The sequence below is a fragment of the Chiloscyllium punctatum genome, chromosome 20, assembly GCF_047496795.1.
Source record: "Chiloscyllium punctatum isolate Juve2018m chromosome 20, sChiPun1.3, whole genome shotgun sequence".
Taxonomy (NCBI): Eukaryota; Metazoa; Chordata; class Chondrichthyes; order Orectolobiformes; family Hemiscylliidae; genus Chiloscyllium; species Chiloscyllium punctatum.
In genome coordinates this window covers 35,120,584-35,192,672 of record NC_092758.1, presented here as the reverse complement: position 1 = coordinate 35,192,672, position 72,089 = coordinate 35,120,584, and the positions used below count along the sequence as shown (strand labels likewise).

Below are 72,089 nucleotides of genomic sequence, written 5' to 3'. Positions count from 1 at the left end.
ATATTACTGGCTAGCCTACCTTCATATTTGATCCTCTCCTTTCTTATTACTCTCTATGTTATCCTCTGTTTGTTTTTGTAGCCTTCCCAATCTTCTGATTTCCCACTGCTCTTGGCCACTTTATAGGATCTCTCTTTTTCTTTAATACATTTCCTGACTTCCTTTGTCAGCCATGGCTGTCTAATCCCTCCCTGAATAATCTTTCTTTTCTTGGGGATGAACCTCTGTACAGTGTCCTCAATTATACCCACAAACTCCTGCCATTTTTGCTCTACTGTCTTCCCCGCTAGCCTCTGCTTCCAGTCTATTTTTGTCAGTTCCTCTCTCATGCCCTCATAATTACCTTTATTTAACTGTAACACCATTACATCCGATTTTGCCTTCTCTCTTACAAACTCCAGACTGAACTCTACCATATTATGATCGCTGCTTCCTAAGTGTTCCCTTACTTTAAGATCTTTTATAAAGTCTGGTTCATTGCAAAGCACTAGGTCCAGAATAGCCTGCTCCCTTGTGGGCTCCATGACAAGCTGTACCAAAAAGCCATCCTGTAAGAATTCCATGAATTCCCTTTCTTTGGATCCACTGGCAACATTATTTACCCAGTCCACCTGCATATTGAAGTCTCCCATGATCACTGTGACCTTGCCTTTCTGACATGCCTTCTCTATTTCCCGGTACATGTTGTGTCCCTGGTCCTGACCACTGTTAGGAGGTCTGTACACAACTATAATTATGGTTTTTTTGCCTTTGTGGTTTCTCAATTCCACCCACACAGACTCCACATCATCTGATGCTATGTCATTCAGTGCCATAGATTTAATTTTGTTCTTAACTAACAAGGCAACCCCACCCCCTCCCTGTCTTTTCGATAAATTGAAAATCCTTGGAGGTTTAACTGCCAGTCCTGACCCCCCTGTAACCAAGTCTCTGTTATGCCTACCACATCATAATCATTCACTATGATCTGTGCCATTAGTTCATCTGCTTTGTTATGAATGCTACGAGCATTCAGGTAAAGTGCCTTAATGCTAACTTTCTTATCATTAGAGATATTGGAAGTCATATGATGTCCTAAGTTATCCTTGCATTTTTCTGCATTCCCAGTCTGCCTCAATTTTATATCTGCCTGGACACATGCAGATCCTGTTCCAAAACTGATGCCAATGCCCCATGAAGTGGAATCCCTCTTTCCCACACCAATCCCTTAGCCACGTGTTTACTTGCCTAATTTTCTTGTCCCTATGCCAATTGGCATGTGGCTCAGGCAGTAATCTGGAGATTATGACCCTTGAGGACCTGTGCTTCAATTTCCTGCCTAGTGCTTTGTAATCCCCAAACAGGTCCTCCACCCTAGTCTTGCCTATGTTGTTAGTACCAACGTGGACCACAACAACTGGATCCTCCCCCTCCCGCTCCACTATCCTTTCAAGCCGGTTGGAGATGTCCCACACCCTGGCACCGGGCAGGCAACACACCATGCGAGACTCCCGATCCGGCTTGCAAAGGATACTATCTGTCCCCCTAATTATAGAATCCCCTATAACCACTACTTGTCTATTAACTCCCCCCTCTTGAATGGCCTTCTGCACCATGGTGCCTTGGTCAGTTGGCTCATCCTGTCCAGAGCCCTTTTCCTCATCCGAACAGGGAGCAAGAATCTCGTACCTGTTGGACAAGGTCAAGGGCTGAGGCTCCTCCACTCCTGAACTCAGGTTCCCCCTACCTGCCTCACTTACAGTCACACTCTGATGAGCCTGATCACAAGCTGAATGTGAATTACTTAATCTCCCAGGTGTGACTGCCTCCTGAAACAAAGCGTCCGGGTAAATCTCCCCCTCCCGGATGTGCCGCAGTGTTTGAAGCTCAGATTCCAGATCATCAACTCTGATCCGGAGTTCTTCCAGCAACCAACACTTGCTGCAGATGTGGTCACTGCCATTCACAATGGGATCAGCCAGCTCCCACATCATACAGCAACAGCACATCACCTGCCCAGCCATCTCTGCTTAGTTAATTAATTACTTAGTTACTTTGTACAAGTTTGAGTTAGAATACTTTCCGATACCTCTCTGCTATAGTCTTTCCCTAAAAAAGAATTTATATATATACACACACAAAAACAAAGTAAATTTTTAACCAGTCACTGGTAAAGAAATAGAAAATCCTTACCTTAAAAAAAATCTCCAAGCTCTCCACTCTTCCTGGAAAAAAGGCCTGGACCATCTCCATCCATCCCCAATCTCCTCTGCCTGGCCAAGTTCATTTTCACTTTAAACAACGTCTCCTTCAAGTCAAAGGTATGGCCATGGGTACCCACACAGGCCCCAGTTATGTCTGTCTCTTTGTGGGGTGTGTGGAACGTTCTTTGTTCCAGTTCTTGTGGGAATTTTGGTTCTTCCCACAAATCTTTCTCTAGTATATCAATAACATCATTGGTGCTGCTTCACTCTCTTTACCAGAATTGGAAAAGTTTATCCATTTTGCTTCCTACTTCCACCCTGCTTTCGCCTTTACCTGGTCCATCACCAACTCCTTCCTTCCCTTCCTCGACATCTGTTTCCATTTCTGGGAATAGGCTGGCCACCAGTATCCACTACAAACCAACTAACTCCCACGGTTACCTTGACCATACATCCTGACACTACACTTCCTGTATAGGATTCCAACCCATTCTCCCACTTTCTCCATCATCATCGCATCTGTTCCAACAATGCCAATTTCTATAAGAGGGCCTCTGAAATGTCGATCTTTTTCCTCAGCTGAAGATTCCCCACCAAGGTGGTTGACAGGGCCCTCAGCCAGGCCTGACCCAACTCCTGCTGTTTGGCCCTCATCCCTTCTGTTCCCCTCCATAATGTCCTCCCTTACCACCCCCCCACTATCCATTTCCAAAGCAGCATTAGTTGCCATTTCCGTCACCTCTAACAGAATGCCACCACCAGACACATTGCCCTTCCATTCCTTGTCAGCCTTCTGCAGGGACTGTTCCCTCCAGGCCATCCTGACACACTCTTGCTTCACTCCCAACAACCTCATGAAACCATCCCTTGGAATTGCAGGAGATGTAAGTCATGCCCACTTACTTCCTCCCTCCTCACTATCCAAAGCCCCAGACACACCTTCCAGATACAGCAGCAAAGTGGTCTACTGTATTCACTGCTCACAATATGATCTTCTCTACACTGCAGAGGTAAAGCACAGATTGGGTGACTGCTTCGCAGAACGCCTACATTTCTGTCTGCAAAAATGATCCCGAGCTTCTGATTGTTTGCCATTTCAATGAACCACCTTGTTCCCTGGCCAACATCTCTGCCTTGGGCTTGCCACAGTGCTTCAGTGAAGCTCAGCGCAAGTTGGAAGAAGAGTATTGCATTTCCAACTTGGGTATCCTGTTGCATTCAGGACTCAATATTGAGTTCAATAATTTTAGGACTTGAGCACCTTCTATCATGGTCTTATCCCAACCCCCATATACCTGGCCTTGTCATCACATGGACTGCTGCCACAACCATCCCATTGTCAGCCACAAGTGGACCTTATTAGCAAATATTGATTCCCCCCTGCTGAGCTTTCACAACTCTTTTGTCTGCCCATATGAATTTCTCTATCCCTGCATCATCTCCATCTGTTACCTATTTCTTCTTCCTCTCTCTACCTCATCTTCAGCATATATACCAAACCCTTTCCGAGCTACAATCCGTTTTGAAGAAAGGCTTTTCCAGCAATTTCCAGTATCTGTAGTTATTTGGTTTTTCTAGTAGACTGTAAGTTTTATTTTTGCAATTTAGTTGCCTTAGTGATTAGTCACTGAACATATTCACAAGAGGCAACTTATAACAAAAGAACTTCAACAATTATTATGTACACCAGAATGAAGAAGCAAAGCTGACAGTTTGTAAAGATATTATCATAAATAGCAAAAATAAATATCCAACTCTTTTACCTTGCAGTATCTTTTACAGTCATTCAACCCCAGTGAATTATCACTCCTATTCTTCAGTCTAAAATATCTTACACTCTGAGGTCACAAATATTGTATTTTTGTTCAATGTCTGCATATGGTGCTAGTTGGGCACATCAAATGATTTGAAATGAGAACAGAAATTACTGGAAAAACTCAGCAGGTCGAGCAGCATCTGTAGAGAGAAAGTAGAGCTAATATTTCAGGTCCAGTGACCCATGTGGATTCCAATTGAAGTTCCATCCTTTGTTTTTTGAATCCAGGACCAGCGATATCTCCATAATGTTCAGCAGCTGTTTTCACCACAGCCTGAGATCAATGCACAGTACCATGTGCTGCCATATATACACTTTTGACCTCTCTCTCCATCAACACTACCTCATGTTATCTCAGAGTTGCCCTGTACACACCAGTTCCACTTCATTCTCCAACTCTTTCAATATTCAAAAAGAAAGTTTATTTCCTTTCAGGTATTTCAGCTTGAAAAACTCAGAGACCCCAATCCTTCTGGAACCTTTGAAAAGTGAACTGGAATCTTTATTAAAATTGTAAGGCACAGGCATCATTAGAAGCACTGAGATTGAGTTATCTAGGGAAAGCTGTTAATCAAACAGGATTATTCCTCAAGACATCAGGATTTATCTGTGTAAAGTTGGAGAAAAGAATAAGAATTGTTCATTAGGCTGTGAAAGATAGGGAAACCTCCATTTTGGCTACAGAAAGTGGGAAGCCTCCATTATGACCATACAGAAAAGCCCTGCAGCATTGCAATATTGCACAGTTAAAAGCTTTTTAAGTCAAGGAAACTGTATTGCAACACAGCAGATTTAAAATTCTCTTAAGCAAAAAAAAAGCAGCATTGATATACTGCAGTATTAGAAACCATCAAAGTAACGAGTGTAAAGCAATTTTGGGACACTGCAGAATAAAAACTTCAGTGAAGCAGATGGGCTTTCTGACAATCAATAGTAGCTTCATGCTCACAATTACTGAGGTTAACTTGTAATTCTAGATTTATTAATTAAAGTCAAATTCCACCAGTTGCTATGACAGAATTCAAGCCTATATCCCCAGAGCAATAGCCTAGTTGTAGTAACATGAGCCTTATGCCATTATCTTCTTTGTAAGTGCTGCCATATTTGAAAGATACAAAATGGCTGACAAGGGGATAAACAGAATTAAAAAGCTTGCTCCTGCATTTAGATGCAAAATGGCCAACAAGCGATTTAAGCAGAATTAAATGCCTGCTCCAGCATTTAAGTGAAACACAGTGGCACCTCTGAACAGGAGTATTCCAAGGTGAACCAGAGGCCTGTACAAACAGCAATCAGGGACAGTTTGATAAGAGAATGTTCATGGGCAGACAGTTTAAAAAATTGAAACAAACATTGAAGAAGAAGTTAAACTTTTACAATGACAAACACAGATGAACTAATGCGATTGTGACTTGTAAAAATTTGAAAGATCAAACAAGTTAATTGAACTACGACAAATGATTGATTCCAGCCCCATTAATGAAAGAATGTGGTCTCATTAGGTGAAAAGAATCCAAGTGAGGACAATAAATCTCAGTCCATAAGATAGTCAGCCTAACTCATCATGCAGCTGTGAAAATAGCAGCAAAATATATTTTTCAGTAATTAGTTTTTTAAAAAATTATTAGCAATATTAAGAAATAGGTTCTAGCTAAAGATTCTTCAGGTAATCACAGAGATAGATTGCAACGTAATTATAGATTCAAGGAAACAACAAACTACGTTGATAACTAAAAAGCATTGGGGGCAAAGATTCAAACATAGATGTGAAAGTTAATTAATCTCAGGAAATTCTCTCCTTATCATTAAAGGGATGACTGTGAGGAACAAATTGTTCACAACACATTAACTAAACAGTGCTAACAGCAAAAATAACTGTAAAACCTTACATTACAACTAACTTTATAATTGAAATTAATATTACAAATCTTATAGCAGTTAGTTAGAACCGACCGTCAGTTGTAATTTTTAATATATAATTGGGACAGTGGGAAAATATGAGGAGTAACAGAATTTGATAGAGATAGCACATGGAATACAATGAACAACAGAATTCAAGCAGTTTTTAGAGATAAGCAAGTCTGGAACATGTCCAAAGGAGTATGGCCAGTAATGTTGGAATACGAATTAATAGAATGCATAGAAAGATTTCAAGGCCTGGACATTACAATGTCTGTTAAACACCATGAGATCATGGGAACCTGGAGCAGTCCATAGAAGTACCCATCATTGATTAAGTGTTTCACAGGATTGGATGTATAGAATAAGGGGAGTGAACATGTTGTATGTGATTATTGTTAGACAAAATATATAAAAATGCTCTATCTCACTGTGAAAATCAGAGTGTCACTGATCTCTCTTCCAATCTGAGCTGAAGATTAAAGGAATAACTGTGTTCTCACTTCAAGACCAGATTCAGGGGGAAACTTTGCCCCTCTTCTTGCATGAATCGTGATTACTTGAATAAGAATAAAGGCTGCCATGTGCCTCAATCCTGCCTGCCTCCTGAGTCTTTTTCCCAATCATGGGGTTTCACTCCTACCTTCCTTTCAATGTGAGAAATATACGTGGGGAAAATTGTTTCAATGTTATGATGGAATCCAATACACAGACAAGAAAAACTCTCAACTGCTTAGAGATTGAGCAAAACCACGTCCTGAAAAACTAGAATACAGCTTACTGATCAACATCATCCTGGCTTTGATGAGGATGAATTTTTTTTAGTACTGTTGCACACCGTCTGTGGAGTGCAATATAATGGAAACCATTGATGTCCATTAGGTATAATTCCTTGAAGCTGCCAGAGTGAGTCACTGCTTATGATGAAGAGAAATATGCAGAAAATAATTGATTACAGGAAATACCTCTGATTAATACTAATTCTTGGGCAAAATGCAAATAATGGCCAAATGTTCCTGTGTGATGCTCATAAACAGATAGCATGAAATGTTGCATTAGTTATGTCCAAGAAGAAAAGAATACAACTTTGGGAGTAGGGTGTGTGTTGTGTTTATTAATATATCTGCACCCCCATCATTAGCTTTTAAGTTAAATTAATTTAGTCATTAAAAGTAAAGCTTTCGTACTCCTGTGATGCCCCACAATTTAAATTACCTGTCCACATACACTGTCTAGCTTGCAAGATGCAATAAAATGCCTTTATAATGAATCTCCAGCAAAAGTCAGTGTCTTCAGATGAAGAAGGGAGAAAAGAGGACAGGAAAAGATTAAAACCTCAAACATTCTTTAATCTCTGATTACTGTCAGTTTACAGCCAGAAATCATGAATAAAATCTTTATTCAAGAGTCCACAGAGGGTACAATTGACATTCTACCATCCACTTTCTGATTGGGCATATGAGAGGATTGACATTCAGACTAAAAATGAAGATTGATTCAACAATGATCCATTTTCATTATCAGATCTGAGAAAAATTGAAGCCTAAAGTTTTGATGATTTATCGAGAAAAACAATGTCCTGAAGGGGAAGTTGTATTTTCAAGAATATATATCAATTTTAAGTTATGTGTTGTGAGAAGAGAAATCTTTATACTGTACAACAATCAGGCCTGGTCTGATGAAAATCATCTTGAAACATCATTTCATGCTCTGCTGCCCTAATCCATGGACACAGTCTGAGCTAGTTAGTCAGGTGCCATGCCCGTCATCTAGCTAGTTTCTCAGCTTTTTACAAGCAAAGGGAGATCCCCATGTCATGTCGTCAGGCCACCAGATAAACAGTGCTGTTCTGGCTACATGCTTGTGTGGGGGTTGTGGGATATAGGTAAATTAATGTTACTTCTGCAATTCTGCAATTCCATCTTACAAAGTAAAATGAACTCACACCAGTGTGTAATTGTTTTAACCAAGAGCTGAGTCAACAAGAATGGAAACGATGTGGAGGAAATATATAATTGTTTTTGTATTAGCTAAAACTGTATGTCAGAAGGTAGACATTATGGGCAAGTAGATAAGATGTTGTGAGGGGATGAAGTTAAGCTAGATACGCCTGTACAAACAGTAGGTATAAACATCTGCTTCCCACTTTTACAAAAACACAGGAACAAACCCCAATTAAAAGGGTCATAGGGATCAGAACGGCCTCGGGAAAGGCACAGATGAAGGGGGTAGATAATGATGAAGAAAGAATATGCCTAACAATGATCTACAGCAGGATGAGGTCAAACAGCCTTGTGAGGCCAGGAATAAGCATTTTGTCACAGACAAGGCCGGATAAGGCAAGAGATAAACAGGGGTAATGGGGGCCGGTCTTAGGGAAGTGGAGGATGTAAACAGGGGAGGGAGCAGTGTAAAACAATAGACATCAAATCATATAAATGTTGTGTATGAATTGAATTTGGTGTGTGTATGTCCTCTACCTTATAGGCACTGGACATCACACCCACTTGCAAGTGTAAAATAAATCGCACTACTGATTCAGATCTTGTCTCGGACTGAAATTATTGAAGTGAGTGGGCTTTGTTTCTCACAGGGTCCTCCTGTTTGAGTACCCCATTCCAAATAAAGGCTATACCCAATAATTACCATGCCTCTTGTTCCCTAACTTCAGTCTCACGACTGTGGTCCCAAACTTCCTAACCAGGTCATGCTCAGTGGCCCTGGGAAAACTGCCCTTCGTACCTTGCAATCCAGTATTCTCTGTGCCCATTGATCCCACTGGTGTTACTGAGACTGGAGAGTATTATGAGTAAAATGCCTAAGTATTCCTACCCAAGATCACTTCTTGCTATCATACCTATTCCATCATGTACTAATAATACCCACCACACTTTTCTTTTGAATGTCCCATAGCCCTGAATCACCTTCATTCTTTCAAATGCCAATGGGTACAGCCCAACCTACTCAACCTCTCCTGATAAGACAGTCCATCTTTTCCGGACTGCCTCCAATGACAGTATGTCTTTTCTTAGCTAAGGGGCCCAAAACTGTTCACACTATTCTAGCTGTGGTCTGAATTGTGCCTAGGACTTCCCTATATTTATACTCCATTCTCTTTGAAATTAAGGGCAACATTCCATATACCTTCCCATTACCTGCTGAATTTGTATGCTAGGTTTTTGAAAGCTATACATGAAAACTCCTAAATCCTTATGTACTTTAGCTTTCTGCAGTCTTTTTCCATTTAAATAATATTCAGATCCACTAATCTTCCTGCTAAGCACATTATCTCATATTTTCCCACAGTATGTTTGATCTGCCAAGTGTTTGCCCAGTTGCTTAACCTGTCTACATCCCTCTGTAGACTCTTCATGTCATTGTCAGCACCTGCATTTCCACCTATTTTGTGTCATCCACAAACATAGCATTGACATATTTTTTTTCTTCATCTCACCTTAACATAACCTTATTGAATACACTTTTATCTTCCTTTACACCAAATTCCCACTTTGAACCAAATCTCCAAGAGTATACTCACTTGCCATTTGTTTCACTCTGCTGTAGTCTCCCACTAACAGTGCTCTTGACGTTGCTATTAACCTGCTCACTGATAGACAATTTATCTCTGTTAGGACCATTCAGTTCCTGCTCATTATAGCCTTGATCCAAATGTTGACAAAACAGCTGAACCCAAGACGAAAGTGAAGATAACTGCCCTTGACGTTAAGGCAATATTGATCAAGTATGACATCAATTACCCCTAACAAAACTGAAATTGATGTGGTTCAAGGGAATACTCTTCACTGATTGGAGTCATGCCTATATAGCACAAATATAGGTTTAGTTAAGCTATCGTACATAGGGATTTAGGAGTTTACATGCATAGCTTTCAAAAACCTAGCATACAAGTTCAGCAGGAAGGCATATGGAATGTTGTCCTTAATTTCACACAACACCAGGTTTTTAACTTTGTACACTCCAGTCCAACAGTGGCATCTCCAAATCAGGTTTGGTTAAGGTTGTTTGAGGTAGTCAGCTCAGTCCCAGAAAATAGCTGCAACAGTTTCTTAGCATATTGTCTTAAAGTGAACTACCTTCTGTACCTTCTCCTTGATGGTAGAGTTGTAGAAAAACATTGCCAGGGTGGGATGGACCTTTGAGAATGCTGGCGGCCTTTCCTTGACAGCAGGCCTGGTAGATGGATTCTATACATAGGAGGTTGGCCTTTGTGATTGTCTGGGCTGAGTTCACCACTCTCTGTAATCGTCTCCGATCTTGAATGGTCCAGTTGCCATACCAGGTAGTGATACATCCAGACAAAATGCTCTTGATGGCGCACCTATAAAAGTTGGCAAGGGTATTTGCTGTTGTACCAAATTTCCTCAGCTGCCTGAGGAAGAAGCAACATTGTTGGGCCTTTGTAACCAGTGCATCCATTTGGAGAGTCCAAGACAGCTTGTTGTGGATGACTACTCCCAGGAACCTGACATTCTCCACTCGTTAACAACACAGAGGTGGAATGAGTGGAAAGGGTGTGATGGAAGTTGTCTGGTGCAATTTCAATAACATCCAAGAAGCTTGGTATAATCCAGGACAAAACAGTCAGCTGGATTGGGACTCCATTTGCCTCCAACATTCACTCCCTTCACCAATGGCAACAATGTGTACTATTTATAGAATTTACTTCAGTAACTCATCGGGGCTATTCCAAACCTTTCAAATTCATGATCTCCAGCACCTAGAATGGGACCACCATTTCCTCCAAGTTTCCTTCAAGCCATACATTGGAACTATATTACTATTCCTTCACTGTCTCTGGGTCAAAATCCTAGAACTCCCTTCCTAACAACACTGTGTGTGTACTGACACAACATGGACTGAAACAGTTCAAGATAACAATTCGAGAAGACAAATCAGCATCTTCTCCAGGGTAATTAGGGATGGGCAATAAATGCTGGCCTAGCCAGCACTGCCTATATCCTGTAAAATAATTTTTTTTTTCAAAATTGTTTTGCATTCCTCAAACCTCTCTATTCATACTTGCCTGCTTTTATAACAGCATGGTCTGGACACCAGAGAGCAAACCAGTTACTTAAAAGATTAGCATTTTATTCGAAATGAAGAATGCAGTAGGCTGTGGCAAATTTTACTTGCTCAAAAAGTATGGGACACACCCACGCAAAGACAAAATTGCAGCTCCTCCACATTATTCAGGATGAACAGCTGCAATCTCAATGTGGACATCGTTCGATAACCAAGAATCAAGTCAGGGCACATATTCTAAAATAGAAGAGCATTGGGATACACAGAGGCAGATTACACAATTGTATATACACACAGCATATAGACATTTATTTCTAATATACTTAGACAAAACGCTCTCTACACAGTCTTAGGCAAATGAGGCATAGGCAGAAAATAACCAAGTAACATGTAATAACCAAGTAATGCAAGGGAAAAATTGAAAGTGCCCATTTTTAAATTCATCACACAATCTTGAGCTGAATGTTGCCCTCAAATTGATACCAGGCCAAATTATTATTTATGACTGTAAACTTCAAATATGAAGCAATTCAAATACACTTTGTTTGAATGTGGTAAGGGGAGGGAATTTTCTTTTTTGTTATTGTCCTTTTAACAGAGCGAAAATCAAATATTTTGGTGCATCAATGATAATCAAAATTCATTTTTATAAATATTGACATTACTAATACCCAAGGAGAAATCTAATAGCATTTTGTGAAAGTGTGAAACAGGTTCAAGAGACAAGAACATGAGAAACGAATTCAAAGATAATGCAGAGAGCATTCAACATAAAGGACTGGGGAGCCAGGATCTGAAAGAAGCACAAAGAAAGAAAATATCGATGGACTGTTCAAAATCAGAAAGTACAGAATTATTCTGATGCAGCTGATTGGCTGTGAATAGCTTTTTACAGCTTGACTGACAGCATACTCAGAATCTGGGGTTTGTATAAGGGCGAATGAAGTGAGTGCTTAGAACAGCTCAACAGTAACTCGACAAACCATTCAACCAAAGCCATCATAAGGGAAAGGTAAATATCTTATGAATATAATTATTTAATGACTCCTTCATAACAGTTGAAGTGAAAGGTTTAGGATAAGCAGTGCTGATAATTATGTTAACAGGAATTATATTTGTTGTTACTGGTGTATGGCAGAGTATTGAATCTGAATGGGCAGTGTGGATGAAAGGAGTAGCTGGGGTGAGTGGTTGCAATTTGTGTCTTGATAGTAATTATATGAGTTCAGTACCTAATCTGATTGAGATAGATCTGTGGTTTCAGTTTACAGATGATTCCAGGTAAACCTGATAGGAGTTTCAGCTATTCTTTTCATTACAGGCAAAATAATGTTTGTAGTATTCATTGAAAATGGAAGGTATTGTTGAATTCAGTCCCGAATCTTGCAATTCTATTTAAAAAGAATATTTAACCACTTGGAGGTGACAACAATTCTAAGCAGGCAAAATTATGAGCATAACACATCAGCTAAATTTGGGAATATCATTTATCTAATTGTTGTAATTCAGTGGCCTCTCTATCGGTCTAAATTCACTTTCACACCACAACTATCCTGAACTGAACAACAAACCTTTCATCCCATGTCAATAGTTAAAAATCTTGGTAATATATCTCTTCTTCACAACTAAACATTCAATCCAAATTAAATAAGAGATTGTTAAAATCATCACCTCAGTGACTCTAAAGTATAAGCATCATCTTTATCTAAAGGATAGTAAGATTGACTCCTTGTCTGTGCTCAGGGATAGCTAATATCAATCTATCAGGTCGGTTGTAGAACCAGCACTTTTGTGAACACAATTAAGCAAGGTGGAAATCAAAAATGAATCTGCTGTTGAACCATATTATAAGTACTGGTGCATGGATAATTGTTGAGGTATTCAAAGGTATTGGATGAGTATTTGAATAGAAATAACGTGCAAGGAGAAAAAGTAGAATTTTGGCAATAGTTAATGGTAATCATTTGAAAGACCCAGTGCAGACATAGTGGGCTGAATGACCTCCTCTGCACAGCAGCACTTTTGCAATTGTGGGACGATAGGAATAGAATAAGCCTTGTCTGTGATGCCCTCTGTGGTTGAACATCCAATAAAAGCTTACTGTTAAACCTTGTGTGAATCAACCCAAAATGGCCATAATTACAAGACAGCACATTGTTCTTTGAAGCACAAGGCAGGAAAGAGGAGACAAGTCTATTACAAGAAATGAAGCAATTTGAAAGAAATTTTTGAAACATGCAGATAATGGTTATGCTCAATTGATGGAATTGTTTTTAATGATAATATACTGTTTATTCATTAAATCATTTCTATCTATAATTTCTTAGTTTTAAATGAAAGTTTTGCAAACTGATTCTTGTCTTGAATGTGGGACATATGGTACAAGGATTTAAATTGTTGCAATTTCTTTTGCATGTTGCTTACACCTAACAAAGCATGGCTCTTCTAGATCCCCCAAAATACTTTTAAAAATTTGTCTGATTCCTTTTATCTTGAAAATGCTTCCTTTTGCCGTCAGGTCAGCAGGTTATCCGAAAGCAAGTTATGAAAGGATTCTTTTTGTAAAAGGACCTTTTGGCAGTGTCTCTACTTTTGGTAGGTTGGGTTCAAGTCCCAACTGTCCCAGATTACATGTCTGAGCATGTTGATTTTTTTTGAAAGTCCATAACAACTCAGAGCTTGTACTCAAAACTTGGCTCAATACTGGAACTTCCTGTGCAAATGGGTGAGAGTGAAGGAAGAAGATGTTCTTCCAAAGGAAGTGTAACAAATTGGTGAACAAGATGTAGGTTAAACGAGTACTTTATGAAGGGGAGCTGCAAAATACACATTTAAGGTGGTACTTAACCACATGGGCAGGAAAAGCCTTCGATTTAATCTGTGCTTTCTTTTTCCAAGAAAAGATCTTGGCCAAATGAAATGCTAAAATGAAAATGCTAAAATAAACCACATAATTCCCAGACTGAGAAGTGGAGAAAACAACTAAGATTCCCTTTCCCGATCAGCATCTAGACATCTGGTTAAGAAGTGCACTACTGTGGCCACCGGATCAGGTTAACATCAGATTGAAAGGTATGATACTCTTCCACATTGCAAATTGTAAACTAACACTCTCTGCACTCAGATTTAAAGAACAATCATTGGGATGAGATAGTGGGGAAGTGCTGGTGCCTATGGAAACAGCCAGGTCCTTTCAATTGAGTGGAAAGATCGAAGAAAAATGCATAACCAGCTGCTACTATTCCATTCCTTGTGCCAGCCAGCTGAAGTAGATGAAATTCATTATCAGTAACTGTGCAAAAAATTGTAAGGTGTAGAAATCCCATTGTCCTGCCACATTGATTTTCTGGTAAATTTAGCAGGACAAATTGCAACCCAAAGTACCTAACAAAACAACTTATCAATAATTATCTATCTGAGTCACACTGCTGACATTGGAACGCTAGTTGCAGTACATAATTAAAGAATCTTCAATGACTATACACCAGAGAGTGGTTCAGTAATGATATCTGCCTGTGTAAGCGTGTAGTCTGCATTCATACATTTTGATTAGCTTTCTGTTGCAGCTTTTAGCACAGTATTCTAAAAACGTTTTCCAAACTGGACCAGAAATAATTGTGCTCTTTGCATAAAAGGTCAAATATAATATTGTACAGCTATTGCTTAGTTTGTTGCAAATGAACTAGTCTTGTATGGTTCCTGCATAGTGCTAGTTTGCAAATAAATTAATTCACCTTAAAAAAAAGCATTTGTACATGGGGCATTACCAGCTAATTAAATGCGTGTGCTTATCAAGAAGGCAAGATACAGAATCAAATTTAAATTTATAAAGTGGTTGTTTAATGCTGGGTCATTTTGAATTGGCACATAATCTTGTTTTTAACAGAAAGCATTCATTCTGACAGGGAAATTGTATAAATTATTAAAATAAATAAATTTGACTTTGTAGAGTGTGTTGAAGTACCAAAGCTATGCAAGGGAGTTGAAATTTAGTTTAACTACTTTCCCACTAAAATTATTATGCAAGTAATAGCCACAGATGTTCTCAAGTATAGCCTTCGTATGTATGTTCAGTGGAAAACTGCAGGCACCCCTTAGAAAGATGGCATAACTTAGGGGTATTTAAAACTCATGCCTAGATGTTACAGAGGATGAGCACGGAATCTTCTCTGAAATGCAACCTCTTTGCTTCTATAACATTACACAGACAGCAAGTCAGGATGAGGCATAGACAATTCTTCACAAAGAAAGACATAATGTCAGCTGCCTGGAGAACTTTGCAGAAACCTAGAAGGTGGTTCAATGCCAACCTTTCTTAGTCACAGAGGAGAGAAACCATCGGGAAAAGGGAAATGTGAAAACACACGCTATTTTCATCTCTTCAAAATATGGCATATTGTCTAGCTGCAAAATAGGTGTTATATTTGAATTAGGTTAACAACGAATGGAAAATACAAACTAGTACCCTGTTCAGATCATTCTGTCAAGAATTAAATTAAAAAGCATAATTGTCATGATTCCAAATGAATAAACATTACTGAAATTACCTATGCTTTAAATGACTATAGTCAAGTTTCATATGAAAAATGTCAAAAATATTGAGATTAAAAAGAGTTCATACTCGTGTTAAATGTAGTAGTTACTATAATCATGGATATCAATATCAAAAACAAAACAAATGCAAATGTTTCCAGCTACAAATGCTTTTGCTGTCACAGATGAGTCTGAGAGTACCTAATCTGGTACCCTAGTGCTCAGAGACTAATAAACCTTATGTAATTATGTATCGCCTGTCAGTCGGGTAATGATTTCATTACATTCAATAATCTTCCAGCGAGAATTATATTGTACAAATCGATTGAGCATATTGTTTTTTGAAGGCTGCCACAATACGTGCCTCTCACTTAAAAAAGACTCAAAATAGAACAAAATACCTCTGGCAACTCCAGGCAATCTAGCCATATGGAGGCAAGTTACTTCAAGGCTGTAATCTTATTCCAAAATTCAGATGACAGTTATAAAATGTTCCAACTGTTGGCTCTGATGCCTACAACATCAGAAATATGCTATTAAATTATAGCTTCAAACTTGCCCTTACTACACAAGCTCTTTAATTAGGTTGCAGACTGTTACTTTTCTTCCCTATTTTGTAGAACTCTCTCCTAGCAACAAATATTAATTGTTATAGCAATGTACCATTTGAACCTTTCAGTTGCAAATAAGTTATACCTCCCCTCTCCAATCTGTGAATCCATTTTCCTTAAAAGCTGACAAAAATATAAATACTTACAAGTACAACGGAAATGTAACAAATAGGTGAACTCAATTATTTCGGTGTCAAAATGCCTTTTTAGGCCTATTCTTGGTGTATAAGTTACCTCCAACCCCATTTACAGCCAGTAAATGCACTTTCAGGGCTATACTGTAGTTAAATAAAACATTGATCTCGGATTACCAGCTCTGACATACATGTTTACATTAATACTTACCTATCAGTTGGTGCTTGGGATCAAGCAGCGGGTACAAGCTCTGTTGCCAAGGAGAGGGGTTGACATTTAAGCCATGTCCGCACAGAGATGACCCCAGCTGGTGACTGATGAAGTGAAATAGGTTCTCCTGTAAAAATAATGAGTGTGAAGCTAGTTTCAAGCTCAAAATCATAACGTTTACCAACTTGTCAAAACACTGCGCTGCGGCAAGGAAATTCAGTGTTATTGAGAAACAAGTGCTAGAAATTTAGGAGAAGGAATCTGCCCTGAAGATGCCTCAGACCAAATGGCCGTGCTCCAGAGTGGGATTCCCAAGATGATTTCGGAGCAGAACTGACTCCGGATGAATTCAATAACATCTTTACTTTGGCTGCGGAAGATGGTTTTTTTCAAACATTATGATTGTGGTTCAGACTATCCTTTGTAGAATCATTTCACTAATAAAACATATCACATCAACTTAATTTGGATTACTGGTGGGTTTTTTTCATATTTTAGAATGGTGACCACCTATACTAACAGCAACAGTTCACATTTTTTTACACAGCTGACTGGAAGTGTCTCTGCTGCCGGTCTAGAAGGTCCAGGTTCAATTCCACCTCCAGAGATGATGACCATGGCATGAGCCATACCACACTGAAACTGCATGTGGAGCAATTTATGTTCTACAGAGTCTGAAAATCATGAGGGGCATGGATAGGCTAAATAGATAAGGCCTTTTCCGGGGAAGGGGGGGGGCGGGCTGTCCAGAAATAGAGGGCATAGGTTTAGGGTGAGAGGGGAAAGAGGGACCTAAAGGGCAATTTTTTCATGCAAAGGGTGATTTGTGTATGGAATGAGCTGCCAGAAGATGTGGTGGAGACTGCTACAATTACAACATTTAAAAAATATCTGGATGAGTATATAAATAGAAAGGGTTTAGAGGGATTTGGGTCAAGTGCTGGCAAATGGAGCTAGATTAGGTTGAGATAGCTGGTTGGCATGAATGAGTTGGACCAAAGGATCTGTTTCCATGCTGTACATCTCTATGACTCTATAGTCCATCATGATTCTGTAAAGGTTGCACAATCACTTCTCCTAACTTTTCTTCGTGCTCAAAGATGAATAGAATGCCACAGAAATTCCTGTCAGTGGCAAAGTGCATTGCTGCTGCCAATGAAGATCTTTGCAACTGAAAATATTGCCTGTTTCTTCTGGGATCTTCCAATTCCAGTTGACAAAGAAATGAACATTGCAGTATCCAGAGGATGGAGCAATATTGCGGAAAGGAGAAGGCACACATCCATTCTACAACAGCAGCTGCTATATTCAGGTAAATTTCTAAAGGCCCAGTCTTGTAATGAATGAGTGTTGGATTTGTGAATGAGTGAGTGAATGGGAAGGTGGTTGAGGTCAGTAGTTGGTAATTGGGTAAGTGGGTAGTCAGGTCAGGGATAGCCAGGTGGTCAAGAATAGTCAGGTTGTGCTGGGGCCATCTGTGGATGGATCTTTGGGTCTAGTTCAGATGGTCAAGAGAATAGACTGGTGAGTGTGTGGTTGGCTGTAGTTGGGAGGGACTCAGGTGATATGCGAAGTTGTTTCGGTTATTTGGGGATTAATTGGGTGGGTGAAGGTAGTTTGGTCCAGTTGAAGATCATTGGATAGTCCGGGGGTCGGAGTCACGTGCGCAGCTGCTTGCTTGAGTTGGGAGGTAGTTGAGTTAGGTTCAAGGTTAGTTGGTTTCTTGCTTAAGTAGTGGATAATTGGATTAATTCAGGGAGTATCTCGGTGGTCAGGAGGTTGGGCAGGAGATTAGGTGTGTAATTGAATGGTTAGTGGGTTGGATAGTTGAGGCAGTCTTACCCAACGCTTTCATCAGGATCTTAATTTTGAGCATTTCCAGGTAAGTTGTGCATATCCATCTTAAATCTCCACCCTAAGTTCAAGGCAGACACATTCAAGGAAGGTCCTGAACAGTGAGGAGTCAGCACATCAAAAGTTTATATTTCTGGACAATTTCCAAGTGCCCTGTCAGAACTTTCACAGGACCCTACTGCACCATCCAGACGCTGGGAAATTTAAGCCAATCTTGCCCTAACGATTCAATTGTTTTAAATATTTCTGAGTTGTTTTGTATTTTTGTCTCATATAAAATAAAATTGTTGATTTGGCTTGTGTTGCCTCTTTGAGGAGAGTCTGTTATTTACGTGTTCCCTCATGATAACTAGGAGCAAGCAATCATTCAGAATGCTTACCACTGATGCCGATTCATTAGTTTCCAGCCTGTGTGTACCCTTTGTACTTCTCTTCCCTGATTACATGATTAAAGTTGGAATACTATTTTTACTATTTCCCTTTTGGTCTCTGCAGTTACATTTATGTAAAATTCTCTTGCCATTCTGATCAATTTTTAAATTAATCCATCCATGCTCTTACATTAATTTCAGCAAACGGTTTCTCCTATCGCCCTTTAAGATTTGTAGAGATAACTTTTCCTCTTTTTCACCTTTAGTTTAGATATTGGTCTTTTCTGAGATGTGCTTGCTAAGTCTTAGTTTACTAATTGTAGTCATTTATTAATCTTTCAGACCCAGTATTGGTTCTTGTATAAAAGTATTCTACATTGCCTCTGCTGAAGTGTTATTCTTCCCACTCAAACTGCTTGAAAAGCTTCTTCATATATTTCAAGTTATCCATCTGCTTGTTAAACCTCTTCTCGGTAATTCCCAAGTGCAGCCACAATACTCCTTCAAGAAGATGTCACTTTCAACTTTCTAATATTTTCCAAATATGTCTATTTTGTATTTGCTTTCAGTGTTGTGAAAAGATAGTATAAATTTACTTCGCCTCACTAGAGTGTAAAAATGGCAAATGCTGTGGAACATTCTGCATCTAAACATTTTGTTATTATTGCTTCAAATTATACTTTTAGGAATATTGGGCTCTGCATCTTTTTTAGCAATCAAAATGTTGATGCCTTTCTTCAACAAATAATCTTTCCAACATATTTTTTGCAGGTCTAGCCTAGCTTCTCACATTTGGTAGTCTTTGCTAGGACTTAATCTTTGATTACATTAGACCTTTTGAATGAGTGCATTCTTTCTCGCATGGAAGTGGTCACCAATCTCAGGAGAACACATGCACACCCAACTGTGATGCAGTATCTAATGGCTGTGTCATAGCTTCCATCGCAACTCAAGATCAAGAGTTGATGCTGGGCTGCTTAGGAAGTTCAGAATGAAGTCACACAAGCTCAGACTGTTACCCTATAGATGCCAGTGTTCAAAGGGATTTGTGGGTTTTAACAGCAGTTCAGCACTCTGTCCCCTAATGTCTGTGCAAAAAGTACTGGAAACATGTGCGCAAGCTGCACATTTCTTGTGCAAGCAAAATAACTCATGATGCTGTGCAACTAAGCACTGAAGATCTGAAGTTTGCAGCCGATATATTTTAATGAAATATTTCCACAAGGGTGTAGATGACATAGTACTTTCACCAAGCCAATCAGAAAACCTAGATCATAGGGTGAATTGTCTGGGTTTACACAGCCAGCAGGTTTGGCCACCCACCCATGGTGTCCATTGAGAAAATCTGACTTTCAATCCACTTGAGAGTCCTGGTTGACAGTACAAATTCACAAAACAACTTTACATGTCCCCATTCTCTGATATCAACAATGGTTCAAAGGGTTACACTCTTGTGTTTGTCCAGGAAGTTTGTGAACTCTGGCACACCAAGATTGTGGCAGTGTCAGTGAGGTGGGCCCAGCAGTGAGTGATGGTGTTGGAGCGTGATGACTTTGACATTGGTTGGTCCAATGCAGGTGGCGTTGGTGAGCCCAGCTCAAGACTCATGGCCATGGCAAGGATGATCTGGACATTTTCATTTCCTTTTGTTCCTGTTTTGTTAATTTTGGCTCTTGTTTGTAATTCTAATTATTGTATTCTACAATGGTATCGGAAAGTAGTGACTCTCTATGCTATACACTGTACTCGTATACTCTTGTACTCAGGTACATGTGATAATAGAATCTAATCTAGCCTTTGCCATTTCTCCAATTAAATGAAATCCAACTTTGAACATCCACTTCAAGAATGCCAATGCATCACATCGAGATCACCCTCCTTTCCAAAGCATTAAAAGTGTTTTTATAAACACAATGCCAACATGTTTTGGTGTATTCAATATGTCACTTCTTGAAGTTAAAGTGCTGCTCCACATTGAATTACATACTAACAGCATTAAATTCATTTTGTGATGAAGTCAAAGCCAGAAGGAGATATTAATTATACTCGATGATAAACAGTAATAATAAACCCAGGTCAAGTGTGATAACTTGCATAAGAAGCACAGTTCCTTTTAACTCATTCTACTCACAGTGCTCCTTTTAAGTAAATTTAATCATCACATCTTCAAGAAATTTTCCTTACTCTACAGAGTCTCTGTTTGTTATGTCTTCTATTTGCTCTTACAGGGGTAACAATGATCATTTTCTTTCCACAATTAATTCAATAATGTTACCTAATAACTTGATCCTGGAAAGTTTTAAATTACAACAATTCAAATTTATAAAGCCCTTTTTGCAGTAAAGCACCCAGAAGCACTCATCACATTATTAATGAAAATTTGACACAAGTCATCTGAGAAAATATTAGGGCAGATGGCCAAACACTTCATCATTGAGGTAGAGTAATTAAAATCAGGGTTTGCACAAAAGGCCAAAATTGGAATGGAACAGCATCCTGAGGATTGTGGGGAGAAGCAAAGATGAGAAGGGGTGAAGACATAGAGAGATTCAAAAACAAGGATACAACAGGAGCAGCATGGTGGCTCAGTGGTTAGCACTGCTGCCTCACAGCACCAGGAACCCAAGTTTGATTCCAGCCTTGGGTTACTGTGTGGAGTTTGTACATTCTCCCTTTGTCTGTGTGGGCTTCTTCCAGGTGCTCCAGTTTCCTCCCACAATCTGCAGATTAGGTGAATTGGCCATGCTAAATTGCCCATAGTTCAATATGGAGAATGGGTCTGGGTGGATTACTTTTCAGAAGGTTGGTGTGGACTTGTTGGGTCGAAGGGCCTGTTCCACCACTGTATGGATTCTACACAAACATTTAAAACTGAGGCATTACTGAATCAGAAACCAATGTAGGTCAGCAAGCACAGCGATAGATAATATCTGTTTAATACTTGGTATTTAGATTATGGCAACAGAACTTTGGATGATGTTACATTGACAAAAAGTGGAAGATGTAGGCCAACCAGGAGTGCATTGGATAGCCAGTGCTATCTCTAAAATAAAGTGAATTCTTCATAATGAGACAGTGCAGCAGCTTTTGCTAACATGGGAAGAAAACACATCATTTTTGAACTTCTTCTTTCAAACTGATGTGAATGAATTGTTTTCTCTATCTTTTCTATAAAAGGTGATGCACAAGAATAATTTCCTGTCATGGGAAAATATGAACAGGAGAAGGCCTTTCAGTCCATTGAGCCTGCTTCCCATGTCACATCATCATGGCAGATCAAAGTCTTCAATGCCTTTCATACACACTACCTCATAATCCATTAAACCATTGGTAATCAGTAATCTATCAATCTCTACCTTAAACGTAAGCAAAGACTAAGATACCACAGATAGAGAATTCCAAAGTTCACAACCCTCTGCGTAAACAACAATCTCCTCATTTTGGTCCTTAGTGGTATCCCTCTTGTTTTGAAACTGTGCCCTCTGGTTCTCTAACCAGGGGGAAATATCTTATCTGCATTTATCCTGTTAAATATCCTTTTAAATATTTTATAGTTTAATGAGATCACCTCTCACACTTTGAAATTCTACAGAATGTAGATCCAAACTGCCCAATCTCTCTTCATAGGACAGTCCGCCCAATCCCAAGAATAGGTTTGCTGAACAGTCATCGCATTCCTAATAGGCGAGCTAATACATAGTGGTACTTTGGTGGACCCTGGTAACACTCTGGAGACCTGCGTTTAAGTCCTGCCATGACAGATGGTGGAATTTGAATTCAATAAGAATCTGGAATTAAGAGTCTGACAATGACCATAAAGCTATTATTGATGGTTGGAAAAACCTAACTGGTTCACTGATGGAAGGAAACTGCAATCCTTACCTTGTCTACTTGTGACTCCATGCCCATAGCAATGTGGTTGACTCTCAACTACCCTCTGGGCAATTAGGGATGGGCAATAAATTCTGGCATAGCCTGCATTGCCCGTGTGCCATGAATGAAGATACAGTACTCTAGTTGCAGTCTAATCACGATTCTATACAATTAAAATGGACTTCACTACTTCTGAACTCAAATCCTTTTGTGATCAAGATTAACGTTCCATCAGCTGTCTTGTCAGTAGCGGGATATACAATGCTTTAGTCACAAGTGACACTTGAGGGAAATATTGTGTTGGGCAGCCGTTGTAAACCCTTTGGTTGGATCTAGAATGGGAAGGCAAGTTTTGAAGTTAATTCTTAAAGAGCAATTGAATAAGATAGTTGATGAGAGCAAGGAATGGAGATGAGGGCTGTGCTCTAAGATAGTGACAGATACCACAATAATTGTAAATTGAGAGAGAGAAATATGCAGTGAGACCCATGAGTCCTCAGAACCAGCTGATGAAGGTAAGTTTGCAGGTGCAGCAGTTGGCCTTCATAGCGAGAGAATTATAGTACAGAAGCTGGCATATCCTGCTGCATTTATACAGGGCCTTGATAAGACCACACCAGGAGTATTGTGTGCAGTTTTGGTCTCCATATTTGAGGAAGGATGTTTTGCTATTAGAAGCAGTGTAGCGAAATACTATCAGGCTTATTCCTGGGATGACATGACTCGCAACCTCACAGAAGTTGAATCACTTAGCATTATATTTGCAGAAGCTCAGAAGAGTGAAAAGGATCTCACAGAAAGCTCAAAACTTCTAACAGGAGTGGACAGGGTAAATGCAGGAAGTGATGTCCCTGATAGTGAGTGTATCTAAAACCAAGGGTAACAGTCAAGGGTATGGGATAAACCGAGATGAGGAGAGAGGAGTGAGCCAGTGAAATTCATTATCATAGAAAGCAGTCGTGGCCAATATATTGTATGATTTCAAGAAGGGGTTGGATATTAACTGAAGGTTAAAGGGACAAAAGAATACGGGGATAAAGCAGGAACAGGCTCTTGAGTTGGATGATCAGCCATGATAATGAATTGCGGACCAAGCTTGAAAGGCCAAATGGTCTAATCTTAATCCTATTTTCCATGTTTCTATGTAATTGATTATATGAGAAGAGGTGGCAAAGGGACAGAAAAAAGCTGTAGTTTACTCTTGAGGAATTGGAGCTGGTGTGTAATAGTACAAACTGTTAAGAACTCACTTTGCTGTCTTCCATAATTTTGCTCATTTCACGAACAATATATAGAAACTGAATCCATGCTTGGTGGACATTTTCCATTTGCTTCAATATCCTTTACATTATTGTCCCCCAATACTTTCAATATATCATCTTGTCATTTTCAAGTAATACAACTTTTAGAATAAGACAGATTATCTTTCTTTGTCAAATAAAAGACTTTTTCAATGACTGTTCATGAAGATGCAGTTCGTTTCAAAACATACAGTCCTTTTTATATGATTTTAAAGCAGAAAAGCTACCTATAATTATTTCTGTTTCTCTTCTTATTGAATTGCTCATGTACCATTTAAAATAGAAAATGAAAACATTGGTAGGTGAAGACAGCAGCTTTTAATACTGACAGAGATTCTTTAATGAACCAGGAGTATACTCAAGTGTAAGGCAGTGATCTGTACATCAATGGACTGGTCACTTTTGTTAAAGGGTATTAGAAAGACTGTAATTTTCTAATCTTGCAATACAGAGTCCTTTGTATTTCCTTAGCTATCCCTCACCAAAGTCTTATTGGCTGTTTCTTTGAATAGGCCTATAGTGCTGTGTGCTAGTGGCATAAGCTAATGGGAGCCTTTTTGAGGCGGGTGCACAAGTCAGAAGCCTCAAAGAGAGGAAAAGCATTATTTTGTTCTTTAAACTGAAAGAAAAAGAAAAAGTAAGAAATCATGGCCATCAAGGTAGTTAGGCGGTTAGTATTGTCCCACTGCAGTCTTTTGCCACCTAAGTGCCTTCTTCGTTGCACATAAGACCATGTTTTCTTTCACTGGTGTACTTTGCTGGTGCTTCAGTGACAATGATAAAAGGCCGCGTGGCTGCTTTCCTTCTTAATCAGGTGGACAATTTGTTCCTACTCGGTGTGTTCTCACTCTGTGCCATGAGTCAGGCTTTCAGTAGTTTTATTGACAGACCATTGCTAAACTTTTGCTTACCGTTCCTTTATCCATTGTGTGGTGAGGTGCTGGAATTGATTTCCACAATACTCAACTGGCTTCAACTTTGTGCAAATACTTGCGGGACTAGAATTATTTTCACTGCAGCAAAGAAAGCCAAAAGGCATGGAATTCTTAAGTAATTGTTAAAATTTTGTTTGGATGAATAGGAATTGGTGGTTAATATTTTATTAACTCTTGAGGGAGAAGATATAGGATTTTTGGGAGACCAGGGGACTGTGGATTTTGTTTACATTATGAAGCAAAGGTACAATTAGCAAAGAAGGCACTAAACATCTCACTTAGTATTTAGGAATAGAAATTGATTTTGGACAGTGATGCAAAATAGGTGGTATTAGGTCGTTCACTTATCTTACATTCAATTCTATTGAACATTAGGTGCTGTGAATAATTTCTTCCCTACAGACTAGATCATTTCACAACTCCCTACATTATACTCCATTTACTAGTTTGTTCTTGCTTAATCAACCTGTCTCATGCTTTGAAATGTCTTCATGTTATCTTCACCTTGTGTGGACCTTATGCAATATCTTCAGAAAATCCAAAAATACAAGTATATGCCTATGGAATTCACTGCCACGGAGCGCAGTGGAGGTAGAGATTGATAAATATTTTAATCTCGCAAGGAATTAAGGGATATGGGGAGAGTATGGGTAAGTAGCATTGAAATGCCCATCAGCCATGATTGAATGGCGGAGTGGACTCGATGGGTCGAGTGGCCTTATTTCCATCCTATTTCATATGGTCTTATTGTCTTATATTACACCCAGTGCAATATAACCTGTCTACCTTGTCAGTTCTATTCTCAAAAAAACTCAAATAGACTTGGTTCTTTTTCCCCAAAACCATGTTAACTCTGTCTAATCATATTATGATTTTTATTTTGTGCATTTGTTACCCTGTTCTTACTAACAGATCCTAACATTTTCCATCACTCTAATCTTCTCCACTTCTGCAACTTTACTTGAGCTGTCTATACTTCTGATTCTGGCCTTTAGAACATCTCAAATTCCTGTACTTTCTGCTGTTCAAGTCTTATATTCTGGAATTTCATTCTTTAACCTTGCTGCCACTTCAGCTGATGTTTCACTTTTAAGATCCTACTTTGATCAACTCTTCTAATGACACCTTTTTGGGATATTTTATCTGTTTACATTCATATATTTTTCCATGTTCAAAGGTGTCAAGTGAATAAAAGTTGTTGTTAATCCTGTCCCTATGCTCGTCACGTCGCTGTTCTGTCGTGTTGTATTACATCATAGATCTGAAAGAGCTAATGTTGGAGATTGCGTTAAACACCACCTTATCTGATAACGTCATACAGTTTTAGATGGAGAATTAGGAGACCAGCTTGAGATCCAGAATGCAAAAACACACGTGGAAAATGAACTGGGAATTTTGTCAGTGCCTTGATGAACATTCCTCCTTCAAGCAATCCAAAAAAAAAATTGGTCATTTATTGCTACTTGTAGATGTTGTACCTGTCTAAACAGTAAATGTCACTGTGTAGTGATTACTTGAGTTGCTTCTGTTAAAATAAGGTATGATTTAAAACGTAAATGAATCTGTCTCCTTCCTTTCAAAAAAAAGAGCTTAGCCTTTCTGAATAATCTTGTAACATCGAAGGTTATCCAATTTTACACAATTAATCAAATCTAACAAATTATGTTACTTCAGCAAAATTTCTGCCATTATCACAAGTATATATTTATTCTTTTAACCACTTTTAAAATGATGGGAACTGCACAACGTTTGGGGTGGCACAGTGACTCAGTGGTTAGCACTGCTGCCTCACAGCGCCAGGGACCTGGATTTGATTCCAGCCTCAGGCGACTGTATGGAGTTTGCACATTCTCCCCGTGTCTGCATAGGTTTACTCAGGACTTCCTCTCTGGAATATCCACAGTCCAAAGATGTGCAGGTTGGGTGAACTGGCCATACTAATTTGCCCATAGTGTTCAGGGATGTGTAAGTTTGGTGCCATAGTCAGGGCAATGCAGAATAATAGGGGAGGGGAATGGGTCTGGGTGAGTTACTCTTCGGAGGGTTAGTGTGGACTTGTTAGGCTAAATGGCCTGTTTCCACACTATAGGGATTCAATTAACTGTCGAAAGGCTGTTTCACACATACGTTTCTCCATGGCAGATTGGAAAGAGTTCTGAGAAATTTGGATAAGTAATTTATCGCCTCTGTCGGAGATGACAAAGATTTGCTTAAGAATGACAAATTCCATTTTGGCTGGAATGCTTTTTCCTTTTGCCATGCATTTACTTCCAGTTTTTGTCTTCTCCTCCACAAGTTTTTAACCACTGCATACATTTTACCAAGGTTTCCATTTATACTGTTCTTTGTGTTAAACTGACTTGCTGCGTTCTCCCGCATTTTACAGGAAAGATTTTGTGAAAAATAGAAAGGGTTTTGGCCTCCTGGTGCTCTGCACTTGAATTTAAATACCAAAACCACTTAAAACAAAAATTGCTCTCCTGTTGGCCACTTACATTGTTGAAATAAATGCCTCTGATGCACAGAATACGCACATTATTAATAAGCATGAGTTTGAAGATTACTAATTATCTAGGGGGACTTTTTATCTTGCAGGCAGCAACATCTTAAAGTCCGTTGAGTGACAACATAAATACAGTTGTAAGTGTCTACTCTATGAGTTCATCACTGTGATATTCCAATGATTCTTTAAAAACCCAGATACTCAGGACTTCCTCTCTGGAATATTAAATGTTGGATTTTAGTACAAACTAAACATACATTTGATAAGATTATAATTTGAAGTTGAATAAACACCAGATATAAAAAGAGTCTTCTTGCTTCAAAGATAATTCAATTCTGTTTTGCAAATAATTGAAAATTAGGATAACTGTTCATGAAAAAGTGAATATATAAATAATTGAGTGACGGCCAGTTATGGAGACATGAGAATTGGTCTAACATTGATGGACTGGACAAAAGAATGTGTCGGGTAAGCAAGACTGATCAATGAAGGGCCTTCAGATGGAAAAGGTTCACGTAAAAACCAAGCATATTCTCAGAGTTACAAAAAACAAAGAATTGCTAATGCTTGAAACCTGAAACAAAAATGGTAATAGTTGGAGAAACTCAGCAGGTCCGGCAGTACCTGGGAAAAGAAAGCAAAGTCTACATTTCAGGTCCAGTGACCCTTCTTCAAAAATGGCAGAGTTTCCTGGATAATAAAGGAAATAGAGGTTAAAATAAGCAGGAAAATCTTTTTGACAAATACCAGGCACAAATACCGGAATATGGAGAGAAATTGTATAGGGATGTAATAATGGCAAATGGAAACTAGGAGAAAAAAATGGCAAGATATAAATGGAAATCCAAAAATCTTTAGAAACATTTGAAAAAAGGGTGTTAGTTAAAAGGAATGATGGGGCCAATTAATGACAAAAGGGAAATTTTCTTGTGGAGGCAGTGATCGTAGCTGTGGTCTGCTTGGCTACTTTGATCATGTATTTACAAAATAAAAGGATGAATTTGATGTCACAGTAAATGATGAGGCTGGATAAAAAATTGCATTAAAGGAGGTTCCCAGTAGTTTGGTATTAGATTTGTTAATAAGTCATCCAATCAAAATGGAATGCATTCTAAATGGCTGAAGAAAGCTCGGGTGTGGATGCCAAATGCTGTCTGTACAACTTTTCCATCTTCCTTGAACATTGGAGAGGTGCCAGTGGGCTAGAACGTTGCAACCGTGTGCAAGAAGAGAGAGAGAGAGAGAATAAACCAAGTGAACAGGCTAATTAATCTCCTATCAGGATGGAAAAATACAATAAACCATAATCAAGACCAAGATTGGAACCTGACTTGGAGTCTGTTTGCATCATGGCCACTGATTTTTCTGTGTCTGTGAAGGTAACAATGGCAAACGAGTATTGTACCCTTTAGATGTGACTGAAGGATACCTGGTAACATTAGATATAGCCAGTCAGTAGGTCAGTGCTACATTAAGTGCAATATAGATTTTATGTTTAAGTCTCTAATTTCATCTGGTTTTGATGCAGTACGTGGAGAGAATTTTTATCTATCCAGCTAGCCACCCCATGCCATGAATAATACACAGTAAATAATGGATTACACATCGTCTAGTTGTGGTTCTTTTAAATTATATAATTATAATGACAAGCACTTAAGCTTTGAGTAGTAGTGGTAGAGATTTCTTCTTAACCTTCCCGTATTTGTCTTGTTTCACTATGGTTACAATTTTATCCCCATACCAGAAAAATGTGCAACACCTCCTCATCTAATTCTGTAAACTGTTTTCTTAAAATAAAATCAGGAACCTTTATATTGATATGTTTATCACATACGTTATTGAGTATTTGTAATTTATCATGAACGATTTTTACTGTCGCTTCAATTCTCAAGGTGTCTTATGGACTACCAGACTAGCTTTCATATGATTCAGAACTAAGCCCATTATTGAACAAATTTACAATCAGTCAAAAATGAATTGGTCGACATGTCTCAACAGAGAAGCCCTATAGCTTCACACTGATTAATTGCAGTAAAACAAATTTATTTTCAGTAGATTTTAATTTAATTTTATCAGTGCATCAGGGGAATGAAGTGAAATTAATTTAATGCCACTGTATTCAAACATAGACGACGCTGATTTCAGGTCACTGGTTAGGAGGTACAGGTAATTTAAAATTATTTGTCATAATTAAAATTATATTTTTTTTCAGTGTTACTGCAAGAGTTGTTAAAATTAATAACCCTGCTTTTCAAGATGCTTGGACCCAGGAGTGTAATTTACAGTGTGAACGCTCAGCAGGTGGACAGTGGACAGTGCATGTGTTACACCCTCCTTAAGGAGTCAGTGTGGGTCCTGTGCCGTTTTGTGACAAGACCTTGTTTATATTAAATTCAACGAGTTGTCAGCATAAAATGGGCAGATATCTGCTAAAGGATCGGCTCTGGAAAGTCAGGTCTAGTGTCGAATAGATATCTTAAAGAGGTGCGGTGCATTTGGAGTAAAACGAAGCACCAAAATTTCCATATTGCTTACACCACAAAGGATATTTTCATTTTAATTTGCTCATGGGATCTGGACATCACTGGCAAAGCCAGAATGTATTGCCCATCCCTAATAGCCTTTGAATTGAGTGGCTGCACCATTTCAGGGAGCAGATTGGAGTCAACCACATTGTTGTAGATCCAGAGTCGTATGTAGACCTGACAAGAATGGCATATTTCCACCTCTAAGTGAACCAGATGGGTTTTTACGATGATTGGTCCTAAAACTGACAATGCATAGTTGTTAATAGGAAAACTTTCAAACTTTGTTGAATACAAGTTTCAACATCTGCCATGGCAGATTTGAACAGATTTGTGGGCGGCACGGTGGCACAGTGGTTAGCACTGCTGCCTCACAGCGCCAGAGACCCGGGTTCAATTCCCGCCTCAGGCGACTGACTGTGTGGAGTTTGCACATTCTCCCCGTGTCTGCGTGGGTTTCCTCCGGGTGCTCCGGTTTCCTCCCACAGTCCAAAGATGTGCAGGGCAGGTGAATTGGCCATGTCAATTGTCCATAGTGTTAGGTAAGGGGCAGATGTAGGGGTATGGGTGGGTTGCGCTTCGGTGGGGCGGTGTGGACTTGTTGGGCCGAAGGGCCTGTTTCCACACTGTAAGTAATCTAATCTAATCATACATCCCCAGGTCTGAGGTTCTGATCCAGTAATATCACCTCTACACCACCATCTCCCCAAAAATATAAGACTTTAAGACTTAAATAACAACAATCAATTTTCAAAACTACATCTACTTATCACTGACTGCAGTGGATGGTCTTTGTAATAGACACTTAACTAGAAACTTTAACAGCCACATTAGGGAGATTTAAACAATCCTTGGATGATGACGGGATAGTGTAGGGGGACAAGCTGAGAATTGTTCACAGGTCAGTGCAACATTGAAGGCCGAAGGGCCTGTTCTGCGCTGTATTATTCTATGTTCTATGTTCTAAATCGACTCACTCCCTGAATCAACAACCAAAGATCAGTGAGTGGAACCAGAAATATTGATGCTGTGAGCAAAGTTGAGAATAATGATGGAATCTGACAATAATTGACATATATTGATGACCTCCTGTGAATTTGCAGTGAGTCCTCTGCCTGCCTGAACCAATAGTCACCAAATATTGGAAAGATAACTTGGCTATTCACCCTATCCATGTCCCTTATGATTTTATAAACCTCTATAAGGCTGGACCTCAACCTCCGACACCACAGGGAAAAAAGCCCCAGCTTATTCAGTCTCTCCCTATAACTCAAACCCAGTAGTCCCAGCAACATCCTTGTATATCATTTCTGCACCCTCTCAGGTTTAACAGCATCCTTCCAACAGATGGGTCACCTGAATTGTAAGCAGTAACTTCTTTAACTTAAACAAAAGCTTTTGGAGTAACTGTTCCCTCACGCATTCTCTTTGGTAATGCTTTGACCAATCATAATCCATTTGCCAGCCTCCTGTTTTTCATGCTATATAGTAAGAAAGTTAGTATTCTTCCATCTGCTCTGAGGAGTGTAAGCCACAAAGCATCAATAGATTGTCTCTTTCTCAGCAATAATCAAATCTATGTCACTAGGGGATGGTACACAAAATCCAGGTTAGATGGGAGTCCATTGCATGTGCTTTATTAAATAATGTGCAAAGGCCTAAAATGGTTACCAGGATCTCTTTGTTCCAGAAGGAAATGTGTTGTAATCCTGAAAATAATGATTGACTCTTGAGATTGCATTCTAGAAGTGGAAAATATAGAGATGATTTGGACATAAGAAAAGGAGGAGGGATATTAAAGTTTACTGATGCTACTGAATTGAGACATGGATGCAATGAGGGAAACTTCCAAAGATTGTTGGAGGTATAAAGTCGTAGGATGGGTGTATGTAATGCACGCAGAAATATGCTTCTTTAAAGAAAATGTATCCTAAATAACAAAATCTCTGACAGCATGGAGAAACAGAGAGATCTAAGGGTGATATAAGAAAAAATAGACTGGCTTTTATATCAGATAAACAAAGCTTTAAAATAAACATTAGCAAAATAGTTTTCTTAACAAAGTAAAGTGGCTTTTGTGTTTTATAGATGGAAGTCTTAAATAGTGAAAAAGCACTGACGTAAAGTTGAATTTGAAGAAAGAAGGAAACAACAAATGTTCATGTCTCAAAAGATCTTTACAATAAATGTGGCATTGTGATAAATGCAGTCACTGTTGTGAAAAATGAAACACAGCAGGCAATTTGCATAAAGCAGCCTCTCACAACCAGCAATGTGAAAATGACCAGTTATCTGTTTTTGCTAACAAACGAGACATAAATGTCACCACTACACAGTGTATAATTGCCTTATTCTTCTTCAAAGAGTGGTGTTTAATGTTTATCTGAGAGGGAAGACTGAGCCTTAGTTTGACATTTCATCAGAAAGACAGCACATCTGAAACTCAAGCATTCCCAAATACTGCACTGGGCTGGGACTTGAACTTTTAACCTCTGGTTCAGAGATGAGAATGTGAAACAATTAACTCAGCGACAGATAACATGAGGTCCTGGCAAAGTGACATCTTGTGCTTTGCATGTTGCTTTAAATGCTGATTTGTATATTTAAGTGGGTGCCCAGCGGTTTCAGATTGGAATGTTACTCAGCTGTTTCCTGGCATGCTCCAAGCATCTGGCAAGCTGGCTAATAATCTAATAAGTAGTCCCTACAATTCGTGGCTCACTGCCACCTAAAACAGGTGCATACAAGTCACCTCTTTTGATTCTGAAGTCTCAATTCTGCTCCAATTTCACCTTGAACAATACTATATTAGAATAGAAGGAGACACAGTGATTTTTGTTGAGGTTCATTCCAAGTAACTCCATGACTCAGGACTCTCTGCTCTATGGGCTGCTCCCCAGGGTGCACACCAAGGCAACCATCAACTGCATCTAGAGGACTATCAACTTGGTGAAAGACGTTCTTTGGCCTGCCCGAAATCTTCATGAGCAAGAAGCTGACATTAACAGAATGTTGCAGATTGGCACATTCCAAGATTTAGCACTATGTGCTGAGCCATAGAGATTTACAGCATGGAAACAGACCCTTCGGTCCAACCTGTCCATGCCGACCAGATATCCCAACCCAACCTAGTCCCACCTGCCAGCACCCTGCCCATATGCCTCCAAACCCTTCCTATTCATATACCCATCCAAATGCCTCTTAAATGTTCCAATTGTACCAGCCTCCACCATATCCTCTGGCAGCTCATTCCATACATGTACCACCCTCTGCTTGAAAAAGTTTTCCCTTAGGTCTCACCCTAAACCTATGCCCTCTAGTTCTGGACTCCCCGACCCCAGGGAAAAGACTTTGTACATTTACCCTATCCATGCCCCTCATAAATCTCTATAAGGTCACCCCTCAGCCTCCGACGCTCCAGAGAAAAACAGCTCCAGACTGTTCAGCCTCTCCCTATAGCTTAAATCCTCCAACCCTGGCAACATCCTTGTAAATCTTTTCTGAACCCTTTCAAGTTTCACAACATCTTTCCGATAGGAAGGAGACCAGAATGGCACGCGATATTCCAACAGTGGCCTAACCAATGTCCTGTACAGCCACAACATGACCTCCCAACTTCAGTACTCAATAATCTGACCAATATTGGAAAGCATACCAAACGCCTTCTTCACTATCCTATCTACCTGTGACTCCACTTTCAAGGAGCTATGAACCTGCCCTCCAAGGTCTCTTTGTTCAACAACATTCCCTAGGACCTTACCATAAAGTGTATAAGTCCTGCTAAGATTTGCTTTCCCAAAATGCAGCACCTCGCATTTATTTGAATTAAACTCCATCTGCCATTTCTCAGCCCATTGACCCATCTGGTCAAGATCCTGTTGTAATCTGAGGTAAGCCTCTTCGCTGTCCACTACACCTCCAATTTTGGTGTCATCTGCAAACTTACTAACTGTACCTCTTATGCTTGCATCCAAATCATTTATGTAAATGACAAAAAGTAGAGGACCCAGCACCGGGCTGAAGGACACACTAAAGTTTGGGGCAGGTGCCACCGAAGCACAGTTGGGAAAAATCACCATCTAGGGTCTTCCTGCTGAAGTTAAATGGAGGTCTGTTCAGTTATTGGACCCTGTCAGTACCTCAAATATAAATATAGTGTTGTATATGTAAGAAATGCCTTGAGTTTGGTTGTTCTCCCTATGTAAAGACTGTACAGAATTGGATGTATGTAAGATATTTTATGAATAAAGTATATTTTTGAAATTAAAAAAAAGAACCATAACCTCAATATGTATCATATTTACATCTGTTCTGTCGGAAGTTTCTATACACTTAAATTTTCACAATAAATCAAATGGTATCATTTCCAGTGTATATTTTATGTTTTTTAGTGGTCTGGAATTCATTTTGCCGAATGCATTTTTAGATTTATATCTTCTCAGCCTTCCAAATCATCTTTCAGATATTTTAATTTTGATTATTTCTTTAAACACCATTCAATATATAAAGATTTTATCTCACCTGTTATTTATTATTTTTGTAGCTAGCTAACTGAAGATGGAATATAAGTGCAGATATAACTTCAAGCACAATGATATCAGCACTTACAGCCCATGGCATTTCATACGGCATAGTTCTTTTTCCTATATCTCCGGTTAAAATAAACTATGTCAGTGATTTGACTATTGCTGAATTCAGCACACAGCTTATTTACATATGATAAGTCAACTCAATGTTTCTGTATGGCAGAGATAACAACATGGAAAATATTAAAAAACTGAGAATTGAAGTCCAGACATCAGATTGAAGTTTGAGTGTAGGAGCTCCAACACTTGTATGATTTTTCTTTCTTTCTTATTTACACTTGGTAATTAAGTGGCTTTACAGATGGGTTAAAATAATGGATTGTTAGATTTTATATAAAACAGAAAACATTTTGCACATCCATGATTCTCATCCCTCGCCCATTGGCAGCCATGCTGATACCTACCAAGATCCCAAAATTTACAGTTTTGACCCAGTGTTCCATCTGTCAATCACTCTCTCTGCCTAAAAGAAAGCTCCTTGAAGCTTACCTCTATGTTCAAGCCTTTGGTCATTTGGCTAATATCCCCTTCAGTAATTGGTGTCAAATTTATATAATAACTCTCCTTGAGACATTCTACAACACGGAAAGCACTTTATACATGTAGATAGTTGTTGTTGTTGAATGCATTGCAAGCACAGAAAGTAGACCAGTTGGCCTTGAAATTTGACAGGGGATCTCCCCATCTCTGACTTTAATTTATGTGGAAGACCAGTGAACCCCACAAGGAAACAGCATTCATGACCAATCAAATTATTTCTCTTAAGATTCCGGTGGTCTGCTGGATGAGTTATGGCCGGATACTAGTGGAACTCCCATGGAATCTCAGGGGAGTTAACTCTGTAACTATGAGGATCTATGAGACTGGAGTCAGAGAAACCTACAGGAGACACTGTTGTTAGAGAACTGAAATGACAGGTGATGCATGAATTAAATTTGTTTTAATATTTTAAAAATTCATAAGAGCTTTATAACTAATTTAATTGGTTTTGCTTGACTTTAAATTTATTAATACTTTAGCCACTGGGTAGGACTCAGGATATCAGGCTGCTGAGGTTTAATAATCAGTATTAAAATGTATATTGATTACTTGAAATATTAACAGGAAACCTGATTCTAAGAATTGAAGCTTTCATTTGAAGGTAAATTACTTGGTTTAATCATAAAATAGTAGCTGTAAAGAAAGCGGTTCCTTGTTGTTCATTTAAGTAGAAGTTGAATGCTGAGCATCACTGCCAATAATATAGACCTGGTCGAGCCTTGTGGTGCAGTGGTAGTGTCCCTATCTCTGGGTCGAGAGGCCTGGGTTTAAGCTCCACCTGCACTAGAGGTATATCATAACATGGCAAAAGAGATTGAATAAACACATCTTTAGACCTGGTATCATAGCAACTGTCAGACTGATCTGTGGGTACATTGTTTGGCTGTAGAGTGATATGCTTCATTAAAAGATTTAAGGTCTATTCCAGTCAAAACAGTACAGCAACTAGTGGTAAGATTAACAATATATAAAGATAAAAGTGTGTTTCCTTACATCCCAGAAAAGTTCATGTTGCACTTGTACACTTTGTGGAATTTCCTGCCAGTAAAAACACATGGCAATGTCCCAAATAGACACTTTAAATATGAGCAAATGGGGTGGAACGATGTCACTAGCAGTACTGGCAGGGGTACTGCAAATGTGCATTTAACACATGTATACTGAGAGCTTTTTGGGGGATGTCAGCAGCCATTCGACAGGTAAAAATATAACTGGATAAAATAATTATCTAGTTAATTAAAGCACATTATGGGTGAAAGGGCAGTGGTTTTTCAGATGCAGTATGGCCAACAGGAAACTGAGAGTAGGCATAAATGAGTCTTTTTCAGATTGGCAGTATGTAACATGTGGTGTGCCACAAGGCTAAGTGCTGGCACCTCTACTCCTTACAATTTATATAAAAGACCTAATTGAGGGCACATGATGTATGATTGCCAAATTTGCTGATGACACAAAATTAGGTGGGAAAGTCATTTGAGAAGATGTCATAAGGAGGCTACCAAAAGTCATAGATGTGTTAGTCAGTGGGCAAAGATCTGGCCATGCGGCATGTGAAAAGTTGTGACATTGTTTATTTTGGCAAGTGAAATAAAAAGAAGCAAATAGCCTAACTAGTTAGAGACTGCAGAGCTCTGAGATGCAAAGGAATCTGGTAACTATAGATCATGAATAACAAAAGGCTAATATGCAGATACGTCACGTAATTAGAAAAGGTAATATATTGTTATTATGTACAGTGAAGAGAATTGAATATAAAAGTGAGGGTTTTGGTTTCAGTTATAGAGAGCACTGGTGAGTACTGCATGCAGTATTGGTCAGCTTATTTAAAGAAGGATGCAAGCATATTTGAAGCAGTTCAGAAAAGGTTTACCAGACTAATGCCTGGAATACCAGCTGGGTTGTCTTTTGAGGAATGAATGGGTAGACTAGTCATGTATCTGCTGGAATTTTGAACAGAAAGGAATGACATGATTGAGCCTAAAAAGATCCTGTGGAGACATAGCAAGGAAAAATGGAAATATTTTGTCTCATGGAAGTAACTAGAAGTAGGGCTCATTTAGTAAACATAAGAGGTTTCAAGTTTCAAACAGAGATTAGGTGGAGCGTTTTTTCACAGAGGTTTTGGAATTTTCTTTCTGAAAGAGGTGGAGACATGGTCTGTGAATATTTTTTAAGCAGATGTAGGTAGTTTTTTTGTGAACAAGTGCATGAAAGACGGTCAGAGTTAGTGGGAATATAAAGGTCAAATCAGACATGGTCAGCTTGTTGAACTAAGTGGTCTACGATTGGTGTACGCTCATACGAAAGATCAGTTTCTTTGCATAATGTAGCAGAACTCACAGAACAGAAAACAAAAGGATTTGTTCTGTGGGATTTATCTTGAAGCTATACTGTTATGATGCTGTTAATGTATGGTACTTTTACGAATGTGTATAAATAGTTGCAGCCAGACTGGGATGCAGTTCAGATTTTCCCATTGAAAATACAGGAGAGAAAGATGTTCTTTTCCAGAGTGTAGAGACATTTCCTTCTGAAGAAAACTATGAAAACAATCTGTGAGGACGAGCCATTAACGGCTAAATACTGTTTTACTCGTGAACAGGTTCTGGCAGCAGGTGAAGGATAAATTTGCTGATCTCCAATAGATTGCCAAGGTAAGTGTACTCAAATTTTGTTTAGCATCACAATATTGCCTTAACAGAAATTCACTGCTTATATGGGGGAGAATCACAAATTTTTACACATGCGTAAGTATTTCTATATTTGAGAACAATATTCTTTATTCCTGCCATGCAAATGAATCTGCCCTTTGACACAAGAAGTATGACAAAGAATGTTAAACTTGTAACCAACATAACTACCCATTTTAACATACTCAAAAAGGTAGGTAACAACCTAAGAGATGGCTGAACTAAGTTCTTGTCCTCTTTTTCCAGGCGATTCAGTAAAATTCTATAAAGCATATAAATTTATAACCATCTTTCCCATTGCCTTCTCTTAGCCTGCACATTGACAGAAACATACACCAGACAGAGATCCAACAGGATGTCGAAAGACCTAAGTTGTTCAGCACTCCATCACAGTTCCCTCAGGTCACATCTGACAAATAAGGTACAGCTATCAGAATAGTCCTGAAGCCTGGGAACACCAGGACAAAATGCAACTACAGTAGCACCTCAACTTACGAACTTATTCCGTTCCAGGACTCGGTTCACAAACCGAAATGTTCGCAAACTGAATCAATTTTTAGCATTGTTCGGATAGCGTAAGAATGCTTGGACGGCTGTTCACAGTGCACGCGCCAAAGACGAACTGAATGAGTTCACGTGGGGCCTGAGAGCTTTTGTGTTCAACAAGCGTGTAGCAAAGCAGAACAATGAAACCACGTGGTCGCACATGAGCTTTTTGCGTTCATACCTTCATTCGTACCTTGAATTTCGTACGTACATTGAAGCAAAATTTTACATACAGTCCTGTTCATAAACCAATTCGTACGTGAACGGGGTCGTTCATATGTCGAGGTGCTACTATATTTGTTGAACAACTATTCACATGAACAAAGGGGCACATACTTTATATGGATGCTGTGTCTCGGCAATGTTTTCAGTTTCCAAGATTATATCATAGGACAAAGATCTCACAGATTTTTTTTATGATGAAATGTGGTAGGATGGAAGCTTGCATGAGTTAATGGGCATTCTGTACACCCAGTGCACAAGCTGTCATGCTAGCAGTGCATTTTTTAAATTCATTCATAGGATGTGGACATCTCTGGCTAGACCAGCATTTATTGCCCATCCCTAATTACCCAGAGGACAGTTAAGAGTCAATCATATTGTTGGGGTCACAGGTAGGCCAGATCAGGTAAGAATGGCACTTTCCTTCCCTTAAGGATATTAGTGAACCGGATGGGTTTTTCCGACAGATGAATTTTCCGTACAATAATATCAGATACTACAAACAATGAATTCACAGCAGATCATTATTTAAACTATCCGTTACACATTATCATTATAGATATAATACATCACAAACAATCCCTAGTTTCATGTTTTATGGGCGGCATGGTGGCACAGGGGTTAGCACTGCTGCCTCACAGCGCCAGAGACCCGGGTTCAGTTCCCGCCTCAGGCGACTGACTGTGTGGAGTTTGCACATTCTCCCCGTGTCTGCGTGGGTTTCCTCCGGGTGCTCTGGTTTCCTCCCACAGTCCAAAGATGTGCAGTTCAGGTGAATTGGCCATGCTAAATTGCCCGTAGTGTTAGGTAAGGGGTAGATGTAGGGGTATGGGTGGGTTGCGCTTTGGCGGGGCGGTGTGGACCTGTTGGGCCGAAGGGCCTGTTTCCACACTGTAAGTAATCTAATCTAATAAATGCATCAAAACTAATTTTCACAGTATTCCTCACAGTTTTTCAAAATCCACAGAAATATTAATTCTAAAAATTGTAATTTTTAGAAAGAAAATAACAGAATGAACTAGTGAAGCAGATTCCTATTGGGGTCTGAGTGATGTGGGCTATGGTAGGAATTGTGGGAAAATCATGTGAGAAATCCAGCAAGGCCTATCTCAAAGTCAAGATCAACTTGCTGCATTTTTCTGTATTTGCCAAGCAGTGAAACAAGTTGCCAATTAACAGGGTTTATAGCTTATTAAATGCCTTATTAAAGCCACAACTCACCTCATTAATATTCAGCTTTGTATCTTTCCATACACACAAGACAAGCTGCACATCAAGTATCCTCAACAGTTAGAGAGGGTACCTGGCAATTTCAGCTTCCAGCAGACTACAACCAGCTGAGGAATGCAGAGATTTGTTGTGATATGGAGAAGGATAGTGACAGTGGAAAACTCAAGGTGTATGGCAGGTACGCAGAACCAGCATTGAAAGGCATGGTAGTCTATGGGAGGAGAACGATATTAACAGTGATCACCATCACAAGGGAAACATAAAGGAGATTCAGAGGAGAAGTTCAATGTAGTGGGTCTCCAAATTGGGAGGATGGGTAACTTAAAAGAATATATGGAGGTTCAGAGGGGATATCTGATGGTTGAGTGAAGCCCAGTGCTGACATTGTCTACCATAAACTGCATTCCTCACCATCACATGGTGTTCAATAGATGCAAATTGCAATTGAAAAGACGCAAGTGGCGTCAGTGTCAGTTTGATGGGCAAATGCATGGTATCGACATCTGCTAGTGTATTGAAGAGGCAAATACATGACACGTGTGGTTGAGAACTCCAGATACATTTCATTTGTAATCATTTCCTTGCACATATTCAATGCACGTGGAGTGAACGCGACCATTTACCATTTTGGGAAGTAGAGACAGAGCATGTTCTCACCTTCTCAGCCAGGATTGAAAAGGGGTGTGAAAAGACATGCAATGAGTAGGTAAGAACATTGAGTGGTAAAATTTCACATAAATATAATAAATGAAATGTCAACTAAGAAATATTAGTCACATTATGAAATTTATACATTTTTCTTTTGAGAAACTCTGTATCACAGTTCTAAAATTGAGCTTTATTGAGTCAGGAGTTAATGAAAGAGAACTTTACCAATCAATTATAACGTCAGAGGTTGAATTGATTTTTTTTAATATAATGTACATGTTTAAGAATTGAACATACAGAGATGGATAACATTGATTAGTAAGTGGAAACGTATGAGGACACATTTTGAGAAAGATTAATTTGGCTTATTAACAATAAATACCCATTATGTCCACAATCCTTTTTGATCTGGCCTCATGCTGATAACCATGGACCAGGACTCACTGTTCTGCAGTGTCAATCTGTTAATGTAACATTAGCAAGGATCTGCAATCTCTTTTTCCTGTCTTGGTCACGCGAAGCTGTTTCTGGACCTTTACTATAACCGTTTTGTGCTAAGTTTGTGTTATGAAATTATTTTCTGTCACTTTTGTACAACACCCTGTTTTGTTATAATGAACTTAAGTGCAGCAATTAACATCTATATTCAAGGCCAATCAGAAATAGGTTATAAATGCTGACCTAGCCAATGCCATCCACTTTCCATGAATGAGCATTAAAAAAAATGTGACAGCAGCCTCAGGAAAACTTACTGTTTGTGAGTGCTTAGCCTTCAAAACATGTATTAGCATAATTGCAGTCAAGATAATCAAGTTAATAGCAGAGTGGCTTAATCGCATCCCCACTGTTATGGCGTTATATACCAGTGCACTAGTACACTAAAGCAATTACACTTTCTAATGCCATTTATGGTTTACCAGATATGTTTTGCTTGACATAATGTATACCAAAGATAGTTAGGTTCCACCTGAAGAAATTTATTTACATCACAAACTATTTACAAGGCTACAATATCACAGACTTACACTTATGATTGTGTGTTTACTGATGTAAACTGTACATTGCACACACACAGCTCACTGACTACACTGAATCCATTACACAGAGTGTGACTCAAAGCAAGGAGGATACTTTTATATCAGAATATAATATGTTCTGATTTCATGCAACTATCTAAGGTACAGGCTTGTCTAGTTTAGAATCTCTACCGTAAAACAACACTTTCTGGAAGATGCATTTTTTTCCCTCAAAGTAGATGTTCCAATGATGAGCAGCTAATGTGTACCCACCGGAATTGATGGATCCTGATTGTCTAAATGTTGAAGCCTCTGTGACAGAAGTCATGCAGGTTTCATATCACAAGAAACCTCCTACATAATATTCAATGTGGAAAAATATGACAAACTGTACTTGGAATCAAAAACGTGGGTGCATAATAAACAGATATTGTTTGGAATAGTAATAAAATGCTGCCTTTACAGCAAAGCAATCATTAACATTTCCTTAAACCAAATATCTTCTTTCTTACACTGAAAATGTGTTGCTGGAAAAGCGCAGCAACACATTTTCAGTTCTGATCTCCAGCATCTGCAGTCCTCACTTTCTCCATCTTCTTTCTTACAGACTACTAGCAGAACTGAAACTGTCTTGCATTTGAGTATTGACTTCTCACTGAAGCATACAGTCAAGTTCGGCCGATTATTAAAAAGGCTAATCAAGTACTGGAATGACCATCTACTCTTTCTGACCGCAGGTTATAACTGTTTTCATATTTTCTATCACTGGTAATGCCACTTGTGAAAATGGTGCAAGGTTTCTAATTGTTAATGCCCCCGATTAGGTGAAGATGATAGGCCCTAAAATTAAATCACATTCTTTAGCTCTCTGCCCAGTTTTAAAGTGCAACATGTTCTGTACAGAATTTACATGGGAAAGGAAACTGTGGCAATAAGCAAGCAGGAATTTCACTTGTATATTATAATACAGTTCAAAGGTATTTTAATTCAGAACACAATCAAATTTCTGATATCCATGCCAGAACATGATGTTTATTCATTGGTATTTAAGTTTGCTAGGTTGATGTCTTAAAAGTAGATCATTAGTATTTTATATGACCACAGCCTATTATCCAATTAGTTTATGGAAGGTGCAAGAGAATATACTCCTAAAATGAAACAAGACCTGTGGATGCTGAAGATCTGAAACAAAACTGGAAATTGCTGAAGAAACTCAGCAGGTCTGGCAGCATCTGTGGAGAGAAAGCAGAGTTAATGTTTCGAGTCTAGTGACCATTCTTCAGAACAGTTTTCAAAATGTTAGAAACTCAACATATTTCACTCTACTTTCTCTCCACTGATGCCACCTAACCTGCTGAGTTCCTCCAGCAATTTCTGTTTTTGTTTCCAATCTTCAGTATCTTCAGTCCCCGTTACATTTCAGGAGAAGACTAACATTAGCTTGACTATTTATTTTGTGTTTTCTTTATTTTCAAACATTTTAGACTATAGTTAATGGCATTGGCATTTTTAGTTGTTACAATTTAGATTAATGCCATAGATATCCACACTGTAGGGATTCAATGATTCTGTGATATCATCCTGAGGATATTTGGAGGAAAGGAAGGACCAATGAATGAGGGAAAGAATATGCATTCACTCAGAAGACGATAGTTTGCACCCATTAATAGCTTTTAATACCAAATGTACAGCAAAATGAACTTACCTAGACTGGCCCAATGAAAAGAATATAAAATGAGCAAAATTCAAGGGAAGCTTGTGATTTGCTACATCAAATAACTCCCTCAATAGCGAAATAATAAATATCTGCTTAAGAACTGATTTAGACGGGAACAGAGAGAGATTATTAAGTACTCTGAGGATCATGATGAATCATGTAATTTTAGACCCTGAATGCTTTTGCTGTAGACCGCAATTGCTCACTGTATTTTCAATGAGTCAGGCATAAACTTCGTGGACGTTTACTTTATTGGAAGGTTTAACTGGTTGATCACTTTCCTGAGTCAATGGAGTAGGAAATATTTTGCCTTGATTTATTTTCAGTAATATACAGATCACAAATCATATACCGATAACCAGATAACAATCTAATTTCAGAAACCCTTCAGAAGAAAAAAAGAAGAAATTGCTTTGGTGGGATCACACAGAAAAATTCAACACCATCAACACCAGCATGGAGTTGTACAACATCTCACAGACCATGAAAAATCAGACACATTTAATAATCCCAGACGCAGCCCACTGCATCATTATCATTATGTACGCCTCAGCTACCTTTCTGTCATTGAGTGGGAATATACTAGTTATTTGGGTGCTGACCATGGGCTGCAGAACCAGAACAGATATCACGGTGTTTCTCATCAACCTCGCTGTGGCTGACCTGACAATGGCCATTTTTTGTATCCCCCTCACATTTACAGAGGTCCTCCTTCAAAGGTGGCTCTTTGGAGAATTTCTCTGCCCTCTTGTGCGTTTTGCTCAGGTAAGTGTTTCACCCTAAAATATTAAACATTACTTGATTATGTTGTAAGTTTTATGGAACTTATCCAAAGCGGTGCAGTATACAGTATACATCTTCATGAAAATGTTACAAACAATCTTTCCTTTCTGGAAATGACAGAAGCAGAAGACTTGTGTGTCATTTTTGCCATGATGTCATCAAATATAAGTGTGTCACCCAATTGTTTTTCTAAATAACAAAGTAATAGTTGTTAACATTAATCACCATTTGGAACCTTGGTAGACTAATGGTCCAGTTCCAGTGACAAATAAGCAAGGTCTCTGCTGTACTCATTAATATCCAGTAATGAAAGGGTCACTTGAAAAATTCACAATAATTTTTGGATTAATCTGAATTTTTTAAATTAATAAAGTAAACATCCAAAACTATAAAAGCAATCAAACCCAACAAAGTCCTTAAATCTGAAGAACCACACAATTGGAGTTTATTTGATTACTCGCTACAATTAAACCAATAATACCACATCAACAAATGATCGGGTGATGTAAGGAGAGACAAGGAAGAGATGGAAGATGGGGATAGAAATCAGAAACTAAATTGGGAGCAATGGGAAGTTGAGATTTGTGAGTGAGTGGCAACATCCCACATTTTATATGAGTTTGAGAAGTGCACTGTTGTTCTCGGCTCCACATTCAGGTATGTATATCTTGTAAACTTACCTTGAAATGGGCGGGTAGTTCCAAAATTTGGTTTCCCTGAGTACATTAGTTGATATTGCCATTTGCCTCAAAATTAACTAGCCTTGCAGTGGGCTCTCATAGACCTCTTATTTCTTCTACAAAGTGACTAATCCTGTTTTAGATATGGGTGCTGTTGAATCATTTTTATTCCTTTGTCAGTATAGTGTGCTGCACAATTCCAATGAGAAATGTATACCTACTTCTTACTTACCATCATGGGGACAGAATAGGCCAGTATGCATTTGAGAAATAGGAACTGCATCGCCAAATTTATAGGCCTCTGCATTTCTGGGAGAGAAAACATGAATATTTGGGGATAAAAAGGTATTTTTCTGTATAGTTTATTGAAACATCAAGAAAGTTGCATTATATAAGTTAGAGCCCTCTAAATTCACATGTTATTCCAACTTTATCCCTGTCAGGATTTTGTAATTTCATCCAGTGAACACATATTATTGGCTGTAACTGTAATTAAATTAATTCTGTTTCCATACACTGCAATACACAGAAACTCCTTCTAACCAGTACTTCATGTTTTGGGCTGCTTTTAAAATCCCATTTACAGCTGAGCTCTATCACTTGCTATTAACCCCTTTTGCAGATTACATTTCAATTGATCATTTGAAAGTTAACAGAAAAATAACAGGTTGCCTGCACTTAACATAATGTTAAGTGACCATACAACATTTTCAGCATTAAGAATAGACACAAATAGATTTGTTTTTACAAAAAAAGAACACACCAGTTTTTTTTTCATCTGCGTTCCTTGTAAGAGAATCTAGAACTAGAGGACATAGTTTCCAAAAGTTTCCACTTAAGATAGAGATGAAGAAAAATTCTTTTTTCTTATAGAATTGGTAATCTGTGGAATTCTTTGCCACAGAGAGCAGCAGAGGATAGGTCATTGAATATATTCAAAAGCTGAATTAGATAAACGTTTTATAGATACAAGAGTAGAGGCTAATGGGTTAGGGGTACAGGAAGACGGATTGAGGCCACAAACAGATACTGAGTGGTTTTACTGACTGTCACAGTAAACTGCAGGTGGCCAAATGGCCTATTCCTGCTCCTTTTCTTTCTGTTCTGATGTTCTTAAAACATGCATAACAATCATATTCTTCCCAATATAATTTGCACTGCCTCCATTTCCCATCACTTCTGTTTTCTACACATTTCCTCCCTCAGTGAAACGGACGTTTGAGTACTAATCACAGCATCAGATTCTAGCATCAATTTGAGCTGGCCAAAAGTGACACCTATTGTCTTTAACTTTGTCACACTGTTATTTGTGCATTCTGGGAGTCTGCAATGCAATGACATAGAAATGAATTTGGGGAAACAAAAATCATTTCAACAAGAAATTGATAAAAAATATGAATCAGCTCCTCAAAAGTAAAATGATATCACCTAGCATTAAAATTTTACTTTGTGAATACACTACAACAATCTGATTTGAGGATCATAAAGAAATATTGTGAAAAAAATTAATGGTTGAAATAGGAACATTTAATTTGCAAACATTTATAGTGCATAGTTTTGTAGCTCACTGTAATGAAAACATTTACTTTATCACAGAACTATCCTGCTCTCCTGTCAAAATAAAATCCTTCAGGGCTGAATACCTCTCCTCCACTTTACAGTTCTCTATTCCCATTGCTCTAGTATTAAAGTTCTAATTCTTTAATTATGTGGATCTGTAATAACAATAATCACTGTATACGTGCATTATACATAATTTTCAAGGTTTTGTTTGAATGGACAATATAGGATTGTCACATGTAGCCTGGCTTTCACACAACATATGTAGTATGATTCACCCAAGTGGTTCACCAATGATTGGCAATATCTCCCTTTATGATCGGAGAAGGAGTGTTCATTTTAAAAGATCCTCTGTTGATTACATTGAACTCAAGGAAGGGAATCATTCTGCAGAAAATAACATTGAAAATAATTAAATATCATTTTGCAAATACCATGGCTAAAAGTAAGTTTGGCACTTGTCATAACTTGGACCCATCTAGTTTTTGAGTGACCATCCAGAAAATTATCATATACAAATTAAACACCAACAGAGTTTCCAAAATATGTTTTCCCCACTTCCATCTGTCCCTCCTGATATAGATGGGTCTTTTTTGGATTTGATAAGTCCCCATCAGCAACAAATCTCATTCTGCAATCATACACAAAACGCAGACTCAAACTTGCAACAGTCAAGCAGTTACTCAATAAAGCTCAATGCAGGTTTGACAACAGCATAGCTCAAGATGATGAACACCATCTGTTCCAGTAAAATCTTTAGAAACGTGGTAGAAAAGAACCTCGTTTAGCCTAAACGTGATTCCAGACCCAACGCATTGTGGTTGATTCTCAACTGCCCTCTGGCTTTGAAATGTAATGGGAACAGAAAATACCATGGCGATATTGCATTAGACTTGCATAGTCTCATTCAATATCAAACATAGGTTAGTCTGTCAGGGTCCAGAAGAGAAATGGCAGCCAGAGGTCAAAATATCTAAGTTTAACATTCCACAGTATGGTTGGAAAACATTTGCTCTCAGAATTAAAAGACTAAATTTATGAAGAGTTAAAAGGAAACTGGAAAATTTACCTAGTTTGTATGAGAGGGGGAGTCTCCAGTGTTGCAGTCAGTGTGAGGGGTTAGAAATGATTAAACTGAGAAAGCAAGACAATAAAAATAACTCTTTGGGAGATAAGAATCTTTTAAAACAGATTTTGGGGAATTGAATGCCTACTTAAATGGCAATGTATATATGCCTGTGGTGCTTGTTTTCTTCAGTTGTGCTAAAACTAAAGGGAGGGAGTCCTGTTCATGGTTTAAAATATAATTTGTCTACACATATAATGTTTAGTCAATCACGTTTTTATCATTTTGTTATGGTAAACATATTCAAATGTGAAATCTTGTGTATCATTCTTTCTGCTATTAATTAGTTCAAATTTCTTTTTAAAAGTTATCAGTTTCCACAGTGACTATAGTTTTATCTAAGCACCAGTAACCTGTGTAACCTCGTAGCAGTCATATTGAAGCAGGAAGCTTTCATCTTAATGCCAGCGATTTTATATATTGATTTACTAAGTTTGTTGATTTGCCTCAGCAGCACTAAAGCACTAAAACTAGCACTCTGGATGCTGGCCAATCATTGAACAAGGCTACCAGGTTTATTAGTAATATAGCATACTGGCCACCATTGGTGTCTAACCACTGATGTGCACTATTAAGCCATAATGCAAGTGTGAATATATTCACATTTATATACTGTATTAATGGAGTCAGTTATTCTATAACATATAAAAGCAGTCTTGTATATATGTAGGGAGAGGTTTCACATGACAAGAGGACAAATTAGATATGGCAATCAGTATACCATTTACATGGCATTCCCAATTCTCTAGTTACTTATTTTAATGAAAAATAAATTTTGATTTTACAAACATCAGCCTTATTGAATGAAGTTCCAGATCAGGACTGGAGCACCACAGTATCTTTATATGTAGGGATCTGTTATTTCATTGTTAGAATTGCAAACTTCTCTGAGCTTTGAAATTATCCATTTCTCTATTAGGTTCTCTCTGTGTCGGTCAGTATATACACCCTCATGATCATTGGAGTTGATCGTTATTATGCTGTTTGCCACCCTCTGAAATCTCGCATGGGTCGCTCCCGAAGTAAGATATTAATTGCTGTGATTTGGATGGTATCATTCAGCATCGCATCTGTGCAGTTACTTGTGTCAAGGGTGAGTACAAACTGTGTGTGTGTGTGTGTGATTTTCCAGTCAGAGTCACAGAATTGTCATGAGACTTTGACAGAATGCACAAAGAATTTCAGGGTTTGCATTTCTCAAAAGGTACATGAATGTATTTGCATTTGAGCTATTTCATTACAAAAGTACTGAATTAATAGCAGTGATGCAAAAAATGCAAAGATACTGCTGAAAATTAATACATAATCATGTAACATGCTACAAATAATAAACTAAACTGAATACATAGAAACCTGCTGGAGCTAGAGCATCATTACCTCTGGATCATGCAATCCAGATTCAAGGCCCACCTTTTCCAGAGTGATTAGTAGTGTCTCTGAACATGAACGTATCTGCATAACTGGAAATTGCTCCCAAGCTAGCTAAATATGTTTACTGAGTCAATAAAAAAGCTATAGAACTTCAATCTGTACTGGGTTTGTTGATTTCAGCCAAGACATACACAGACTATAATTAGATACAGCTACCTGATGGTTTCTGTGGGTGAGAATGAGCGCAAACACCTACTTAATTTTCAGAGACATGAGCTGGAATCAGAATTGTCTGTGTGTGTACAGATTGCACCGAGTGGGTGTCCTTCTGTCTGGAGTTGTGTAATAAAATGAATCCTGATCACCTATTTTAATCCATAATGGTTGCTCTGCACAAACTGGTATAGCAATCATTGAATCTACTGGACAAAGGAGTTTACCAAACTACTGAATAATATCGATTAGAAGTAAGTGCGGACTGCAGATGCTGAAGATCAGAGTCAAAGAGTGTGGCACTGGAAAAGCACAGCCAGTCAGGCAGCATCCAAGGAGCAAGAGAGTCGACGTTTCGAGCATAAGGTCTTCATCAGGATGCTGAATAATATTGCAGATAATGTTTGCAAAGTTAAAGGCATGTGATTAAAAGGACAGTGAAAGGTGAAGAGTACAACATCAGTTAAGGAACAAAAAGGGAAAAGTAAACAGCTTTTTTTTAATTTTTAAGGGAGTATACAATGTATGTGACAGCACTGTTGGTACTAGAATTCTGAAATAAAAAAAACAGAAAATGCTGGACATACTCTACAGGCAAAAGAACACTGTGGAGCAAGAGAAACAAAGTTAATGTGGGCTGAAATTTCAGGTCCTGTCAGGGGTTGACATCTGAAGATAACAACACTAACCAACATGTCTATTCCCTAGCTGCATCGCTTCAGCAGACATGAACCACAGCAGGGATCCCCAACCTGTAACAGTAAGCGATGCTTTATGGGTGTAATTAAGGCCAATCAAAGTAGATCGACTGGAACTTTGCATCAGCCTCCAGTTTCCCAAAGCAGAAGGCAAACTGGGCCTAAAGCCCCTCCCTGTGTAGCCACAGGCTTCCATATAGTGATACTCCCATGCCTCCATAAGAATAAAATGAAAAATCAATAGAATGCTATGATTGTGAAGTAGATTTTCAGAATATTTTATTGTATTCATGTGTGAAATATATGGCACATGTGAAATATATGGCACAGTTAACATGTAGAATTAAAGAGAATAATATTGCCATATGAATAAAGAAATAGCTAGAGATCAGGGAATAAAGGGTAGAGTTAAGGAAAACCTTACTGAAATTTAAAGCAGAGAAGTGTGAAATGATGGAATTTCATTTAAAATGAGATGAGATGAGAGAAATTTTAAAGGGAGTGCAGAAATAGAGAAACCTGTTGTATGCTATTTACTCTAATCCTTGACAGTGTCAGGTCAGATTGTGAATTTTTTTTTAAAAATTTACATGGAATCCTTGTCTTTCATGGAAGCATAAAGAACACAAGCAAGGAGACTGTGCTAAATATCCTTAAAACACTGGTGTGGCCTCAGCTAGAGTATTCTGTTCATTTCCAGTTAGCCATTGGATGTTAAGGCCATATAGAGAGTTTAGAAGATACTTACTAGAATGGTTTCAGAGATGAGGGATTTCAGTTGCATGAAGAGATTTTTCCTTCAACTGACCACAGGATAATAAGAAATAAGAATAGAACTAGTCAATCGAGTCAATTCCACCATTTAGTGAGATCATAGCCGATCTGATAATCTTCAATTCTACTTTCCTCCCTTTTCCCCATAACCCTTGATTCCCTTACTGATGAAAAATCTGACTATCTCAGCCTTGAATATACTTAATGACTCAGCCTCTATAATTCTCTGCAGTAAAGAATTCTGCAGATTCACTACTTTGAGGGAAGACAATTCTCCTCATCTCTGTTCTAAATAGGTGACCTCTTACTCTGAGGTTATGCTTTTTGGTCCTAAAGTCTCCCACAAGGGTAAACAACCTCTCATCCCTAATGAAGGGCTCCTGCCTGAAACATCGATTTTCCTGCTCTTCAGACGCTGCCTGACCTGCTGTGCATTTTCAGCACCACTTTAACCTTGACTCCAACCTCTCAGCCGCAACCCTGTCAAGTCCCCTAAGAACATGTTTAAATAAGGTCACCTCTCATTCTTCCAAACTCCAATGAGTACAGGCCCAAACTATGCAATCTCTTCTCATTAGAAAATACCTTCAAACTAGTGAACCTTCTCTGAACTACCTCCAATGTCACTCTATCTTCCTTTAGGTAAGGGGACAAAAGTTATCCTCAGTGTTCTAGCTGTGGTCTAACTAAAGGCTGGTAAAGATTTAGACAGGCTTCCCTATTTTTAAACTCCAAGGGGACCTTATGAGGGGAGGCAATGGCCTAGTGGTAATCCAGGAACCCAGGTAATGTTCTGGGAAATCAGGTTTGAATCCTGCCATGGCAGATAGTGGAATTTGAATTCTGTAAAAATCTAAAGTTAAGAGTCTAATGATGACCATGAATCCATTGTTGGGATAGACCTATCTGCTTCATGAATTCGTTTTAAATAAGGAAACTGCCATCCTCATCTAGTCTGGCCTACATGTAACTCCAGACCCACAGCAATATGGTTGAGCCAAACCTGCAATGAATGCTAGTCTAGCTAGTGATGCCCATATTGCTGTGGGTCTGGAGTCACATAGTGGAATATTCTCTTAATGAATGAAAAAAAAACTTGCCTTTGAAATAAAGGCCACTTTTATCTTCCCAATTACCTGCTGAAATTGAATGCTGGCTTTTTGTGATTTATGCACGAATCCCCCAAAAACCTCTGCAATGTAGCTTTCTGCAGTCTGGCTCTTTTAAAAAAATATTTAGTTCCCCTATTCTTTCTGCCAACGTGCACTTTTTTCTACATTATATTCTATCTGAATTTTGTTCTTGTACACTCACCTAACCTGTCTGTATCACTCTGCAGACTTTTGTGTCAGCTTCACCACTTGGCATTTCCCTATTTCTGCAGACTTGGCAATAGTACACTCATTTCCCTCATCAAAATCATTCAGATATTTCAAGATGGTAGCACAGTTTGGCCTAGTTCATCCATTCTGATAGCTTTTCTTTTCTTAGTTTGGCACTTTTTCAGAAGATTGGTCATGTAAGCGGCAGCGATGGCAGTGGATGAGGGCCCAGAGTGGGTCTTTGGCATGAGGTGGCTGGGTGTTGTACCAGATTAGGATTTTGATGATCTGCGGTGAGGTGGCTGATGAACCTGGATGGCGGTCGGTGGCGAGGTGTCTGGCGAGCCAGGCTGGACTCTAGCAGTCGGCAGTGAGACAGCATCACGGAGACGTGTGTGCCAACTGTAGGGGAGAGATCAAGCCCAGTACAGAGATCAAAACCTTATGGGGAGTGTGAGCCCTCGTGGGGAAGCCCAGCGTGGAGCATCTGCAGGACCATGGCTAAAGAAGGACTGTAATTCTTTATTTATTCGACTTTATACTAGCAAGGACTGCAATGTTTAACTTTTATTTCATTATCTTTCTACTTTGTACCTAAGATTTTATGCTTAGGTACCTTCGTACCGAAAATAATGCGAGGAATGGCAACTTTATACACTTTTCACTGTACTCCTGTATCCCTATACTTGAGTACACCTGACAATAAAACCTAATTTCAATCTAATTCTAATTCTAATAACTGTAAATAATTGCCTCCTAACACTGATCCCTGTGACATCCCATTAGTTGCAGGTTGCCATACTGAAATCGCCCCATTGTTCCAATTCTCTGTCTTCCATTATTTAGCCAATCTTCTATCCATATTGATGTACTACCCCCAACATCACAAGGCATTACCTTAAGTTGCCTTACAGACTATTTTTATTGAACACCTTTTGAAAATCCAAATATATTGTGTCCACTGTTTTCTTTTTATTTATCCTGCTTGTTACCTCCTCAAAGTACTCTAATAAATTTGTCAGGTATGATTTTTCCTTCGTAAAGCCATGTTGATTCTATTTGATTGAATCTATCTATGATATTTCTAAATGCTATCTACTACATCCTTTATAATAGATCCTAACATTTTCCCAATGACTGATATTAAGCTAACAGGCCTAGAACTTTGTGTGCTTTCGTCTTGTACCCTTTTTAATAAGAGTTTCAATCCTCAATAAATTTTCCAAAATCTAGCAATTGTTGGAAGATTACTACCTCTGTATCCAGTATTCTTGTGGCTACTTTCTTTAAAATCCTAAGATGCATCCAATCAGGTCCAGGTTATTTATCAGTCTTTAACTCCAACACTCTCTCTGGTACTTTTTTTTTGTGATAGCTAATGTATTTCTTGCCTCTCTTATGGGCCTTGATTATTTAGTATTTTTGGAATGTTTACTGATGTCTTCTATCAAAAAGACTGATGCAAGTATTTGTTCAGTCCCTCTGCTTTTTCCTGGTGCCAGTTCATTATCCAAGGGGCCAATGCTCAATTTAGCCTCTCTTTCTTTTTATATACTTGAAGAAGCTCTTGTTGTCCACTTTAATATTACTTGCTAGTTTACACTCAAAGTTTATTTTCATTTTTTGGTCATTTTTTTGTCGGGTTTCCTCATGCTTTGGCATACCACTAATCTTTGCCAAGTTGACTGTATTTTCTTTCAATGTCATGTTATCATTAATGTCCTTGCTTAATCATGGTTGATTTATCCCCTTTTAGAATCCTACTCTCTTACTGGGATATAACTTTGCTGACAGGTATGAAATAGTCTCTTATATATCTGCCATTGTTCATCAACTGTCTTTTCTGTGAAACTCATTTCCTAGTCCACACCAGCTAACTCTGCCTTCAATCCTTTGTAATTGCCCCTATTCAAGTGTTTCTGACCCAAATCACGCTTATACTGACTGCTAAATTCAAGCATTTTATCTTCACTTTTACTTAGGGGATCCTTTATTCTGAGATCATTTACTAAGGCTGCCTCATTACACATTACTAAATTCAAAATAGTCTGATCCCTGTTTGATCCGCAAAATATTATTCTAGCAAGCTGTCCTGAGTAAACTCTATGAATTCATCTTCATGGCTGTCATTGCTAAAGTGATTTTCTCAATTTACATGACAATTAAGCTTACCTATGATTCATGTACAACCTTTTTTTCATTCTCTCATTATCTCCTGATATTCACTTTCTTACAACATAATGTAACTACTGTTGGTGGGCCTATATGTTACTTCTACCAGTGTTTTATTCCTCTTCCTTTTTCTTTTTCTGCATGTGGATTCTACATCTGCCAATCCAAGGTAATTTTGTGCTAGCACACATTCCATCTCGTACCATCAAAGCTACCTATCACTCTTTCCTTCCTGCCTGTTGTTTTATAAAGTCACATACCTTTGAATATTTAGATCCTAGCTGTGACTTCCTTATAACTATATCCCAGCAATAGCATCTCAGACGATGACTATTAACATCTATCTGTGTAATCAATTAATTTACTTATTTCCAACTAAATTGTACATTTAAGGAAAGAACCCATCATTTTGCTTTTATGTCATTTACTGTCCTTTCGATATGATATATTGCTGAATCTCTGTTTGTCCCACACTGAGTATTGTTATCCAAATAGCTGCTCTGCATTGCTGCCAAATTTGTTTTGCTTTAGTAAGCCTATGCTTCCCCTGTCCAAAAACCTTTCTTTTCCAATTAGTTTAAAACTGTCTCTACAGAGTGAGGTATTCAATTCACCAGGACACTGCTTTGAGCAGCATTCAAGTGAAGCCTATTCCAGCCAAAGAACTGCCTTCTACCCAGTACTTGTGTTGGTCCTGCATTAACTGAACCCTATTTCACCCACAATAATCCTTGCTTTTTACACAACATTGTACATAACTTAAAAAGAACACCAATATCAATATTTTACTTAGCAAGCTATTCTTAAGAAATGAGAGAAAAAGTCTAGAGATGCAAACACAAACTGAAGACATTACTTTTCCTTTAAAGACTAGAAATATTCACTAATCTTACTCACCAATCCGCTGCTTTCTCTTCACTGACGTCATATTGTGTTCATGACATTGCTCTGCCGCAGGTCTTAGTACAGGTCAGCCTTTCAATCCCCTGCCTTATATCTTTTCCTGTTTACCTCTCAGTCTGGAAACTTTCCTTATAGCAGTAAAGCTTACTTGAAACACCTCTGTTCCACTCTGAGCCAAATTCCCAGATATATTCACAGCCTGTGTCTCACTCACGTTGTCTCCAGTCACACTGACCATCCACCCTTACTGACTATGTCATATAAAAGTTTCTTTCTCACATGGAGCTGCTCTTGGCTATAGCAACATAGAAACATTGAAAATGGAACAGGAGTAGGCCATTTAAGCTTCAAGCCTGCACCAACATCCGATATGATTTTGGGTGATCATCCAACTCAGTCTCCTGTCCCACTTTCCCCCTTTACCCTTTGATTTCTTTAGACCTAAGAATTATATCTAACTCTTCTTGGAAACAATCATTGTTTGGCATCAACTGTTTTCTGTGGCAGAGAATTCCATAAGTTCATTACTCATTACTACAAAAGAAATTTGTCCTCATCTTAGTCCTCATTGGTCTACCCTGTATCATTAGACTATGATCCCTAGTTCTGGATTCCCTGAACATCAGAAACATCCTTCCTGTGTTTACTCTGCTAATCTTGTTGGCATTTTGTAGGTTTCTATGAGATTCTCCATCACCCTCCATATTCTCCTCAACTCAACTATGTCTTGCCCCAACTGATTCAGAAATCAGCATCTCATTTAGGACTGGAGATAGTTACAAGGAGTTGCTCAAAATCATGAATGGTTTTGATAATCAGGAGAATTAGTCTTCTGTGGAAGAAGGTTTGGTAGCCAAAGGATGGAAGTATGAGTTGATTGATAAAAGAATTAGAGGTGACATGAGGAAACATTTTTATGCAGCAAGTGGCTGTGATCTGGAATGCACTTTCTGAAAGAATGGTAGAAACAGATGTAATACTAAATTTCCAGAGGGAATTTGAGAAATAGAGCTATGAGGAATGAGAAAAAAAGTATGATTTTATGAATGCCAAGATATATAAGAATCAACAACTTATGGACTAGATAAATTATGGACTTCAACTTTAAATCTAGCTCGAAAGGCTCTTTGCCCACTTAAAAAAAGTAAAGTCGCCATAATCCTATCAGACCATGGACTGTTCTTACAACCACCTAATGAAGAAGCAGCACTTCGAAAGCTAGTGCTTCCAAATAAACCTGTGATTTTTAACAGTACCCACAAAGACACAAAATTTGGATACTTAAGCCTCCGGTATTATCTTGCAGTTAAAGACTTACACCTGGTAAAATATAATCTTTGCCTGATTTGGAGATTTGCAAATTAGGTTAATATTGAAGGAGATAACGATAAATCTTCAGTTTCTGCATTAACTTTCCAAATGTCTTATTCCAAAAAAGACCTGCAGAGGTTGGTGATTGGATGGAGATATTCTTTGTAAGGAGATAAATCTGATAAGAAGTCAGGAAGTGTTTCAATGATATAGATTGGTGTCTCCAACATGGCTTATGGTATGTATAAATGCATAAATAATTATAAAAGCATGATTATATGAAACATAGCATGTCAAGTATACTGCTTACCATTAATTGGAACTGGAGTTACCAGTGCATAGATAACTGGAGGGTCACTTTGGTTTACTGCCTTTCCCTGGTATTTTCTTAATATAAATAGATTATCAGAATCTGCCACACAGTTTAGATGCAATAATAACACAAGCAAGCAACAAGCTGTATATAAAAAAAATCAAGAATTTTGTCATTTATAATTAAAGATAGCTTGCTGAACCTTTTCATAAAGTGTGTGTTGCTCGTTGAATGATTGAGGATTTCTTCGTGCATTCAATGTAGGATTGCTAAATGCAACATGAATCTAGAGTCAGAGCCAAATGAGGAGTGTAACTGGCTAGAAAAATGTATCTAAATCTACTTTGCTTCAGATTCAAATGGGTTTTCATATTGCAGTCCTCAATTTTGGTTTGAAATAGAGATAGATTTGCATTAAAGCTAAATATATCGGGACCAAATTTCCTGACCCTATTTGCCTTGGAGCATTTCACTAAGAAATGAGTGTAGGAGAGGAAATGTTTGAAACTACTCATTGGTGCCAGAGCAATTTTTGAGACCTGTGTTTGATTTGTTGGCAGGACCACCCAGAAGCTTCAATCTCATTGGGATCTTAGCGTAAGCCTCATTGCTGGTTCCCTGAGCAATGCTTGCCACTTGGATTGATGCTGCTGATACTAGAGTGCTTCTGGTCAACCAGATTGCTCACAAGCTTGCCAAGGCAGGTCTTCTTCCCAACACAGAAGCAGAAACCAATATCCTAGGCAATGACCCTACTTCTTGTGTAAAGGCTACAGGACAGCCCTTATATGGGAGGATAGGTTCTGACTTCCTTTTCTGTGGATTAAGACGGGGAATACAATTTCCTGTAAAATCCATTCTCTGGTGTAATTTCTGTTTGGAATTCATTTTGACAAGGTTATAATCATTGCAGTAATGCTGCCATTGATCGTTGTCCCAAATATTTTAGGTTTTTTTTTACTTGAATCTTACAGTCGACCTATATATTGTCCCTAACTTTTCCGAGCCACTGGAAAATGATATAACTCTAACTTGATCAAGAGTCACATTTACCAGATTACCGAGCTGGTCTGTGTGGAAGTTCATAATTTGTGTGTATGAATTATTTAATTGCAGAGTATAATCTGAATTGTTTCCTGAAGTCTGTTTTTGTTTTGTGAGGCAGGCCAAGTACATGAATCTGGATAGCGAATCTGAAATGACCTGTTTGGAAACTGGTTGGCCTAATAATACTTACCGGAAAGTCTACACACTCTTGCTGCTGCTTTTCACTTACATGCTGCCCTTACTTATTCTCACCATAACCTACTGGAATGTTGGTATGAGGCTGTGGGGTCGGAGACCACCCGGAAACATGGACAAAAACAGAGAGGCTCAGCAAGATAAATCAAAACGGAAGGTAAAGACATAGGTGTAACACCCAGAGGGGCTCATTGGAATTCACACTTTAACCCAATAATACATCCCTGTACTGCAGATATAAGTCATTGTGCAAAAGTCAGTTTTATTACCATGGAAGTTTTTTTCCCTGCTTTGATAATCCCATTGCTAAAATTCAAAAGGAAAACAGAAGAAAATCCAAGCCGTGTTTGTTATGGTGGTATTCATAACCTCAGCAGCACTCTCCCATGATGGCGGAGTCAAAAATGGACGTTGCTCGTTGCCCTATGGATAAGTAAGTATGGATTGGATTTTCCAATGGCCTGATAATCGCTGGAGCATTGCAGTCTTGAGTTGTGTGTTGGGAACCTATGGAATCCCAGACACAACAAGAAACTGAAGATAGTAATGGGCAATTCTTCTTCACCTAGAACTCTCTGAAAAATACCCCTTAACGTTGTAGAGTTCAGAGCGTTCAGCTTCGGTTAAGCTAAGTTACCCATGCTATGTCAGACAATTCAAAACCCAGTCAAACAATTAAGTAACTATTAAGCTGAGATTCCAATTTATCCCCCTGCAACTACAGCTCCCCCGACCTCTTACAAGACTCCTGACAACTACATCCTCCAATGAGAAAAGCTCCCAACCCAATATGATCCACCAGAACCACTTAACATGACACACCTTGACTTCCTGCTGAACCTCCATTGGACTAATACCCCACCCCTGGTGGCCTGGGCCTAAGATCTTACACCGCCTGGCTGCTGCTGGGTCCTACAACTCCACCCACTGGTCCTAACATTCACTGACCTTCCTGCCCTCCATCCTACTGATGATCCTGAGATCCTACCACCGACCCTGACAACCTCCTGATGTATTCTAAGCACTTGATCACTTAACTGGCACATTACCCACCTGACACTTTTGTACCCTACTCACCAGACACCCTACCGACCTGGCATCCTTCTCATCTGCCATTCTAGCTCCCTACCTATTTGTCAGCCTAAGCCCACACTTACCTTATGTATTTACAATTCATAGCATTGTCAAAATAAGCTGTGCTGCAAGACATTTAACTTCAGAACACTGCTGCAAATCTGTCCTGAAGTACAGGGCAACTGTATTTATTTTAGCAATGCTCTGCATTTCTGAAAGACCCAAGATCAGAATCTCCAGTAAGAAATGCAGAACTACTATATAAAAATGAGTCGAGTGACAATACATTTCAATTGTCATTTTTCAGAATATCTGGGTCGATATTGCCAAGTGTGTTTTAAATTATATAGACTGGTAAAGTCTGAATGATTGTGCTGCTCTCAGCTGAAGCTATACTGAGATTTGTAATTGGCCCTGACTAGGTGTTGGGTAATGGGCATGGTCCCCTTTCGCACTGATTCTACCTGATATGCACTGAATGTAATAAATGGCCTTTCTCACCCTGGCCTGACAGTTAACTAAATCCTGTTGGCACGAGTGCAGTCCAAAACAAACCCTGAGGAAGTATTTCTATTGAAGATACTTAGAGAAACTAGAAAACAGCCCATCAGCCAAAATAAAAATCTGCTGTAATCCTGAATTCTAATGCAGTTGGGAGGTTAAGGCCGTTAATTTTCTTGCAGCTGCTCCCCATTCACAAACATAAGTTTGATGGTGGTGCAGTAGAAGGTTTGCTTATATGTGTCAAGTGATTGTCCATCACACTGTAATTGAAATTACTTGGCAAAGTGCAAGAAACCCAACATTATGCTTAAGTGTTTTGTCGACTTTAAGGGTTAGAATTATCCTGAAGAAGTGTCCTGTTTGTTTAGCAATCAAAAAAATGAATAAAATTAATAATTTATTACAATCTTTGTAATTTATTTCAGGTAATCAAGATGCTGTTTATCATTGTGGCTGTTTTCGCACTTTGCTGGCTGCCATTTCATATCTTCAGTGTTACATATGAGTTCAGTCCAGCCCTACTACCAAATGATCCAATGGATATCACTGCCCTTTACTTCTTCTCCCACTACCTGGCCATGTCACATAGTTTCTGGAACCCACTTATTTACGGATTCTACAATGACAGTTTCAGGGTATGTAGACATTCAAGGTAAGAAGCATATCATATACATAAGACAAGCATATAGGAACTGAGTATTATAAATAGCTATTCGCACAGATTTAGATGATGAAAGGTGGACACAGATTAGATGCAGCATTTACCTGGCATGCGCTGGTAAAATCAAATGGCCTATTCCTGTGGCTTATACCCTATCTAATCTTGTTACGTACCGAGGTTTAGCACCAAATTGTACCTAAGAAAGACAGGAAAAGTAGCCATTTTTTTTAGATTACTTACAGTGTGGAAACAGGCCCTTCGGCCCAACAAGTCCACACCGCCCCGCCGAAGCGCAACCCACCCATACCCCTACATTTACCCCTTCACCTAACACTACGGGCAATTTAGCATGACTAATTCACCTGACCTGCACATCTTTGGACTGTGGGAGGAAACCAGAGCACCCGGAGGAAACCCACGCAGACACGGGGAGGACGTGCAAACTCCACCCAGTTAGTCGCCTGAGGCGGGAATTGAACCCGGGTCTCTGGCGCTGTGAGGCAGCAGTACTAACCACTGTGCCACCGTGCCGCCCACCAATAAAGGCCAATAAGCCTTTAGAAATCTGTTGAAGCATTGTTTCACTAAGCAATTTTACAAGCTTACTCTATATAAAAAGTTCATTCAAGAAATGATGTAAAATGAAAATATTGACTCTTTTCAAATGCAAATATGATATACTTATCTCAGAAAGTATTGCTTCAGGATGCAAAATATTGGTAATTAAAAGCCTGAAAAAAGCTAAATGTAGCTTCCTTGGGAAAAATGAGGAAAATAGAAGATTAAGTCACAATAATGCCTGATAATGTCCAGCCACGTCTACTAATAGATGGTTAAATTCACTGTAAAAAATATGCTGAAGTTTTCACCCTCTGGAATGGAGTGAAAATGGAAGACTGTTCCCAGGGTACAGCTAGGCTAAAAGAGAATTAACGTTTAATTGGAATAAGGCAATTATTGGAATGCTGAAATAGTTGTAAGCATACACAAAATGAACGGAGTTAGACACTGGAGAGGGAGAATGTATTTCAGACACAGAAAAATAACTGAAACAAGACTTCTTCCAGGCTGCTACTATTTGACTTCATGGACTAATAAGCATTCAACAAGAAAGACTCACGGTTGCTATAGAGATAATTCCTGACAATAAGACTGTGATCTAAAATAATCTCTTTTTGGTTTTCAAAACATACACAAGTGAGAACAAAGGTGTAGTAAATCAGTCTGCTGTGTTGAGCCAAATAATTCAGTTCTAAAGAACTGAGTAGGATCAAGTCGGAGAAAGTGAGGACTGCAGATGCTGGAGATCAGAGTTAAAAAGTGTCGTGCTGGAAAAGCACAGCAACTCAGGCAGCATCTGAGGGTCAAGTAGCCCTGTAGACAGAGGAATCTATAGAACAAATGACAAGGGATATCTAAATGCATCAGGTGGGTCAGAGTTTGTGACTGCCATTGATGTCTATACATGAGCCAGCAGGCAGAAGTATACCATTGACCTGAGTTGAGACTTGTGTACCAGAATAAAAAATGAATGGTCTTCCAGCATGTGATATGGTTAAAAATGTGTAAGACTAAAAGTTAAAGTTAAAAAATTAAACTGGGATAGTTCTGCTTGATTAAGCTTAAGGGTGAAGTTTCTCTTGTTTAGAATAATCATTTTAGGCATTGTTGCTTGCGTTTGTTTTGTTCATGTTTTGATGTTTCAATTTAATCTTGGAGTCCTGTTGCTTACTTCTTTACCCTTTGTTCTTCTGCACATTATGTGCTTTAAATGATTATGGCCAGTTAAGTTAGATTCTAACATGTATCTGGCTTGACCAGTTTTCTCAAAGCTGGGATCATGTGATTTAATACAGAGTGCTTGCTTCTAAACCAAAATTGATCGAAGACTCATTTTGAAATTGATGATTTGAAAAGCCAAGACAAATCATAAGGATTCACAATCAGAATTCCCAAAATTACTAGAGGCATTAGAAAAGTAAAAGCAGCTTCATCATATCACATTGAGACCAGGTGCCAAACCAGTGTTCTTGCTCACACAAAAGAAAGTAGACATTTTGAGAAGATGAGACAAGAAACTGAGTCAATGTTACATTAATCTGTCCTCTCACAGAGTCAAACCAAGTAGTCTTGTTCAACAATAGGACCAGTACCAGCACCAAACAGGTCATTGAGTTTCTGTGTTAAGTTTACACAATTAAACAAAGCAGTGGAAAGGGATATTTACCCAATGGTAGTAGTGGATGGGATTCTGCCAAAATTAACAAGTAGAAGCACCATATTCAAAAATTAGATGAAAACAATGCATTTGGCAACCAGCAGTAGACAAAGAATCTAATCCACTCACAAAATTCATCACACTGGTTAGAAAATATTACTTAGAGTCATAGAGACATACAGCATGCAAACAGACCCTTCGGTCCAACCCGTCCATGCCGACCAGATATCCCAACCCATTCTAGTCCCACCTGCCTGCACCCGGCCCATATCCCTCCAAACCCTTCCTATTCAAATACCCATCCAAATGCCACCGAAATGTTGCAATTGTACCAGCCTCCACCGCTTCCTCTGGTAACTCATTCCAGACCATACCACTCTCTGCATGAAAATGTTGCCCCTTAGGTCCCTTTTATATCTTTCCCCTCTCAATCTAAACCTATGCCCTCTGGTTCTAAACTCCCTGACCCCAGGTAAAAGACTTTGTCTATTTATCCTATCCAGGTCCCTCATAATTTTGTAAACTTCTATAAGGTCACCCCTCAGCCTCTGACGCTCCAGGGAAAACAGCCCCAGCCTATTCAGCCTCTCCCTATAGCTTAAATCCTTCAACCCTGGCTACATCTTTGTAAATCTTTTCTGAACCCTTTCAAGTTTCACAACATCTTTCTGATAGGAAGGAGACCAGAATTGCACACAATATTCCAACAGTGGCCTAAACAATGTCCTGTACAGTGGCAACTCCCAACTCCTGTACTCAATACTCTGACCAATATTGGAAAGCATACCAAACCCCTTCTTCACTATCCTATCTACCTGCGATTCCACTTTCAAGGAGCTATGAACCTGCACTCCTAGGTCTCTTTGTTCAGCAACACTCCCTAGGACCTTACCATTAAGTGTATAAGTCCTGCTAAGGTTTGCTTTCTCAAAATGCAGCAGCTCGCATTTATCTGAATTAAATTCCATCTGTCACTTCTCAGCCCATTGGCCCGTCTGGTCATGATCCTGTTGTAATCTGAGGTAACTTTCTTTACTGTCCACTACACCTCCAATTGTGGTGTCATCTGCAAACTTACTAACTGTACCTCTTATGCTTACATCCAAATCATTTATGTAAATGACAAAAAGTAGAGGACCCAGCACCGATCCTTGTGGCACTCCACTGGTTAAAACAATGACTGCAGATGCTGGAAACCAGATTCTGGATTAGAGTGGTGCTGGAAAAGCACAGCAGTTCAGGCAGCATCCGCGAAGCAGGAAAATCGACTTTTCGGGCAAAAGCCCTTCACCAGGAATAGAGGAAGGGCTTTTGCTGATGAAGGGCTTTTGTCCGAAATGTCGATTTTCCTGCTTCGCGGATGCTGCCTGAACTGGTGCACTCCACAGGTCACAGGCCTCCAGTCTGAAAAACAACCCTCCACCACCACCCTCTGCCTTATACCTTTGAGCCAGTTCTGTATCCAAATGGCTAGTTCTCCCTGTATTCTGTGAGATCTAACTTTGCTAACCAGTCTCCCATGGCAAACTTTGTCAAACGCTTTACTGAAGTCCATCTAGATCACATCTACCACACTGCCCTCTTCAAAAAAACTCAATCAAGTTTGTGAGACATGATTTCCCACACACAAAGCCATGTTGACTATTCCTACTCAGTCCTTGCCTTTCCAAATACATGTACATCCTGTCCCTCAGGATTTCCTCCAACAACTTGGCCACCACTGAGGTCAGGCTCACTGGTCTATAATTCCCTGGCTTGTCCTTACCACCCCTGTTAAACACGGTAGCCAACCTCCAGTCTTCCAGCACCTTACCTGTGACTATCAATGGTACAAATATCTCAGCAAGAGACGTACCAATCACTTCTCTAGCTTCCCACAGAGTTCTAGGGTACACCTGATCAGGTCCTGGGGATTTATCCACCTTTAACCGTTTCAAGACATCCAGCACTTCCTCCTCTGTAATCTCGACATTTTTCAAGGTGTCACCATCTATTTCCCTACATTCGATATGTTCCATATCCTTTTCCACAGTAAACACTGATGCAAAATACTCATTTAGTATCTCCCCCATTTCCTGCGGCTCCACACAAAGGTTGTCTTGCTGACCTTTGAGGGGCCCTATTCTCTCCCTAGTTATTCTTTCGTCTTTAATGTATTTGTAAAAAACCCTTTCGATTCTCCTTAACTCTGTCTGCCAAAGCTATCTCATGTCCCCTTTTTGCCCTCCTGATTTCCCTCTTAAGTATACTCCTCCTTCCTTTATACTCTTCTAAGGATTCACTCTATCTTTCCTGTCTATACCTAACGTATGCTTCCTTCTTTTTCTTAACCAAACCCTCAATTTCTTTAGTCATCCAGCATTCCCTATACCTACCAGCCTTTCCTTTCACCCTAACAGGAATATACTTTCTCTGGATTCTTGTTATCTCATTTCTGAAGGCTTCCCATTTTCCAGCTGTCCTTTTACCTGTGAACATCTGCCCCCAATCAGCTTTTGAAAGTTCTTGCCTAATACCGTCAAAATTGGCCTTCCTCCAATTTAGAATTTCAACTTTTAGATCTGGTCTATCCTTTTCCATCACTGTTTTAAATCTAATAGAATTATGGTCGCTGTCCCCAAAGGGCTCCCCCACTGACACCTCAGTCACCTGCCCTGCCTTATTTCCCAAGAGTACATCAAGTTTTGCACCTTTTCAGAAAATTTTCTTGTACACACTTAACAAATTCCTCTCCATCTAAACCCTTAACACTATGGCAGTCCCAGTCTATGTTTGAAAACTTAAAATCCCCTACCATAACCATCCTATTATTCTTACAGATAACTAAGATTTCCTTACAAGTTTGTTTCTCAATTTCCCTCTGACTATTAGGGGATCTATAATACAATCCCAATAAGGTGATCATCCCTTTTTTATTTCTCAGTTCCACCCAAATAACTTGCCTGGACGTATTTCTGGGAATATCCTCCCTCAGCACAACTGTAATGCTATCCCTTATCAAAAATGCCACTCCCCCTCCTCTCTTCCTGTAGCATTTGTATCCTGGAACAGTAAGCTGCCAGTCCTGCCCATCCCTGAGCCATAGGTCTGTAATTGCTATGATATCCCAGTCCCATGTTCATAACCATGCCCTAAGTTCATCTGCCTTCCTCGTTAGGCCCCTTGCATTGAATTAAATGCAGTTAATTTATTAGTCCTACCTTGCCCCTGCCTGCCCTGACTGTCTGACTCGCTTCTGTTCTCAACTGTACCAGTCTCAGTCTCAGATTGATCTCTTTCCTCACTATCTCCCTGGGTCCCACCAACCACCCCCACCCACTCTCCCCCCCCCACCCCCACCACTACCACCTTACTAGTTTAAATCCTTCCGAGGAGCTCTAGCAAGTTTCCCTGCCGGTATATTAGTCCCCTTCCAATGTATGTGCAATCCATCCTTCTTGTACAGGTCACTTCTACCCCAGAAGAGATGCCAATGATCCAGAAATGTGAATCCTTCTCCCACACACCAGCTCCTCAGCCATGCATTCATCTGCTCGATCCTCCTATTCCTGCCCTCATTAGCTCGTAGCACTGGGAGTAATCCAGATATTACTACTCTCAAGGACCTCCTTTTTAAATTCCTGCCTAACACTCTGTAATCTCCCTTCTGAATCTCAACCCTTTCCCTTGTCGTTGTTTCCAATGTGGGCCCATCTCCCCCTTGAGAATGTTCTGCACCCTCTCTGAGACATCCTTGATCCTGGCACCAGGGAAGCAACACACCATTCTGATTCTTCGCTGCTGGCCACAGAAACACCTGTCTATACATCAGACTAGAGAACCCCCTAACACAATTGATCTCTTGGAACCTGACGTACCCCTTGTTGCATTAGAGCCAGTCTCAATAACAGAAACCTGGCTGTTCGTGCTACGTCCCCCTGAGAATCCATCTCCCGCTACATTTTCCAAAACAGCATACATGTTTGAAATGGGTATAGCCACAGAACACACCTGCACTAGGTGCCTACCTCTCTTAACTTTCCTGGAGTTAACCCATCTATGTGACTGTATCTCAGACTTCCCCCTTCCTATAAAAGTCTTCCATCACATACTGTGGCTGTTGTAAATTCCTCATCGCTTCTAACTGTCTCTCCAACTGATCCATTCGATCTGATAAGATTTGCAACCAACAGCATTTATGGCAGATATAATGCGCAGTAACCTTTAAACTCTCTTTAAACTCCCACATCTGACAGGAAGCAAATATCACTCTACTAAAGGCAATTTTGCTCCTTCACAATCTGCAGACCCAGAAAATAACACCGTCTTATTCCTCTACAAAACACTGCCCCAGGTTAGACTAATAGTTATGGCTTATATTTTAAGTTTAATCAAGAGACATATCTCCAAAAATATATAATCAAGAAAGAACCCAATCTACTCACTACTGCAGACTTTCCATAGACCACTTAAAACAATTAACTTATCTGATTCTGTGCTGTGAACTTCGCCCAAACAGTTCCTTCAAGATCAGTTGTGAATTTCACTGTTTGTTAGTTTTCTCAGACGCACTCTGATGTCCAGTGATACATGAATTCAAACAACAAAGGCAGTAACTGTGCAGGTTCACTGTAGTATCAGTTTCTTTCTCTCTCTCTCTCTCTCCTGCACTGACCTCACCATGTGCTTCCTTTGTCTGTTTTTCTCCCTTTTAAAACTGCTGTTGTTTTGACTCTTTTTTTCCAAAGTTCCAAAACAATGCAACAGCATCTAAAACAGTAATTGCTGCTCCTGGAATTCAAGGAAATCACCTCCAGCACCTAAAATAACTCAAAAAATGAGCAGCTGTTACAGCCAGAAATTTTTCCCATCCTCCATCTTGGATTACCCAGAATCCTACATCAGTTAACTACCTGGTGATATTGCATCAGCAGTGGAAATTTTTCATAATGATGCTGAATATTTCAAAGATTAGATGGGGTTTTCTGCCATATATATGTCATCCTAATTCATGGTTCAACCAGATCAGAACACAATGAGAAGGAGCAAGACTAAGAATATGATAAATGCGATTTCTCACAGCCACACATTGCATTTCTGAGACACAGTGCTCATGCAGCAAATACTAAGGTGGATACTCAAAACAAAAAGCAATTAAAGATTGCCCTTGTAATCACAGAACTTCAAAAAATGAATAGGAAATGGTGAATCAAATGGGTATTTTCTCACTTAATCTGGTACAGGGAAAGTAAACAACAATAATACTTCATAAACAAGACAAGGCATGGTGCTGGCTAGCAACTCTACAAATTTCCTTTGAAAGGATAAAACAATTCCTTGTTTCACCAGACATACTAGCCCAGTATGACACAGAACTACTCACAATGGTACCAATAGCTACATCATCAACTAGACTAAAAACTGTGCTTTTTCAAATGCAGAAAAATGGACAAAGCAGAACAATCTAATTCATGATCAGCCCTTTAACAAAACTGGAGTGAAGATTTGCAGTAATTGAAAAAGTAATAGAAGTCAGAGAAGTTTTCAGACCACGTCTTAGGTTCAAAGTTTATCAAAGAACAGTTGAAGATGCTATTGAGGGTTTGGAGATTTTTTTTCAGATTAATGAGGTTCAAATCCACAAAAAAATGTTCAAGAGAAACATCAAATTATTACATTACTACATATTCATGTCAGAAAGCCTTTGCAAGAATTCAAACATTTTGTCAAGGAATTACACTCATATACCACAATGATTATATTTACCTGCAACAACAACAAAGTTGGAAAGCTCAGAAAGCAGCTAAGTAATGTATCCAAATTTGGAGCTCAGATTTGGTGCCTACCCCAGCCTACCCCTTCCTTCTTACCAAACTTTTAATGCCAATTTTTGGTAAACAGAAATATATTAATCCATATAGCATTACAGGGTCTGTTATTTCTCTAATTTATATACAAGGTGTAATATAACAGTGGATTTCTATTGGCTCACAGGCTGACCTACACCGATTGTGCATTCGTCTCAATCCATCCCGATGCTGCCTTCACATCTATGGAGATAATCTCTCAACCTACAGTGACTCTGACATCTTTAGACGAGAGAATACGGTCAGTCTGCGTTTGAGTTCAGTGGAAAGTTGTAGATCCCTTGTCTCCAGGAAACAATCTGTTGGCGCCAATCCCCAAACAATCCAAATCCATAGCAGGTAATACAAAAGGAGGCATTGTGTCCTTATGCAATGAAATAAATTTGAAGTGTGCTTTACATGTAGTCAAAGGCAATACATCTTGTCAAATAGAATGGGAGAAATGCAATTTAGAATGTATCCAGGACTAACTTCTAGGTGTCAGTGGTTTCTGGTATTCCAGAAAATGGACTGTACATGATAGAGCCTCTTTCACTTGTTAACCAATCCTCTTATACAGTACAAATGTTGTTTCCTTTTGTTTTCGTATTCTTGGAAATTGGCCTGATGAGTGCAAGCCAAAACTCGTAGAAAAAATGTGTACTTTTGTTTTCAGCAATACTCAACTCTGTACTGCTAAACGGCTATTTTCAATATAACTTGACAGAAGTGTCCAAAAAATTAAAAATTAATTCAGTTTGTTGATGATGTAATAGAGAGAGCCATTAACAAAATGGGATTAAAGAGGCAGTGTGGATATAAGCAGGAAAATCAACATTTCGGGCAAAAGCCCTTCACCAGGAATAGAAGGGCTTTTGCCCAAAACGTTAATTTTCCTGCTCCTCGGATGCTGTCTGACCTGCTGTGCTTTTCCAGCACCACTCAGATCTAAACTCTGGTTTCCAGCATCTGCTATCCTCACTTTTGCCTAGTGTGGATATAATACTGGCTAAGTAAAAGAAAGCAGAAAGCTGTGCTAAATTATTGTTCTTCAGTATGGAAACATGTTACCTTGCAGGAAGGGTACTGTAATGGGCCCAGAATTTAAGATAAGCCTGGAGTCTTGCCAGGGCCTACCAGACTGAGCCCAGTGAGGAGATCAAGTGGGGCTGGAGTCCAGGGTGAACAGGTATGAAGGGTGTGGGAAACTCTTCAGTGAGCGCAGGCAGACTGTAAAGGAGGCATTCTTATCCGGGAGTCCGGGATATGCTGATGTCAGTATAAGGTATGCTGTAAAAAGTCCACTTTCTGTATCTTCAACCAAGATAATTCAGAGTGCAACACTGCTTGGTGAACAAATAATTATGACAGATTTATGTCCGATATAAGACGCAGAAGTGACTCAGAAGACACAGGTTCAAATAGACAATTTAATTTCCTTACCTTGTCAGGAAGAATCCTTAGTAACTTTGACACAGATCAGTCCAGACAAGAAACAATCCCCGAATAATACAGCTGAGGCAATGAATACGGTGGTTGCATCAACATTGCAATCACTGAGGCCAAATTAAAGTGAACAAGCTAATTAATAAGTTAAAATAGATTCTGTACACTTCAATGCAGATTTTGTGGCTGATTGAGAATTCAATGTCCAGAGAGTCAAGACATGGTCAAAATTAAATTGCTTGGTTTGGAAATTCAACATATTACAAAGAAAGAAAATCCTAATTTAGTGATGCATGATACTAAATAAAGTAATTAACTGTTTCAACAGAATAGCTTTCCTCTCTAAGGGAAAGGTGTGAGATTAAAAGCAGCCTCATGTTGTGGTGAAGCAATTACCTGTTTCACCAGGAAATATATTTTCCACAAAAGACCGAAAGTTCTCTGGTCTAAAGAGATTTTCAGTCCTTACCTTGCGAGGAACAGAATCAAAATCAACATTTTTCAACTCAAAGGTCTACAAGTCTTACAAATCCAAAGAGAATGTATTGTCAAAGAAAAGTGAAATCTCCAGATTGCCTGAATTTGTTAAATTATCCATGTGAGAGGACATGGTGTAGTCGTAAATCTAACAATATGTATTAATGAATAATATTACTAATAAGATGTAAAGCTTACAGGAAGATGTTGCATAAGAGTGAAAGGGTTTGATAGGGTAATAGCATGCAGTGCCCTAAGCACTGCCCACTATGTCACAAAGACTTGAAGTGAGAGCAGCTTAAGATCTCAAAGGAGAACTATCCACCACCCAGACTCTTCTCATTGTATCTATAACAATGTCATATCAGTGTAACTTAGTTGTAAGCTTGCCTTGAAATTCTATTAACTCCAGTTCTCTCCCCACAGATGCTGACAAACTTGCAGTGTGTTTCCAGTGCTTTCTGTTTTGATTCTAGTTTCTCTGGATGCCTATTGTCATCACTGATAACACTCTAATAAATTTTCCCTACCTACTCTACAAGTTGTTTTCATCCATTCTAAATTGTGGCAGCCAGACTCAGCCTGAATATTCCATCTAAGGGCCACCCATTGTTTGTAAAGGTCAAGAATAATTTCCATACAATTGTATTCAATGGCTGAGACTTTAACCTGGAAGTGAGATATATGAAGACCGAAGATAATCTTTGTTTTGTGGAAAACAAAATGACATGTTTCTTAAGTGTTCTGTAGAACTTCACTGCAGAGGTCCTTTAAGTGAGGTTCCTGTTGAGAGACAGCATGATTAATCAGTTGGAGGCCTTGCAAGTTGGAAGCTTGACAAGAGGAATGAAAAAGAAATTGTGGCTGATATGTGGCAGAGGATTCCTGATGTTGAGGACAAGAATGTGAGGCCTATCTGGATCATGGAGAAGGTAATGGTTGGATTTTTGTCCATAGGATTCTCACTGGGATGGTTGATGGAAAAGTTATGGTTATGGGGAGCAGTTGATAGCTTTGTGGGTCAGGAGGGCAACTGGTGATAGAATGCATTCTACACTGGTCAGGGGAAGCAGCTATTGATTGAAATGGGTTTCAATTGTGGAGTTTAGCAGTTAATAGAGCAGTTGGTGATGCTTTGTAGTTTGGACAGAAGAGTGTATCAAGATGTTGGGAAGGTGGCATAAGAGCTATTTTATTGAGTGGTATTTTGGTTCTGGCAATAGCACTCCTTCTCCTTTCTAACAAGTGCTATAAAAGCACAGATAAAGGATTAAATGTAAGAGATTTTTAGAACAGTTAGCAGAAAGATGTGAGGCTATGTAATAAGTGACTGAAGCCAACACCATATCTACATTGTAGAATAGGTTAGATGAGTAATAAGAAAGTATAAATTACAAAAAAAAGGATACATGAGATTAAGACTACTGCTGTTTTGGAAAATGCGCACCAATTCAGACTGTTGGGGCAAGTGGCCTGTATTTGTGTGCTGTAATTTATTTGTTGTAATTTTGTGATTATCAACTTATTTGTACTGTTTCGCCTAGAATTACCTTCAAATCCAATTCTGCTGTCTGCTAAATGGATGTATATCAATAATAAAAAACAAGCAAAGTGAATGGCTAGCTCAATCTATCTGAATGATACTCTGTGCAACTTTTAATCTGTATTATGTTTACCATAGCAAATGACATGTTACAAATAACTAACTTAAATTCCCCATGGAACAAATTTGAGCTTAATAAACTGGAGAAAGAGCATTCTCGTTCACATTGTTTTCTGTTCAATCTATTATGATTCTCCAAAAGAAAGCATCAGTATTCAACAGAGAAATCAACGTACAATGATAGAAATCCTGTGAAATTATTACTATTCAAGCTAAAACCCAATGCTGGCATATACAGGACAGATTACAAGATATATTTTCAATATAACTTTAATGGTCATTGTTGTCCGGATTCATCCTAACTCTCAATGTAAAGCATCTTTCTGTTTCGGATTTGTATACTAAAATCTGAATGCACTTGAGCTCAAGGTAATTCCAAATCTCTTATGATGATGATATGGCAGATGAAGCACAGTGCCAACAAGTAGAAATTTGAAAAGTCAGTATAGTCCACTTTGCTTCAAGCACAGCAATCTGCATTCCTTCTACACTTGAAAAACAATCTTACTTTCATGATTCATATCAAATCCGCTATTATTTTAACATTTATGGCTGTGCTTTTTTGTGGAAAGGGAAACCTTTGATTTCAATTATCCTTTCCTTTGGGCAGATGCAGTCATTTAAAACATAATCATTTCACGTCTTGAATCAATTTGTTTGAATTTCTTTCAGGTAAGTGGTTTGAAAGCCAATTCATTCAGTCTGTGACAGATTCTAACCTTAAACTGCTTAGATACAGAACTGTGTGACAGCTATCTCGCTTTTG

The 72,089-nt window shown here is 38.9% G+C and overlaps 1 protein-coding gene across 3 annotated transcripts; it reads left to right on the top strand.

Moving 5' to 3' along the window:
* Positions 1-11,908: 11,908 nt before the first annotated feature.
* Positions 11,909-71,403, top strand: LOC140492029 (tachykinin-like peptides receptor 99D). 3 transcript variants are annotated; one of them, XM_072590666.1, is made up of 10 exons: positions 11,915-11,953; positions 13,845-14,013; positions 37,521-37,572; positions 41,878-42,007; positions 43,368-43,752; positions 48,056-48,229; positions 57,379-57,612; positions 59,459-59,668; positions 67,886-68,097; positions 70,087-71,403. In XM_072590666.1, exons 5-10 carry the CDS (start codon positions 43,444-43,446, stop codon positions 70,091-70,093), a joined length of 1,146 nt encoding a protein of 381 aa, XP_072446767.1. In that variant the 5' UTR covers positions 11,915-11,953; positions 13,845-14,013; positions 37,521-37,572; positions 41,878-42,007; positions 43,368-43,443; the 3' UTR covers positions 70,094-71,403. The 3 variants fall into 3 exon arrangements, with proteins under 3 accessions (XP_072446766.1, XP_072446767.1, XP_072446765.1); XM_072590664.1 differs by lacking the exon at positions 13,845-14,013 and adding an exon at positions 35,145-35,295 and having other exon boundaries at positions 11,916-11,953; XM_072590665.1 differs by lacking the exon at positions 13,845-14,013 and having other exon boundaries at positions 11,909-11,953.
* Positions 71,404-72,089: the final 686 nt, after the last annotated feature.

Excerpts from the sequence above, each read along its gene's own strand:
- LOC140492029 (XM_072590665.1), top strand. The coding sequence starts at position 43,444 with ATGGAGTTGTACAACATCTCACAGACCATGAAAAATCAGACACATTTA. Across the intron at positions 48,230-57,378 it reads TGCAGTTACTTGTGTCAAGG|GCCAAGTACATGAATCTGGA; the intron begins GTGAGTACAAAC and ends TTTGTGAGGCAG. Across the intron at positions 57,613-59,458 it reads AAGATAAATCAAAACGGAAG|GTAATCAAGATGCTGTTTAT; the intron begins GTAAAGACATAG and ends AATTTATTTCAG.